This window comes from Phoca vitulina, unplaced genomic scaffold (assembly GCF_004348235.1).
Source record: "Phoca vitulina isolate PV1807 unplaced genomic scaffold, GSC_HSeal_1.0 scaffold39, whole genome shotgun sequence".
NCBI classification, from domain to species: Eukaryota; Metazoa; Chordata; class Mammalia; order Carnivora; family Phocidae; genus Phoca; species Phoca vitulina.
The window spans coordinates 15,053,350-15,115,212 of record NW_022589742.1 but is presented as its reverse complement, the minus strand read 5'-3'; the positions used below and the strand labels follow the sequence as shown (position 1 = coordinate 15,115,212).

Here is a 61,863-nt window from a genome sequence, read left to right as displayed (position 1 = left end):
CTGTCTCTCTCTCTCATTCTCTCTCAAATAAATAAATAAAATCTTTAAACAAAATTTTTAAAGGAAAAAAAATTTAAAGGGCTATAAATGGAAGGTGATCTGGTAGTATCTGGAGGGTGACACAGGATTAGAAGATTTTCTCTCTTCCCATGTACCCTGGGAAGAACATGAAGCTAATAAGAAGGATAAATGGAGGGAGAGGTTGGCTGTCCAGGATGGGGGGGTGGATGAGTAGGGGTCTGAGATTTGTGAGAAGCCAGGAGGTAAGGCAAGGTTTATGAGGTATACATACAATTATATAAAAGATGGAAAGACAGGAAGGAAACACATAGAAATGTTAATGGTGTTATCTGGGTAGTGGAGATGACTAGAAGGAAACACATAGAAATGTTAATGGTATTATCTGGGTAGTGGGGGTGATGCTTACTTTTTTTTTTTTTTTTACTTCTTTTGCATTTTTATCCTCCTGTTTATGGTTTTTATATTTTCTTTTTTCCTTTATAAAGATACATAACTTTTAAAATTGGGGAAATGTGGGAGGACCATAAGAGGTAGCAGGGGACACTGACTTCAGCACAGAGGCCACCCTGTAGGAACATGTGACAGAAACATGCACATCCCAAGAATGATAGTATAGTATGTGTGCATGCACTGAGGAAGGACTAGAAGGAGGTTCTCCACACTGTTAAGAGTAGTAACCTTCGGATGTTAGGGTTTTGGGTGATTTTTACCTTCTTCTTTCCACTTCTGCATACAGTTTAAATGTTTTATAATGACTATGTACTTTTTTAAATCAGAAAAAGAAACCATCTTAATTTTGAAAAATAGGTGTAGACTTCATCACAGAAAAATAATAGTCTCACTATATTCTGTGTTGATAAAACCACATCTTAGGCTCTCATTCTCCTGCTGGCGTGGAAGAAGCAAGTGGCCGTATTGTGAACTGCCCACGGAGAGGGCCATGTTGTAGGAAACTGGGACAGCTTCAGGAGCTGAGAGTGGCCTTTGGCCAACAGCCAGCAAGAAACTGAAGCCCTCAGTGCTACAGCTGCAAGGAAGTGAATTTCACAACAACCTGAGTGAGCTTGGAAGCGAATTCTTCCCTAATCGTCTTGAGATAAACACACCTTGATTGTGCCTCCTGAGACCCAGAGCCCAGGACCCTGTTAAGTCATGCCTGGATTCCTGATCTGCAGAAACTGGAAGACAATAAATGTGTGGTGTTTTAAGCTGCTAACTTTGTGGCAATGTTTTTTACGCAGCAATAGAAAACTAATACATCCTTCTACCAGCAGTGTATGAGAACTTGAGATGCTTTCCACCAAACCCCTTGTACTGTCAGTCCTTTTAACTTTGGCCATGTTGGTGGGTGTGTATTGTGATTTTAATTTTAATTTTTTAGATGACTAATAATGTTGAACACTTACTCATATGCTTATATGTCATTTGGATATACTCTTTAATGAAGTGCCTCTCAAGTATTTTCCCCATTAAAAAAATTGAGTTGCCTTTTTTTTTTTTGTGGCATGTATGCAGACTTAAGAAAATTTTTTTCATTATTGGAGTAGAATTGACATACAATGTTATATTAGTTTCAGGTGTACAACATAGTGATTCAACAATGCTGTAAGTTATGCAATGCTCACCATGATAAGTGTACTTACCATCTGTCACCATACAATGTGATTACAATATTATTGACTATATTCCCTATGCTGTACTTTTCATCTCCGTGACTTATTTATTTTATAACTGGAAGCTTGCACCTCTTAATCCCCTTCACTTATTTCTCCCATTCCCGCATCCCCCTCCCCTCTGGTAACCACCAGTTTTGTTCTCTATATTTATGAGTCTTTGGGGTTTTTTGTTTGTTTTTAGATTCCACATATAGGTAAAATCATATGGTAGTTGTCTTTCTCTGTCTGACTTGTTTCACTTAGCATAAAACCCTTTAGATCCATCCATATTGTCACAAATGGCAAGATCACATTCTTTTTTATGGCTGAATAATATTCCATCGTGTGTATATGTGTATGTATACACACATACTGAGTTGCCTATCTTTTTACTGCTGAGTTTAGGAGTTCTTTATTTATACTGAATATGAGATTTTGTAGGATACATGGATTAGAAGTCTGTTTTCCCAGCCTGTAGCTTGCCTTTTCCCTCTCTTAATTATGTCTTTTAATGAAAATAAAAATGTTCTCAATTTTATTTTTTGTTTTTTTGGTTTTATTGAGATATAATTAACATAATATTGTATTAGTGATGTAAACTTCACTTTAATTAATAAAAAAGATTTCTTCTGGCTCCAAATACAATGCTCTTTTCATTCTTTAAGACCAGGTGTTTCTCTTGGGAGAGTAGAAAGAGGAAAGCATATTTTGGTTCGACATAAATGAGAACTTCCTAACAGTTATCCAATAGTGTAATGGGCTGACTTGTGATGCATACTTATACTGGAAGTATTCTAGCAGACACTAGATAACTGTACATAATGAATATTATAGAAGGGACCTCTAAGTGCCCCTCCAACTTGAAGATTCCAGGATTCTATCCTCTTGAATACTTTCTCTCCTGGAGAGATCAGAATTCAGGCATAACATAAGACAGAGTATAATCAAATACTGGTCTGTGAGATAGAGACTACAAATAGAAGGTAATTAAAAAGGAAAATGGTCAACTTTGATAATGAGGATTAGATCTTTTTTATGTTGTTTTAGAAAAATGTTGAAAACAAACTAAACAATCAAATAGCAAATGTGTTAAATAAAAGTGTGGTATGTGTTTATGTTTCTACAAATGCTCCTTTTAATTCATCTATTGTAGAACTTTTAAAATAAGTCGTTTGAAAACAAAGCTGCTTTTAACAAAGTTTACCTGGGTGGTCAGTGAGACTAGCTGGTGGTGGCAGTGGCTGAGGAGGCAAAAGTGCAGTCTTGTAGAAAAGTTAAGACAGTGATTTGCTCACAGAGAAAGCCTTAATTTTATAAAGGTTCAGTGACTTGGATGTGAGGGACAGGACCAGGCCACAGCTGGAGACATAAAATTCACATCGTTGGAGAGAATACAGTTCTTCCAAGTAAGAAGGACTCTAAGCTACAGCCCTTTTTGGCTAGAAGGGAGTGTTCGCTGAGATGTAAATTGAAGGGAATTCACATTTTGGAATGCATGCACATTTTTTTATATTATCTATTTTTAGTAAGAAAGTTTCTGAAGGTAACAAGGGTACTATTAAAGTCGAGAGCAGTATAGCAGGGCAGTTAAGAGCCTAAGCTCTGAAGTCAGACCCAGATTTGAGTCCCAGCTCTGCCAATACCAAGTTACTCCTTTAAAACCTCAGGTCTCTCATCTATCAAAAGGGGAAAAGAATAGTACCTGTCTCATGGAGTAGTTGTCTGCACACGAAGCTCTTGGCACTGTCCTTGGTAAGCATTCCACATCAGGTAATATTATGTGTGCTGCCTGAAGAAATTTTTTAATGGGCGGAGAAACCTAAGTGTTAACTAAAATGAGAAAAATCCTTTCGGAACAAAGTATTCTAAATACTTATTAATTCAACAATAATTTAGGGCCACTGCCTTGCATCGACCCACTTTTACTTATACGCAACACGCAAACTGTATTATTTTGTATTCTCGCGGGATTTTGGAACCTTTGCGTGAGCGGCTTAAAAATCGAATGTAGCCCATTGGTCAACGGAATTACCCAGGGTGCTTTGCAAATATCCCTTCCGGTCCCTGGGGCTAGAGCCAGAAGCCGCATCTCAGGCTCGCTCCTCATTTTCTGGCTGATTGTAAGGTACGGATTAATTTGGATTCCCCCTTTAGGTTTTCTACTCTTCAGATTCTTTAAGTTTTTATGGTCTCCCTTTCTGTTTCCAACCTGTTTTTTCTCAACTGTGTGCTTTGAGTACAGGGCCCGAGTATGATTCCTCAGTCCCTAATACCTGGCGGCCATTTGGTGCCGCGGTTTATTTACTTGACCTTTATTTTCTCTCCGACTTCGGGCACCTCACTAAATACCCTTCACTCCTTTCCCTCATTTTCCTACTTTTAAGTCCTCTGCCCCGCCCCCCTCACTTTCCCTCCTTTTTTGTACTTTGCGCGCAGGCGCCCCGCCCCGCCCCTTCACTACGATTGTCTCGTCCCTTCACTACGATTGTCCCGCCCCTCGCGTCACTTAGGTTCGGCTAGCCGCTCTCCTCTTAACCCCCGCCCCTTTCCTAGCCCTAGTACGCGCGAGGTGGGTGGTAACGCGGTAACCAGGCGACATCTCTGCCCCCGACTGGCGAGCATGTGAGCTGCAGAAGCTGCCAAATTCTCACGCCTTAGTTCTCTCTCCCTACACCTTCCAAAAGGTTGCCCTTTCTGGGTCTTTGCATCCGCAGCCGGCTCGACTTCCCCCGTTAAGACCCCTGTCGTTTCCACCTCTCATTTCGTGCCTTCTTTTTTAGGCTTTGAGGAGGTGGTGTTGGAATGCCTGTGCCACCGTTGCTGGGGCGACGACTTGGTTACTTCCGTTGGTCTCAATGCTTCCGGGTTGGCATTGCGGTGGCGTTTCCGACTGTGGCAGCCTCGGCTTCCCAGTCGTCCGATGAGCCCGAGCAGGTGAGGGGGAGCTCCTGGACTTCCAGGCTGGGGAGCGGGGCTGGGCCGCGCCAGGCCGCGCGGGGCCGGGCTGGCCTGGTTCCCGGCCTGGGAGGGGCTTAACGGTCCTTTGATCTCTCTCTCCCCTCAGCTGAGTCCCTTCCCTGTCTTTCACTCTTCTGGCATCGGTGGTTTTACTTCTTCGATTGAACCCTGCTTCCTCGACCCCCTTGGGAGGCCGCCTTCTTCAGGCGCCTCCCTTCTCTCCACGAACTCGCTCTGACAGCTGAGGAACTGGCAAGATCCTGCTACCCAGAGGGTGAATGGGTATCTTTCCTGGAATAATCCTAATTTTTCTAAGGGTGAAGTTTGCAACGGCGGCCGTGATTGTAAGCGGAGTAAGCAAACACCTCCATTGTGTTAGTGTGAGGGATGCTGTTAAAAGATGCTCCCCTTCAGTTTCTACCCCCTGCCACTCCTTAAGGTCAAGGCATTGAAGGCATCTATTAAAATGCAGTTCAGCTAACTAATTGGGATGACAGCCATTATCAACATGAATTAGATTCTCAGACAAGGTAACAGCAGGGACGTTTGTGGTTTTCTGTCAGTGTTTGCTTGTTTTTTCCAGGCTAGGGATGCTTGGAGTTATTATGAACTCTTGTCTTCATTCCCTACATCATCAAGTTCCTTTGTGTTTCTATTTTATAAGTTTATCTCTAACCTCATTGCCAACAAGCATCTTGTCTGCTTTACTTGTCTGCTTTACTTCATACCATTCTAAGCTAGTTTCTTTGCCTCTCTCCTTTGTAATCCACTGCTTGCTGCAGCCCTAGTAAGCTAACTAAAATGTGGATATCCTCATGTCCCTTCCCTGTTCAAAAACTTATAGTATCCCTCTCACGCTGCCACACACGCATTTTGGTTTTAAGCTTTTCAGTGTAACCTTTTCCTTACCGTACTTCTTGTCTGATAATTGTTTCAATCTGTTAAGGGAATTCTCTGTTCCAGTTAGGTTCCACTCTTCCTTCTCGGAACAAACTCTACTGATGCCTGCTTCCACATGCTGTGCTTTTTCCGCATTTGTGTCTCTGTTCATCCTGTTTTCATCCTCCACCCCTCTCTTACCTACACCTATCCTGATTCTGCCTGCACTCTGGCAAGGCCCATTTTAAGTCTTTCACATCTAGAAGCCTTTCAAATTATTCAGGCCCATGCTGTTTGTCTCCTTTTCCATGCTCCTGCTCTTGTAGTTTGTACTATATAATTTAGTGCTTAATTTTTCTCTAATGAACTACTTTGATTTCTTCTGCCAGACTATAAGCTTTTGAAAGGCAGGTACTATATTTTGTACAACTTTATCCCCACTCCAATCTCCTTGATTATCCAGGAAAGATAGGTTGAATGATAGATATTGTCATATGTTAGAACATATGTTTTTTTTTTAACATGACGTTTATACCCATAGCATGTTGCAGGTTTGGGCATTAAGTATGCCTTCAATAAATATTTGCTTCTCTTTCCATTATTACCTCCGAAGTCTGAGAATCTGTAATGCCTACTCTTTTTTAAAGGAGAAAGTGAGAAAAGCACCCAGATTTATCTGAGCAGATATTTGGAATAGTGTAGTGCTATGTAACTTGTGTTCTAAGACATTCTTCTCACTCTTCAGGCGATCAGATTTTCCTTAGACTTTAGAACACATTTGCATTTTAAAGACATTTTTCATTGGCTGCTTTATGCGATAAATATTTAAGGTACTATATTTCTGTTTTAACTCAGATGTGACTTCTTTCCTTTTACCCATATCTGGGGATAACCCTCACAAGTAAAAATCATTTTTAGCACTCTTGGGGTCTTTTACACAAGTAATTCTCTGCAAAAAGCCAAGGGAAGAGAATTAGAGAATCGCTGAGGATGAATAAAAACAAAATGTTGTGTACAGAGTGTGTAGCATTGCTCAGGTCTAGCAAGTTAACTTCCTAATTTCTCACATAATCTTTTACATACACACTGCCTACATGGATAAAGGACATTTCACTGGAATCAACCAAGTATTTAATGGCTATATACCCAATTCTGTGCAAGGCTTATGAAAAGTACTGTGAGACATGGTGTTTGCCTTCAGAAATCTTACCTAGTTAAGAGAGAAAATAACATGGGGCAACTAGAAGAGAAACCTCATCCTATGTGCCTGAAATTAAGATACAGAAGGGGGTAAATGAATGTTCAAAAAACGTTGCACAACTGTGGAATAGATATAACAGGACATGCATGTATGTGTATGGCCTTATGTAAAAGACTTAGAGGTTTTAGCTGGCATTTTAATGATTTCAGTAGTGTGATATGGCCTCCACAAAAGTGACTGCAATTTTCAGCTGTAGTAAATGGAGTATAATATAGTGAGTGATGAAAATTATTGTGGATGTTTACACTGAGAAATATGTAGGAGAACATGATAGCTGTCTTTAAATACTTGAAAGACCCCCATAGGGAAAAATAATGTTTAATATTACCTCCCCAAATGGTTGAAAACTAGAGGAAAGCAGACTTTTGGCTCCGTATGAGGAAAGAATGTCTAAAAGCAGACCTAATTAAAGATATAAAGGACTTTTTCGTAACAAGATTCTTTCCTAACATGGAGGAAAAGGGATTTTACTGACAGATGAGGGAGTGGTAGCAGTGTTGAATTTGGCCAGTGGTCCCTAGACTTTTGGATTTCGTGCACCAATAACATTTAAGTGAAAGTGTGGGGAGGAGGCACAAATTAAGGTAGCCAGTCTTATTTTACTAAGAAGAATACTAAACCAAATCAACTACCAACTACATTTCATACAGGAAAGGTGATTTAAAAAAATGCTCCAGGAGGAAGAACATGATTTCCTAATAGATAGTTCTTTAAATTAAACACATTCAGCTGAAGAAAAAAGCACTAGGTGCCCTTATTTTCTTCATTTCACCTCAGAATTGTGAAAACTTCATTAAGGAACCACTGGGCTGACTGACCTAAAATTCCATTCCCTGCTATGGCTCTGCCCCCTGCCTTTAACTGATGTATTGTTCCCTGAACCCTGGGAGCATCTTCCTTATTAAAAGTCTGGGCAGCAGGTAGTGAAGTTCTGATAGAGGCTTTCTCTGTAATGAGATGAGTGGAAAGAAGTTGTAAAAAGAAAGCTTTGGAGAGAAGCATAGCAGCCATTTGAAATGCTTGACTGTTTTGGGAAATCTCTAAATTGTGTGTGTGTGTGGGAATGCCCTCTCTATTGACTAAGAGAGGGGATATGCCATGGTCCTTGCTTTTCCATGCTTACCCTCTCACCATGTGTGTCATGTTTTACTATCAATTGTAATAAAATGTGGTCATAACTGAAAATGTTAATAAGGTAATAGTACTCAAGACTCATTTCAAACTGCAGCTGGTACTTGAAGTGCCTATTCCTACTTTGCTTTTTAGAATTTCTTTCAACAACTTTCCTCCAAAAGAGCTATCTATTCCAGACTCTGTGTATCAGATGGACTGGCTGATCACACTATGCTTAAAGGAAGTGTCCATAATTATTTTTGTGGCCTCTTACTAAAACATTTGTCTGCATGTTTGCTGTCCTCTTTGGAAAATTGTTCATTTGTGCTTAGTTACAGAGATTTCCTTTTGTGGAAATAAAGCAAAACCTTGTCTCCCCTAAAAAGAGACTGTGACTCAATGGTGCTAACCTCAGATTGGGCAGTGGGGGTGGTGAGCAGCAAGTAATAGCTGTTAAAATGTAATTTTGAGTACTTTTCAAAATGTAGTAATGATAATAGCTAATAGTTGAACTAGAGGGTGCTTGGCTGGCTCAGTTGGAAAAGCATGCGACTCCTGATCTTGGGGTTGTGAGTTCGAGCCCCATGTTGGGTATAGAGATTACTAAAAAAATAAACTTAAAAAAATAATAGTTGCACTAGGTGCCAGTTACTTTTCTAGGTATTTTACATATATCATTTAATTTTCACAATAACCTATAAGATAGTATTTATTATCATCCCCATTTTATGAAAATGCAGGCATGGAGTAGTTAAGTAACTTGGTCACAGAGCTAGTAAGTGGTAGTGTCAGGATTTGAACATAGGCAGTCTGACTTCCTGATCTTTATTCCTGACTGTAAAACACTTGAAGATGTTTTTGAAATTCAGTAGTATACGTACTGTGAAGTTCTGGGAAAGGAATAATTTAAAAGAAATCTCAGAGTCCATCTTAAAAGAGATTACTTCCATCTGGACCAGGATTTAGTAGGTGATGCATAGAGCAGTAGTAGATCTTAAAGTGTGGAAGCACCAGCATTATTTGGAAACTTGTATATTCTTAGGCCAAACCCAGGGCACTAATCAGAAATTCTGAGGGTGAGGCCCAACACTATGTTTTAATTCACCTTCTAGATCATTTTGGTGCACCTAAAATTTGAAAACCACTAACCTAAAGGGCAGAGCTGTGGAAAAAAAATAAAATCCAACAGAGAAATAGCTGAGAGTGGCAGAAAAAAACAAAAATGAAAAGATTGAAGATGACAGGTCTAATGGGGGTGGGATGGGGAAGAAGGATAGGGGGCTGGGAATAGAAATACATTGTTAAAGAGTCTAAACATCAAAGAAAAACAATATTTATATGTGTGTGCTTTAAAAGGCCAGGGAAAAAGAAATTCACTAGATGGATATATGTTAAATGTCAGAGAGGAGAGACATCATTTATATTGTTTTCATTCCTCTGGGAATCAGAAGGAAGACAAAAAAGTACTTAGTTCAGCTTGGGCTTTGAGGGGAGAAGTTGTATATAGCTAGAAGTAGCTAGATGAACTAAAACCCTGAAGTTTAGTAGAGAGATGAGAGGTCTAAGAACATGAAAGGGGGGTGGTGTCAGCCTTTGCTTTGCACCCGAATCAAGGTAACAGAATACCATGAACTGCTTTTATGAGATGCCTCAGCCTATATAATTTGAACTCCAGGTTCCTTCACTTGTAATTGTCTAGTTGAATGTCTAAGTTGGTTGTGCTGGATGGACTGAAACCTCTTCTTCGGGTGGGGACGTGGATAAAATTAAACTAGAGAGAATGAAGGGTGCAAGTTGATCTTTGAGGGAATTGCACGCCTACCCATACAGAATGGCAGTAAAGAACACATTCATGATCATCCAGCACATAAAACAGGATTCCCCATTTTGTTTCATTCCACTTGGTAGGGTTTTTCCTCTACATCTGTTTTATTTGTCAATTTTGTTGATATAAATAATATGATCAGACACTAACAAATGCTCCTCACTCTTGTGCCTTGTTCTGATTTGTGTTTATTTTTAGCACCAGAAAAGTGCCACTGTAAGCCATGAGATGTCTGGTCTGAATTGGAAACCCTTTGTATATGGCGGCCTTGCCTCTATTGTTGCTGAGTTTGGTAAGAATGTGAAAACTGACAAATCTGCTTCTATGTTATAGATGGTAGCTTATGGTGACAGTTATTTTTGGTGAAAACTAGAAAAAAAGTGAAAAGAAGCTCATTCTGTTTGTTTTAAAACTATTGTCTCTAAGCCATCAAGTAATATTTTCTGAGAAAGTACTACAAATGGTATGGTGAGTGAGATTAAGAAAAGTCAAACTTAAGAAGCTCTTTTGATAGTTTAATGATTTGTTAATTTGCTCTAGGCTTAAGTAATATGAAAAGGTAAAGGGAGTTAGATAATATAGGGGTTTCTGCTATATTTTTGCACTAATGGTCTTTCCTTTATGCTAAGTTGTTTATAGCTTTCTTAGAGAGTATCCAAACTTCTTTTTTTTCAAACCTCTGTCCCATTTTAGAAGAAAATTGACTAATAAGATCAAACTAGATTCTTCTCTATTTGGTTTTAATTTTCGAATATTTTTAGATTGTGTTTTTTCATTTTCCAAATTTTCTCTTTCCTAAAATATTCATAAGTGACTCTAATCCATTAATCTTTGTTGACTTTCTTGGCAAATGCTCTGGTGTTGTGATATCAAGGTCATCAGTGACCAGAGCTACATAATCACCTTGTTAGTTTTAGACTTTGAAAGATTCCCTGGAACATATTTTGTCAATGTAATGGCCACTTCTGTGTGTTGATGTAATAAAAGAAGTTGGTTAAAGAAATTTCCTAAGCACTCTGCTGGTATTAGTCCCGAATTACCTGGGAATCCAGATGAGTAGACCAAATAGGACTTTGCTGTTATCTTTCATAATATTAGGGAACTATTTGTTTCTTGTAAACAGATAAAAGAAAAAAAACCACAAAGCTTTCTAATAGTATATAAGGGTACCTGGAACAGCAATCCCATGCTTTCTTATCTTCTTTGTGAAAATTTGGGGAGATTTTATGAAGGCAAAGTGGGGAGATGAGATGGGGGACAGAGGAAGAGACAAATGCCAAATTGTATGTTACAGATGAATAAAACATTTAAATTATTTTGTATTTATAGTATATTAGGACCATCTTAAAGCACTTCACAGTTTCAGTTATACTGTGGGTCAAATCCTACTGCTTAGATACAATACAGTATATTTCACTTTACCACATTCAACTCTTCTGACAGTGGTACTCCTAGTAGAGATACCCTCTGTGTGTTATAAAAAGAACTTCGTCTTATGTTTTAAAATTGTCATTGGCTTAAATTCGGCCAAAATTTTAACTGTGACTCTTTGGAAAAACTTATAAATCAGTGTGTTCCTTTATAGGAACGTTCCCTGTGGACTTGACCAAAACGCGACTTCAAGTTCAAGGCCAAAGCATTGATGTTCGCTTTAAAGAGATAAAATACCGAGGAATGTTTCATGCCTTGTTCCGCATCTATAAAGAAGAAGGTGTATTGGCTCTGTATTCTGGGTGAGAGTGGATTCTTTCCTTACATCATGAAGGGAAATACTTTTTAAAGGAGCCATGTATTTCAGCTGTCTGATAGTGTGTGCCCTTCATATTCACCATTCCAATTTGTAATTCAATATTGACGTGCCAGTTTATATTTCACTTGCTTGTAGGTCTCGAGCTTTGGATTTTGTGTTCATCTGGCTTTAAGTGATATGTTTTAAAATGGATATCTCATTGCAGCATTGGCTTTCTCCTGTTTTCCTGAGAGTCATCGATAGCACACTGTGAATAGCAGCACCAGTTAACTGTATATATTTCTGTAATATTCTTCCTGAGTTGCCAAATACTCAGTTCTTTTAAAATTTTCCTCTTTAAAGAAATACTGTTCTGGGAGCTGAAACCTAAAATGCAGAATGAGAGAGAGGGAGACCCATCTATTTGTCAACTTTTAATTAGCTGTAGGTTTGTGGTTTATCATCCATTTTGTCATGTATCTGCTGCCATTTCCTAGGTCACTCTTGCATTCAGGTTACCAGTTTACTCCTCAGAGAATGGACATCAATTTTATTATTAACCTGTGTTAGACTTAATTTTAAAAGATAATTTTCTTAGGGAAAAAGATCAAGTAATACATTCTGAAGCTAGTGAATCATGGATCAGCTGTTTCATCTTGTTCTTTAATCAGCATGGATAATCACAAGATTATTTTTTTCTAATAGCAAGCAATAATGTCAGAAATATGCATATTTAGTCATCATTTTAAAAATCATAACCATCCAAGCTGCTGTCTTCTTTCTATTTATAACTACTAAAGTGTAGTTCTGCAATTTGGAAGAATCTCAAAGGATACGGTATGAGTGAGAATGTCTTCAGTTTATAAGCGGAACTTAAATAGGGTGAAATCTTGGCTCTGTACCTCCTTGATAGATTAAAGATGTATCTGCAATTGTTAGGAAGTACGGTTGATTTTTAAAAAACCTCCATGAGGGGGTTGGGGGGAGGATAGAGTAACTGGGTGATGGACATTAAAGAGGGCACGTGATGTAATAAGCACTGGTTGTTATATAAGACTGATGAATCACTGAACTCTACCTCTGAAACTAATAATACACTATATGTTAATTACTTGAATTTAAATTTAAAAAGAATTTAATAAAAAACAAATGATACCATATAACCCCCCCAAATAAATAAAAAAAAATAAAAAATCTCCATGATGTGAATAGTGGTGTATACTTCTTTTTTTCATTGCTAGATTTGGTTTGCTAATATTTTGTTAAGGATTTTTGCATCTAAATTCCTGAGAGATATTGGCATATAGTTTTTTTTGCTTTTGTACTCTTTTTGTCTGGTTTTGGTATCAGGGTAATACTAGCCTCATAAAATGAATTGGGAAATATTCTCTCTTCTCTTTTCTGGAAGAGATTGTGTAAGATTGGTGTTGATTTTTTAAATGCTTGGTAGAATTCCCCAGTGAAATTATCTGGGCCTGGAGATTTCCTTTTTGGGAACTTTTAAATTATGAATTAAAAATGTTTTAATGGTTATGAGACTATTCAGATTATCTGTTTCATCTTTTTTTGATGATTCCCACATTTTTATCTGTTTCATTTTGAGTTTTGGTAGTTCGTAGTTTTCAAGGAATTAGTCCATTTCTTCTGAGTTCTTGAATTTATGAGCATAAAGTCATTTATAGCATTCCCTTATTATCCTTTTAATGGCTGCAGAATTTGTGGTGCTCTCCATTTCATTCCTGATATTGGTGACTTATGTCTTCTTTCTTTTTATTACTGTGAACCTTGCTAGAGTTTTATCAATTTTATTGATTTTTTTCAAAAGAGCTATCTTTTTGTTTTATTGATTTTTCTCTGTTTTTCTGTTTTCAATTTTATTAATTTATGCTCTTTATTATTCCTTCCCCTTATGCTTGCTTTGGGTTTACTTTGCTCTTCTTTTTCTAATTTCTTGAGTTAGGGACTTAGATTATTGATTTGAGACTTTCCTCCTCTCTTTCTCTTCTTTTTTTTTTGGGTGGGCAGCAAAGCAAAGTTTATTGAGATAGTAAAGTGATAGTACAAAGCTCCTAAAGAGGGAGGGGACCCCAGAGGGTTGCCCGAGACTTTCCCTCCTTTCTAACGTAAGCATTTTGTGCCATAAATTTCCCTCTCAGCACTGCTTTGGCCGTATCCTACATATTTTAATAGGTTGAATTTTCATTTTCATTCAGTTCTGCATATTTTTAAAATTTCCTTTGAGAGTTCTTGTGAACCATGGATTGTTTAGAAATGTGTTGTTTAATTTCCAAGTGTTTGAGGATTTTCCTTATTGATTTCTAGTTTAATTCCATTATGGTCAGAGAACATACTCTATATGACTTCAATTCTTTTAAATTTGTTGAGGTTTGTTTTATGATCCAAATGTGCTCTCTTCGTGAATGTTCCATGGGTTCTTGAAAAACATATTCTGATGTAGTTGGGTGGAATGAGGTGAGTAATGGAAATGAGTAAACTAGATATGTATAATCTACAAGTGTGCGTTGAGTATAATTGACTTTTTCTTTCTTTTTTGGCAGAATTGCCCCTGCCTTACTAAGACAGGCATCATATGGCACCATTAAAATTGGCATTTACCAAAGCTTGAAGAGATTATTTGTAGAACGTTTAGAAGGTCAGTATAGACTCATTCTCTTTTAGGGTAATACTCAGAGGGATTATTGAAATCGTGCTTACTGAGAAGCATGCATCATGGGATGCCTGAGAGTGGGTGACAGTCATTGCAAGGACAAAGCAAGGTCCTACTGACTTGGGATTAATCCTTGCAGAGGTGATATATGGGATAGAGGGAACTGCTCTTTAAGTTTGTCCCTTTTCCTATCAAAGAAAAAAAAAAAGGGTTCTGCTCATCACAGAGGGAACATGAGTAAGTTTGTCCAGAAAATTAATGCTGTCCTCATCAACAAAAGGACTTCAGCTATAAGCAATTCTCTAGCTGCCAATTTTGATAAGCTTTTGTTAGATGGAGTAATTTTAGACTGTTCTAGATTCTGTTATACTGTGGCCACCTTACCCACATTCAGCATTATCATATGTCTCTAAATGTGCTGCTGCAGTGTTTCCAGCTTGGTACTGTACTTAATGGTTATTTTACCACAGGCCTAGGGCTTTTGCATGGTTGGGGATAGCTGGAGAGCCTTTTGATTAGTAATGTCTTTGAATTACTTTATTGTCCTAAATTGACTTTTTCTGGAGCCTCTTTGAGGATTCGGAAGGGTTTGCTTCCTAAAATAATTTCCTTTCACAGATGCTTCACTTGGGTTTACCTAGTTTCTATTTGTAGGCTCTTCATGGTAAGGAGGCATGGTGAAGATGGAATTTTCATTTTGGAACATTATGCTCTGTGGTTTCTTCTTTTTTTCTCTTTTGCTGAGCAGATTTAGTTTCAAATGACTGGTTTTTCATATTTGTCTACAGAATCTTCTTTAAATAAATAGAAGCTAGTAGATATCAAGGCCAGTCAAAATCAATATTTAGGTAATCTTTTCTGTTAAGATATAAGTTTTTATTTTTTAACGTTTGGTTCCTAAGTCTTCTAGAGTTGATGATTCTCCAGAAAAGGACAAAAGAATTTTCTTTAGGTGTTTGAAATGATTGAAGAAGAAATACCACATTCTGAATTTATGTGGGTTACTGGCAGTTGCTGTATATAGAATAATAGGACACGTTCCAGTGTCTTTTAGAAATACTTTAAAAAAAATAATGATTTATGTTTCAGTACTGATTTGGGATCTAGAAATATTTGAGTTTCTTTAGTTTCATAAGCTTTGTGGTTCATTTCTTTTTTTTTTATTTAAAGATTTTATTTATTTATTTGACAGAGAGAGACACAGCGAGAGAGGGAACACAAGCAGGGGGAGTGGGGGAGGGAGAAGCAGGCCTCCCGCGGAGCAGGGAGCCCGATGTGGGGCTCGAACCCAGAACCCTGGGATCATGACCTGAGCCGAAGGTAGACGCTTAACGACTGAGCCACCCAGGCGCCCCTGTGGTTCATTTCTTACAGTCATTTCTCTGCCCAGGGTTCCTTTCCTCTGATAGATGAGTACTCTGTTCTTTGAAACTAGTACTTAATACAGACTTTTTTTTTCCTTTTTACAGATGAAACTCTTCTAATTAATATGATCTGTGGGGTAGTGTCAGGAGTGATATCTTCCACTATAGCCAACCCCACTGATGTACTAAAGGTAAGAGAGGTCTGGTAGCATTGGATGTGTACAAAGTGTTATGCAAAGAGCATGAACTTTGAGTCAGATTTGGGTTTATTTTTTTTTAAAGATTTTATTATTTATTTGGCAGAGAGAGACACAGCTAGAGAGGGAGCACAAGCAGGGGGAGTGGAAGAGGGAGAAGCAGACTTCCCGCAGAGCAGGGAGCCCGATGTGGGGCTCGATCCCAGGACCCTGGGATCATGACCTGAGCCGAAGGCAGACGCTTAACGACTGAGTCACCCAGGCGCCCCCAGATTTGGGTTTAGATCTCCACTCTGTCACTTGCCAGCTATAAAACCTTGGGCAAATAACTGCTTTAAGCTTGGTTTCCTCATTTGTAAAATGAAGATAATTCAGTACTTATTGCATAGGGTTGTTTAGGATTAGCGATAATATATGTGAACTGCCTATCATACTTGGTAGATGTAGGTGCTCAGTAAATAGTAGTCAATTTATTATGATATGCATTAATCCATTGGTCTTTAATTTAGAGTAGGCAAACCCCTGTAAAATTCTTTCCAAGGACTATGCAATTTTAAGGGAATCAGTTTCTAGATCCCTTACTTCCATTTGTTTTCTTCTAAAATTGATCTGAGAATGAATGTGTTTTTTTAAAAAAAAATTTATTTATTTGTCAGAGAGAGAGAGAGAGAGCACAAGCAGGGGGAGCAGCAGGCAGAGGGAGAAACAGGCTCGTCACTGAGCAAAGAGCCCAATGTGGGACTCGATCCCTGGACGCTGGTATCATGACCTGAGCCGAAGGCAGACGCTTAACCAACTGAGCCACCCAGGCATCCCAAATTTGTGTTTTTAAAAGTTGTTTCTCCACTTTACAAAAGAAAGGCATATTCCCCACACATTTCAGATCTTAGTATGGTATATTGACCTGTGGTGTAATCTGGGGTACCGGACAAAGGGATAAATTAAAATACAGTTTTTGGAGAAACCTCCTTTAATAGCTAATTGAGGTACCTTAGTCTATAATGCATCTGTCTTTTCTTGTCTTACCTATATTTCCATTAAGGGTGAGATTTGGCTTTAAAATGGTATATTTTGGTCTGTGTTGGGATATTTTGAATTCAGAACTAGAATAGCATAGATTGGTGGTGTTGATTTTTTAAAGATTTTATTTATTTATTTGACAGAGAGAGACATAGCGAGAGAGGGAACACAAGCAGGGAGAGTGGGAGAGGGAGAAACAGGCTTCCTGCTGAGCAGGGAACCCTGTGCGGGGCTCGATCCCAGGACCCTGGGATCATGACCTGAGCTGAAGGCAGATGATTAACGACTGAGCCACCCAGGTGTCCCAGTGGTGTTGATTTTTAAAAATATAATTGGATTTCTTTCAGATTTTATCAAAACAGGATGAAACATTTAATAATATCAATACTCATTTTATCTCATAAAGTGGTACACATTTTCTGCGTAGTTAATAACTTATTTAAACTTATGATTAATTAAAAGCAGTAAATATATGATTATAATGTCTGAGAGGGTCCCTAAGTTTTTGTCATTTATTTTAGGGGAAATGTGAGAAAAAAGAGGACATATGCTTTATTTATTCGAAACCACAGGTGACTAGGTTAGTGAAAGAGAGATCTATTGCAATTCAGAGAATTTTGAGAACTGAGAGAGTGACTTGAAACACAGCACACCTGAAAGAAACCAGTGATGGTTGATGGAGAAAAGATATGACATTATCTTTCTGGGTTAAACTGAGAGTAATGTAGCTACAGAATTTTTATATCACTTTAGGTTTACAGAGCAAGTATTTATGAGGAGAATTGATTGTATCCTAAAAGTCCAGAACATTTGCAATATAATTACACTTGACCTTTTCAAGAACAATAATACTTAACTCCCTAAAGCTTCCTTTCTTATCCATCTGGATCCTCGATTTAATCACCTAAGTGATTTGCTTCAAGTTCCTGTCCCTCTGACCTGCCTGGTATGATTACAACCATGGACCAATGCTATAATCTCCCTTTTCCTTTCTTATACCTAGGTAGGGCTGAGGGTGCTGGGAATGGGGAAAATCACAACTTAGACCGTGACAGTACCAATATAGGATCTATAATCACAGTTGAGCTGTTCACTCCTTTCACATATCCTTGGACAACTTTTTCTCTGATTTCTTTTGTGTTACTTCCTTGCCTTTGTGTATGTAGCTGTCTTTCTGACTGTAATGCCTTTTCCCCCTTTCTTCATGAATTTATCCTTCAAGGCTGCTCAGGAACAGGGACAGGACTAGGACAAGTGAGGTATTCCCTTGGATGCAAAATGGAAGGGGACACCAAAAATTCAGTAATCAAGAGAAATAACACTTTTATGCAATATTTTTCAAAAACTAAAATGAGTGCAAAATACTCATGATGAATAAAATACCAATATTTTGTATAATTCATCTCACCTCACCCGAATCTCACCCCTTTGGATCCTGTCTTTAGTTAACTACAGTTTTGATATTTGGTTCATTGTGGGTTTTGTGCATAAATTTTCATGTTTTGAAATACTGCATTATTATTTGTCTAGATTACTGAGGTTTTTTGAGTCCCCCTCCTACATTTTGTGCTAGAGGAAAGTGCCACACTTACCTCACCATAGTCCCAGCCCTGCTCAGGAATCCCCTCCTTCAAGAAATCTCCTACTTAGAATAGGATATTTGTAGTTTCCATTTGTCTTTGTGACAGTTTCTATTCCAATTTAATTGAGTTTAGGTTTTTATTTCAAAACTCTTAGTAGCAATTGACTTTCCACATAAAAACATGCTGTTCCATGATTTCCCAGAGACATTTATTGAAACCTAGAGTTGCACGTCATGAAAATCAGACCACATCTGGGCCACTAATATTTAGTGACTGACTACTATGATTCTAAGTGTGCAGTCAGTGGGAAATTGTACCAAATCTTTCACAGGGCTTTTTAATGTTAGCTCTACTTTCTTGCACCTCTCAAAGGCTACTTTGCAGAATACAGTATCATGCTTTTTACAAATAGAATTCTATTTAAGGTCTTGTAAGCATGAAATTATATTTTAAAACCTTTTTTTGCTTTTAATAATTACATAAAGAATGCATGTTCAGTGTAGAAAAACGTAGAAGGCAGGAGAAAAACACAAAAGAGGAAAATGCTCCCTTGTCTTATCATTCAGACTTAAACCACTGTCTACATTTGGGTGTGTATATGTTCATCCAGTCTCTTTGCTGTGCATAGTTATTTTTAAGTTTACATCGGTTTTTTTAAGGGTTTATTTATTTATTTATTTATTTTTAAAGATTTTATTTATTTATTTGAGAGAGAGAGCACAAGCAGGGGGAACAGCATAGGGAGAAGGAGAAGCAGGCTCCCTGAGCAGGGAGCCCGATGTGGGGCTTGATCTCAGGACCCTGGGATCATGACCTGAGCCAAAGGCAGATGCTTAACCGACTGAGCCACCCAGGTGCCCCTAAAGATTTTATTTTTAAGTAATCTCTACACCCAACCTGGGGCTGAACTCACAACCCTGAGATAAAGAGTTGCATGCTCAGAGTGCCTGGGTGGCTCAGTTGGTTCAGCATCCGACTCTTGATTTATGCTCAGGTCGTGATCTCAGGGTGGTGGGATAAAGCCCCGTACGTATCAGGCTCTGCACTCAACAGGAAGTCTGCTTGAAATTCTCGCTCTTTCTCCCTGTCCTCCTACCCCCACTCATGCACATATGCACACTCTCTCTCAAATAAATAAATCTTAAAAAAATAAATGTATAAAAAAAGTCTCATGCTCTACCAACTGAGTCAGCTAGGCATCCATTAGTTTACATGTTTTTAATAAAAATGACATACCATGCATACTGCTCTGCAACATGCTTTTTCTATGAGGCAGTTAATTGTTGACATTTTCCAATGTGAACAGATATTCTACAACAAAATTTGATGGCTGCATAGTATTCCATTAAATGGACATATCATAATTTATGCAACAGTCCTTTGTTTTTGCTTTTAGACCTGCAGATTGTTTCTAGTTTTTTACTAAACTGATCACATTTTAAATGAATTATTTTCTGCCCTCATTGAGTACTTGTTCTCTCTTTCCTGCAAATTTTCTTTCAACTCCAGAATTGATGGACTTAGTATAAGGGATGTGAGGCTCATGAAAATCATTTTTATAAAATATACTTTGACACAAATTACATTTTTAAAATATATAGTTTGTCATTAATTTCATCATCATAGCAGGCTAATAGTTCTGATAATTCCCAAATACTGTTCTCTTTATTTTGAATAAGTGAAACATCTCATTTTGGTCTCTGTTAAAACAGAGAGTAAGAATCTTCTTATTTTAGATTCGAATGCAGGCCCAGGGGAGTTTGTTCCAGGGCAGCATGATCGGCAGCTTCATTGATATATACCAACAGGAAGGTACCAGGGGTCTGTGGAGGGTGAGTACTCTTTTCCTGGTATTATTTTATGCCCATTTCCTATACTTTGCAAAGAATACTTTTTATATACAGCCCTATAATTATGAATTGTCATCTTACACTGTTTAAGATTCTTGGTAACCCAGAAGATAAGGTAAGAAACTTCTTACCACCTATGAAAGGATCAAAACTTACCAGTTGTCTTTATTTCTGCTTAATGTTTGGGGGTTGTGTGAGAGAAGGTTATTATATTATTTAAGGTAGTCATTTGGTTTGCTCAAATTGACAGTGAATTTAGTTCTTCAATATATATTTTTGCTAGTTTTGTACTAACACAGCAGTATATGTTTATGATAGTCTCTGTTTACCTAAAACAACTTTTTTAACCTTATAGAAAGTAAAAGTTGTACTATAAAATTTTGAGATCTATAGAAGAGAAAAAACCCAGTAGTCTCAGTAGCTAGAGATAATCACTGTTAACTTTTTATCATATTATCTTCCAGTTTTTTATCTATACTCCTTTTTTATTGTTGTTCCTATAACTTTTTATCTTATTTTAATCACTTAATATTGTAATACTAAGTAAGACTACTAGTAGAATATGCAGAGAGAGTAGAATGGGAAATCCATTAATAGGCTCTTAAAGAAGAGAGCTTTGTTTTTTTCTTCCTTTATATTTTCCCCCAACTTCCTATAAAAATTTTCAAACATACAGAAACGTTGAAAAGAACAGAACATACCCAGATTAAATGACTGTTATAGTCTGGCTATATTTGCTTTATCTGTGTGTATGTGTATACACAGACAAACACACACACATTCTTTGTTTTTTGTGTTTCTTTTTTTGTTAAACTATTTGAAAGGAAGTTGCAGACATCCTGGTACTCTCCTAAATAGTTCTATGCATCTCCTAGGAATAAGGACATTTTCCTACATAGTAATACATAATAACAATATCATTATCACACCTAAGAAAATTAACAAGTCCCTAATACGTAACATCTAGTTTATATTCAAATTTCCTTTATTGATGAGACCAGGCCAATTTTCTTACAGAATGTTTCCCCTGTATTTCCTGCAAACTGGAAGTTAGGTCTGTTGGCTTGATTAGATTCATGTTAAACATTTTGGTACGAGAACTTCATAGGTGACACTGTATATTTCATATTGCATCACAGCATGAAGCATATGTTAGGTTGTCCCACAATTAATGATGCTGAATTTGATTACTTGGTAAGACAATGTCCACCAGATCTCACCATCGTAAAAGATTTAAGTTTTCTCACTTTGTAATTAGCAGGTAATCTGTAGGATGACATTCTAGCAATATGCATATATCCTGTTATTTAATAACCTTTCACCTAATGGTCTTAGCATCCATTAATGATCCGTGAGGTTTGCTTTTTGATAACAGGGTGCACTTTCTTGATTAATTTAAAACCAGAAAATGGACCTAACTAGAAATTTTTCACAAACTAATGCTAAGGGAAAGACAAAGAGCAATAAATACAGCAGGGAGATTTTGTCAGGGGAACATAGCTACTTTATTTTTAATTAAAAATTTTAATTGTGGTAAAAGACATATAACATAAAACTTACCATCTTAACCATTTTTAAGTATACAGTTCAGTAGTGTTAAGTACATTTACGTTGTTGTTCAGCCAGTCCCTGGAACTCTTTTCATCTTGTAAAATTGGAACTCCATACCCATTAAACAACTCCTCCCCATTTCCCCCTGCCCCTAGCCCCTGGTGACCATCCTCCTATCTGTCTCTATGAATTTGGCTTTTCTGGGTACCTCATGTAAGTGGAATCATACAGTATTTGTGTTTTTGTTACTGGTTTATTTTACTTAGCATAATGTCCTCCAGGTTCATTCTTGTTGTCACATGTCCTTCCTTTTTTAAGGCTGAATGATCTTCCATTGTATGTATATGCCACATTTTATTTATCCCTTCATCTGTTAATGGGCATGTAGATTGTTTCTGTATCTTGGCTCTTGTGAATTATGCTACTCTGAATATGGGTGTGCAAATATCTCTTCAAGACTCTGATTTCAGTTCTTTTGTGTATATGCCCAGAAGTGGGATTGCTGGATCATATGGTAATTCTGTGTTTAATATTTTGAGGAACAGAGCATAGCTACTTTTATGATCCAGGCTGCTCACATCATCCAGGCATGTAAGATAAAGAAGTGAAGTACATTGTGTTATGTGTTCTTTTGACACAGACATGTATTATTTGCATGTTAAAATACAGGAATATTTTTTCATTTCAACAAGGAAATAGGTTTGCATTTTTCTTCAAACACATGGTCTTCTTTGTTAGTGTTTTATTTTTCTGCTTTGATTTTCACATGGGTGGGTACTGGAAACATTTTATTTTCTAACTCCATTGTAAGAAATAACAGCACAAGTGCAGTAACAAAGTGTAACTGGTACTTATATCAGAGTTGGAGAGACTGTAGAGAGTGATGGGGACTCTGGTGAACTGGAGATCACCTGCCCTGTTCATTGCTGTCATGCATGATGGGAATCCAGTGTGGCCAAATTTTCTGGGCTTTCAAGAGAAGCTGGAGATCTTCATTCCTGTGTGAAGTGTCCTGTTTTTTGTATGTTGACAGGTAATTCATCCTTCTAGAAATACTGTGTAGGCCACACACAACATTTCTGTGGCCTGAATTCGGCCCATGGGCTCCTGTTTGGGGCCTTACTATTCAGCAAGGTTGTCTTCTGTGCAGATCATCTTCTAACACAGTTGAGCAGGTGGAAAGGTCAGAGAGAAAGGCACTGTTGGGCCAGCCAGCCTGATCAGCAGAATCAGACATCTCCTAGGGATAGCACAGCTATATCATTTCCATTTTATAAATTGAGTTTGGCAATTTATAGATGATTGAGCACTTTAACATAACGTATCCAAGAAAGCAGTTGTTCCCATGGTGTATTTTCAATTTTAAATAACATTTAAACAGGGTTATAAAAGTAAAACATTCATTGTGAATTTTTTAAAATATAAGAAAGGCATAAAAATAAAAATTAACTTATGTTACCCTAATTCCAGATAAAGAAAAATATTTTGGTATATTTTCTTCTAATCCTTTATAAAAATTTGGTGTTTGTGCATATATCCTTTTCCCCAAAGTTAGAATAATGCTATGTCTTGCCTTCTTTAATGTTACCAGCATTTTCTTGTGTCATTAATATTCTTCAAAAATGTGACTTTTAAAGTTCTAGCAGCCCTGTGTTGTAACATGATGTGATAGGGGTATTCTGCTAGTGAGTGAAATGCTGATAGCATCCACAGGAAGACTGCTTTGCCTTTCCTTCTCCCTGGCTGCATTATACCTTTGCTGTCATCCTGGTGTGTCTTTTCTGCATATCCTAAAATTCTGTAAATTAAACTTGGAAGCTCTCCTCTCTCCACTGACTTTTGCTTCATGGTTTTATTTTTTTTTAATAACATCTTTATTGAGATAATTTGCATACCATAAAAATCACCATCTTGAAGTATGTAATTTTAAAAGATTTATTTATTTATTTTGGAGAGTGAGTGTGTGCGTGCACGCAAGAGAGAGAGAAGAGTGCATGTGGGCACGTGAGCAGAGGATGAGGGAGAGAGAATCCTAAGCAGACTCCCCGCTGAGCAGGGAGCCGGACGCAGGGCTTGATTTCATGGCCCTGAGGTCATGACCTGAGCTGAAATCAAGAGTTGGACACTCAACTGACTAAGCCACCCAGGTGCCCCTTGAAGTGTGTAATTTAATGGTTTTTAGTTTATTTACAGACTTGTGTAACCATCACCAATGTGTAAGTTTAGAACATTTTCATCACCACTAAAAGAAACCCCCTATCCATCAACAATCACTTCCATGTCCCCCAACCTTCCTAGCCCTAGACAACCACTAATCTACTTTCTGTTTCTCTAGATTTGCCAATTCTGGCATTTCATATAAATGGAATCATAAAATATATGGCGTTTGTGACTGGCTTCTTTCATTTAGCATACTGTTTTCAAGTTTCATCTGTGTTTTAGCATTTATCAGTACTTTTTTTTATAGCTGAATAATAATTGATTGGTGTGAAATTGCTAAGTCATATAGTAATTCTGTATTTAACTCCTTGAGGAATTCCCAAAGTATTTTCCATAGTGGCTGCCCCCCATGTTACATTCCCACCAGCAGTGTATAAGGGTTTCAATTTCTCCACATCGTCACCAATACTTTTTATTATTATTATTATAGCCATCCTACTGGTGTGTAGTAGTATGTCACTGTGATTTTGATTTGTCTTTTCTAATGACTGATGATGTTGAACATATTTTCTTAATGCTTATTGTCCATTTGTGTATCTTCTTTGAGGACATGTTTATTCAGATATTTTGCCCATTTTTAAATTGGGTGGTTTGTCTTTTTATTGTTGTGTTGTAAGAGTTCTTTATACATTCTGGCTACTAGCCCCTTATCAGATATATGATTTGCAAGTATTTCCTCCCATTATGTGGGCTGTCTTTTCACTTTCTTGGTGATATCCTTTGAATCACAAAAATGTTTAATTGTGATGAAGTCCGTTTTATTTTTGTTTCTTTTGTCACTTGTGCTTTTGGTGTCATATCAATGATTTTATTTTTAGTACAGTAAGTGAATTGGGATTTATAAGTGTTCCACTATTAGCCACTGATTTGAAAGGATGACCTCTGTACTTCAGACTTGGATTTTTATGTCACTTTGTAACTTCCAACCTATTTTGTTCACTTTTAGACTTATGTTACTACTTGTGTATTTCTTTGGTGTGTAATATCACTTATGTTTTGCAGGGTGTCGTCCCAACTGCTCAGCGGGCTGCCATCGTTGTGGGCGTGGAGCTACCGGTCTATGATATTACAAAGAAGCACTTAATATTGTCAGGGGTGATGGGAGACACAATTTTAACTCACTTTGTGTAAGTGTGATAGGTTGTACTTGTTCCGTATTTCCATTATTTTGAGCACAAAAAGCATCTTTCACTGAAGTCCTTATATAGAATCAATAATGGGTACAGGTGGTCTAAATACCCCTGTCTTTCTTATCACCAGAACTTCGAGCCTTCCAGTACTTATACAGAGATCCCAGATGCTATGGGTACTTTGGTACTTGGTAGCAGTGTCTATTACAACAGCCTATCAGATGTCTGTAGGATTTGAATTTGTTCATACACAGCCTCTGTATCTAAACTTATCTGTTATTTGCTCTGGTTAATTTTGGATCAGAAAGCAAACTTTTCTCAATGAGAATGAGAAAAAAGTGAAAATTTATAGGGCCTGTGAAACAAAACCACAGTTTTGGGCTGAAAACTGTTGCTAATCTCAATTTACATTCTCTTCATCTTACAACTTTTATGACACTTTACTGCTCAAATGCATTTGGTATATGATGCTGTGGTATGAAAACTTTATATAACTAATAGATGACTTGTGATACTTTCTGCTTAGGGATCTTGCTAGACTTAAAAATTGCTCCCCCCCCCCAAAAAAAGGCTGAGTTTTGGATTAAAAAGTGAAGGGGATAAATTTTTTTAAAAAAGATTTACCTATTCATTCTAGAGAGAGAAAGTGAGTGAGTGGGGGGAGGGCAGAGAGAGAATCACCAAGCAGACTCCCTGCTGTGCACGGAGCCCAAGGGGCTCGATTCCACAACCCATGAGATCATGACCTGAGCCGAAACCAAGAGTCAGAAGCTCAACCAATTGAGCCACCCAGGTGCCCCTAACTTTTTTTTTAAGATTTTCTTTTTAAGTAAATATGGGGCTCAAACTTACTACCCAGAGATCAAGAGTTGCATACTTTACTGACTGAGCCAGCCAGACATCCCATGGAGATAACTTTTGAGTGATGTTTCTTTAGAAAATATTTCTCTTTAGATTGTAATGAAAGGGCAAGAGCCAGATTTTATCTGATGAGTCTGACTCACTGTACATTTACGCATTTATGTTTGGCTTAATTTCTGTTTAGTCACGGTTAGAAGTGAGGCAGTCTAAAAGTTTTCACCTTTAGTTCCAGCTTTACATGTGGCTTGGCTGGCGCTCTGGCTTCCAATCCAGTTGATGTGGTTCGAACTCGCATGATGAACCAGAGGGCAATCGTGGGACATGTGGACCTCTACAAGGGTACTTTGGATGGCATTTTAAAGGTATACATACTGTAGACTTGTTTTACATTTTTAATTTTCTTTGATATCTCAGACATTCAGTCCTTATTCTTAGTTGCTATGTATCGTTTTGAAGATGGAAGAATCATGATGTATATATTTAATAGCCTCTCAGAGTAATTCCCAGGTAGAAAAGCTATCTCTTTGGCAATCTGCTGATACACATTGGTCCTTAATATTATTATTCCAATTTGGATGCTTGAGACTGCAGGATACTTTTATTGATAGCACCATGTAGGATTATTGATAGAAGGGACTTAACATATCCCACATTTGCCTGCTTCAGACAAGACGGAGACCCTGTAATAGAAAATCCAGTACTCAATTTCAGTTTAGTATTGTGCTATTGTTCAGACTTTGCCTTTGAAAAGTTTCTGCTCTTATATTTGTAGGAAGCTGAATATCATAAATGTATGATGTAATCACTAGTGATCATCCTTCTACAAAAAGCAAATTTGCAGCTGAAATATGACATTTCCATATGGTTTCTCTGCTGCTATCAGTTTAGTTTAACAACCATTTATTATCTACCAGGCACCATTTTGTAGATACAGAGAAATTAGAGTATACTGCAGGTGTGCAGACAGATAACTAACACAGCTTGGTAAGTGATAAACTCAGGGACCTAGGGGAGGGAATTTTAGTCTAATTTGGAAGTTTAGGATAGGCATCTTGAATAATAGTAACTCATGTCCATTGAATGCTTTACTGTGTATCAGAAACCGTCCTAATGAGACTTACATATATTCATTCACTTAATCCTCATCATTATCCCAGGAGGTAGATCCTGAAGCACTAACCTGACCAAGGTTTCACAGCTAGTGGGATTTCAGCTCAGACCATTTGGCTTCAAACCAACATTTTTAAGCTCTATACTATAGTGCTTTTCTCATGTTGATGGCTAAGGGTTAAGTTATAAAGGATATTGAATGCCATGCTGAGGTGCTTGGGCTTTTTTCTTTTTACTTGATGAGGAGCTGTTGAAAGATTTTAATCAAGTCAGATTTGTATTTTAGGTCACTTTGGCTTTGTAGAGCCTGGATCTGAGATAGTGGTTCTCAGTCTTTGATGCACGATTGGAATCACCTGGGGAACTTTCACAGCTCCTGTGTCTACCTTTTAGACCAGTGAACTCAGAACTTCTGGGAGTAGGACGCAGGTTGAAAGTATTTTTAAAACTCCTCAGGTGATTGCAATGTTCACCTAAGGTTGAAAGTCATTAATTTAAGGGGATAAGCCTGGAGCAGTGGTTCTTAAGACATTAACATGGAACCTAATTACCTGGAGGGCTTATTAAAATGCAGATGGCTGGTTGGGCCCTGTCACCAGAAGCCCCATCACCAGATTCTGATTCAGTAGGTCTGGAGTAGGACCTGAGAATTTGCATTTCTAACAGTTCTCAGGCAATATTGATGCTGCTAATCTGGGTACTACACTTTGAGAAACACTGACTTAGAGATAGGGGAGCTGATTAGAGGGCTTTTATAGTAATCTAAGTTAGAGGCAATGAAGCCTGAACTTGAGCATGGTAGTGGGGATACAGAAGGTGGGATAAAGTTGAGAATAATTTAGTTGATAAAGTCAATAGGATTCGATTGACTGGGTGTGGAGAGGTGTGGGAGAAAGGAGGTGTCAGAGATAACTTCCTGGTTTTTTTGTTTTGGTGACCATGTGGTGATACTCACTGACAGGCATCACAGGAAGAGGAGCAGGTTTTTTGGGAGATAGTACAGTTTTGGACACTTAGTTTGAAGTGCATGAGGAACACCCAGTGGATCTATTTGGATATCTTAGTCTTAACTCGGGGGGAGGGTTTGGGGGTATAGATAGGAGCCTGGGGAATCAGTAGTGTACGGGTGTTACCTAACTGTGGAGGGGAAGACCAAGGAGAAAAGGTAGAGGAGTTCCCATCTTTTTTTGCCTTTCTAGCACACTAGAGTATTATGAGCTCCTTCCATTAATAGTGATTCAGAGTAAGTGATTCTCAGACTCTGGGGAGTAGAGTTTGGTAAAAGCCTCTCCTTAATATTTCTGACATGCTTATCCTTCCACGTGACAATTGGTGTAGGGACAAAGGTAGGGCCAAGGAAATAACTCTGGGGAATACCGATTGCTAAGGGCTTGGCAGGTGGGGAACCTAGGAAAGAAACCAAAAGATAACAGGCAAAAGATATGAGGAAACTTGAGTCATGGAAGCCAAGGGAGTAATGAGTTTCAAGAAGAGTACTTATTTAATGCCAACTGGAATAGAGAGATCCAGTATAAGACCTACAAAATATCTGTTGGATTTAATATGCTCTAGAGGAGGTTTGCTGGGTTGGTGTTTGCAAAAGCTAGATTGCATTGAGGAGTGTGTTTAATTATTCATTGAATACAAAAATGTTTAAGTCTTTTTTTATTATTTATTTATTTGACACAGAGAGAGAGACAGCTAGAGAGGGAACACAAGCAGGGGGAGTGGGAGAGGGAGAAGCAGGCTCCCGGCCGAGCAGGGAGCCCGATGCAGGGCTCGATCCCAGGACCCTGGGATCATGACCTGAGCCGAAGGCAGACGCTTAATGACTGAGCCACCCAGGCGCCCCCAAAAATGTTTTAAGTCTTAAGTGCCAGGTGCTGTTCTAGTTGGGTGAACAAAAAGTTTCAGCCTTCATGATACTTGTAATAGAGACAGATAAACACATAGGAATCAAGGGTAAGTAGACAAGTGTAAAATGCTCTTTCAAGAAGGTTGGTTAAGAGGAGATAGAAGGCACAATAATAGAGTAATAGGTAGCATTTAGTGAATGCTTATTATGTGCCACACACTGTGGTATATTCTTTAACTCACAGTAACCCTATGGAATAGATATATTTTCCATTTTTATAAAAAAGGGAACTCAGGTCAGAGTGGCTAAGTATTTACCCAAGATTACACACTTAATAAGTGGCAGATCTGGGACTTAAACCGGATTCTGATTCCAAAGTTTATATAACCACCATGTTGTGTTGTATTGGCAGAAACATGTTTTCATATTGGCAGTAATCTTTACTTATATTTACTCACTCATTCACTTATTTGCTGTTGAAATTCTTTATAATGACTGCTCTATATTGTCATTATATATAATCACATCATGCTTTATTTTTTTCATCAGTAAGAGTCCCAGAGCACTAGTGAATGGAGTTACGCATTCATCCTGACATTAGAAACAAACAGCAGCAAATCTTATCCTGTCACCTCTATCTTAAAACCTTTGAATGGCTTCTCATTGACTGAAGGCTCTATATGATTTGGCCCCTTTTTCCTTCTACAGCTTTATTGCTGCTACCTTTATTCTACATTCCAGATGGACTGTACAAGTTCTGGTAGACTTTCTTTCATTCCCAAATTTTCATCCATGCCACATACTTTGTTAGATGCCCCCACACTAGCCTAAATATCCTTTTCACTTGGCTAGCTCCTATTCATTCTTCAGATCTCATTACTTTTTCATAAAGGCCTTCCCTGACTGTTGAACTAGGTTATGTGTACATAGTTTCTTGTACTTGCTCTGTCAACATTTATTATATTTTTTAAGACATCTTTCTTGAGAACTAATTTACATATCATAAAATTACCTATACAGAGTGGCTTTTGGTATATTCACAGGTATGTGTGACCATTATCACCACAGTTGATTTTAGAACATTTTCATGAATTCAAAAAGAAACCTTGTACCCTTTAGTTATCACCCCCCTTTTCCCTCCCTCCCTCCCAGTCCTAAAATCCCACTAATCTACTTCCTGTCTCTGTAGATTTTCCTATTCTGGATATCTCATATAAATGGAATCATAGGATATGTGACCCTTTTGACTGGCTCCTTTCACTTACCGTAATGTTTCAAGGTTCATTCATGTTGTAGTGTGTATCATTGTGTTTTTCTTTTTATGGCTGGATAATATTCCATTGTATGATTATATCACATTTATTTACACTTGTTACATTTTATTGTAATTGCTTTTAATGTCCGTCTGTCCCCCTACACTGTCCCCCTAGACATGTAAGTTCCATGAAGGCAGGGCTATGTGCATCTTAATCACTTTATCCACAGAAATTATTTATTGAATGGATGCATAACTTTACGAAGTAGTCTTTTGTCTCTGTTATCTACAGAAGTTCTTGTTTGTTTTCACACAACTGCCTGAAGCCCAAAAGTGGGCCTCCCAGTCCTAATGTTCTAAAGGAGTTGGTCACTGTTTTGGGGCTCTTTAAAGATTCATATGGCTCATGGGAGTGTTAGAGATCCTCACTGTGTTTGTATGTTCATTTACTCAACAAATATTCATTAGGTATTTATTGGGAACTTTCTTGTGGCAGACAGTGTTAGGTGGTGGGGTTATAATGGTGAACAAGATAAACATAGTCCCTGTTGTCCTGGGGACCACATTCTAGTTGGGGGAGACAGACAATAAACACAAAAAATAATATAATTTTAGGTAGAAGTAAATGCTATGAAGACATTAACAGAGCATGAAACAGTGACTTGGTAATGATGGTAGGGAAATACTTCAGCTAGGCTAGCCAGGAAAAGGCTGTGAGGAGGTGACATTTGAGCAGAGGTCTGAATGATGAGAAGAAGGTGGCCACATGAAAATCTGAGAGAAAAACATTTCATAAAGAAGGAACAGGTACAGAGGCCCTGAGTTGGGAATGAACTGGATATGTTCAAGGGTTAAAAAGAAGGCTGGTGTGGCTGAGTGTGGTAAATGAAGGAGAGAGTAGCAGGAAATGAAACTGGAGAGACTGGCAGAGGCTGAATCATGTAGGATCCTGCAGGTCATCGAAGAAAATATGCAATTAGAATGAAATCCACAGGGAAGCCATTGGAGAGCATCAGGCAGGAAAGTGACACTATAATTTAATACATAAATTAACTGTATTTATTATATTGGATTGTATCTCTAAGGTCCCTTGCCATTTTAGCAGTCTAACTCTAGGTTATCTGCATCTGGGCTTTATTTTGGCTGAATTTCACAATTTTCCAACATTAATTTTGGTCTGAGACCTTCAACATTGGCTGGTAATCCATTGGGGGGAAGCATATTACCACTCTGTTTCTATAAAAAGTGCCCTTATTCTGTTACTGTTGGCTCGAAAAAAGTGGTTATGATAATTATCTTGAGTATTCTAATCTATAGGATGGGATAGGGGATATTTATAAGTTTGGATTCTCATATTATTGTCTTATCCAAATATATCCATTTTTTAGTGTAGTGGTGGATTTTACTTTACCAGTGGAAGGGCAGAATAACATTTTCAATGGCCCAGTGCCTAACATACAGGAGTTACTTAATAGATATTTTAAAACAATCCGTCCACTAAATAGGAACTGTTTCTGTTGGCTGAATTCAACACACACCACCAGTTTATGACCTTTGGTATGCATAATTTGTCATTTAATTTTAATAACCACTCAGTGGGTGTGTGTAGGGCCCCCACTGTATAAAACAGGAAACCTAAACTCAAAGCAATTCACATTGTTCCTCATGTAATCCTGAAAGCATTTGCATGAGGTAGTCCACGTTTCTGATGAAACAGAAGGATAGTGACTTACCCACCTCCCTATTCCCTTACCCTACTTCCGTTTTCCTACTAGAATTTGTCATTTCTGAATATAATATCTATCAATCTGTGTATTTGTTTATCAGCTCTGCTGGAGTATGCACTCCATGAGGGGAGGAGCTGTATAAGTTCTCTCTTCCTGTATAACCAATCACTCCAAAACTCGGTGCCTTAAAACAACAAACATTATCTTGCTGTTCCGTGGGTCAGGAATTCAGAAGCAACCTAGCTCCATGATTTCAGCCTAGATTCTCTCATGAGATTGTAGTCAGATGTCAAGCTAGGGCTGCAGCCATCTGAAGGCTTGGCTGGAGCTGGGATATCTGCTTCAAAGATCACTCACATGGCTATTGGCAGGAAGCCTTATTTTCCATTTGGGCCTCTCCTCATGACAGGACAGCTGGCTTTCTCTACTGTGAACAATTCAAGAGAGAAAAAGAAGCAAAAGCCTTTTAGATATAAAACATCTTTTACAACATAACGTGGAGGTGACAGAGTACTGCTGTATTCTCTTGGTGACACAGACCTCTCCTGGGATGTTGTGGGAGGGGTTACACAAGGGTATGAATAACTGGCGGTGGCTTTCATTGGGGTCATCTTGGAGGCTGGCTGCCACAGGTACTTCTCTGGTTTACTATAATAGTAATATTACTACTAATAATATTACTATAATAGTAATAATAGTAAACTAGAGAAGAGTACCGTAAACATCAAGAAAGAGTACCTTGCATATAGAAGGTGCTTAAATATTTGTTGAATGAGTAGGTAGATTCAGAGTACATATGAATTCAAAATGTATGTCTTTAGAAAAACAGCATTCATGGAGCCATAAGTTGTTGGAGAGGGACATGGAAAAGGAGTACTAAAATAAGAGTTACTGTCAGTTGTAAATAGTAAGGGGAAATCACTCTGTTTTTTATTATGTCCCTCAGATGTGGAAACATGAGGGATTTTTTGCACTCTATAAAGGATTTTGGCCAAACTGGCTTCGACTTGGACCCTGGAACATCATTGTATCCTTTTAGAATATGAGAATGAAATCAGATGCTTCAAGCTCCCAGGTAATTCTAGATTATGGGAAGGAAAATTTGATTATTGACACCTTTAGGCAAGTGAGAAACTGAAGCATTCTAATTGTGACCATTGAGGATGGAACTAATAGAGAAATGACTTTCAGCTGGAGTCTAGTACAAACTGAAGGCAGCAGAAAAGATATACCAAAATTTCCTCTTTAAAACAGAACAAGTACAACCAAATCTGGAAGGGGTTATGAAGTTTTTGGAAACCCTGTTGGGATTTGCCCTAGGAAAGTACATGCTGAGGTGGTCCATATTTCCTACTCCTTAACTATAGGACCAAAGTAATGGGAAATAATAAGACAGAAAACACTCTTAGAGCAAAGGAATCCAGGCCAAGTAGGGCTGTTTCCTCATGGGTGGATCTCCTTTCTTTAGCCGTGTTTGAGTGCCTCCTCTGTGTAGAGAGATGAATTGGATATTGTGTGTAGTTTATGTGTATAGTGGTGAGTATTGCAGGGTTGAAAAATAATTCCTTGCCCTTGCGGAGACTATAGGTTGATGGAGATAGTATCTCTTCTCCCTCCTTGGGATTGATCTAATCACCTAAAGTCTGTAACAGTTACTCTTAGCATGGAATTATATGTTGTCATTAATATTCTTCGGGGTGGAGGTGGTGGTGGTGGTGGGTGTGTCTGTGTGTGCGTGTGTCTGTGTGTGTCCTGTTTGCCCCTGAAGACAATAAGTATGTTAGTTTTAATCTGTTTTTATTACTACGTGCCAAATCATAATGGGGACATGGTGGGCACTCAGCACATGCTTGACTTGCCAGGTATTGTTTTTAAAAAGACTTAAGCAAGTGCAACTCAGAAGAGCCCAGACTAAATACCTCAATGTAAGAGAATGCAGTACACAATTTTAGAACTTGGTTAGGTTTTCACTATCAATCCAGTGATCTTCCATGACTTACTCTTCAGTTTTTTATTACATACGAGCAGCTCAAGAGGCTTCAGATCTAAGGACTGAATTATATGTGAGCCAAGCCCTGCCAACCTTTCTACTCTTTTCCCTTTTTCTGTGTTCTAATGTATTTTGACAAAGTTGTGTTTACTGAACCACTGGTCTCCCAGGAGCCTCCTGATGGAAGAACTATAGGATGGTTCAAAATTGTTCATGTGTTTGTGTTACCATGTTAACTTTTTCCCTGAGAGGAAGTGTTAACATTGAGACTCTGGCCCCAGATTGGTATCTTCTATGAAGATGGATACTGATGGATGACATTCAACATGGCCTTCTTTTCAAATGTTGGTTAAATGTAGTTGGTTAGCCCCAGACTTGGGCTAGAGCAGAAGGCATAGGCCAGGGCAGTTACTGCTATGTATGTTTCAGACCTCGGTTCTCATTAAAGTATTTATTGGCAGAATCACTTTGGCTTTGTTTTCATTTACTGCTTTCTCTTTGGCCAGCTATTTAAGTTACATTCTCCAGAAAGTGATAAAGGTTACTATGAAATTGAGTCTGGACTCTTAAAGCACATTTATGGGAATAGACAGAGTGCATTGTGTTTTCCCACTGCCACTCGTCGTCATAATGCTACTTACTTGTAAACATCTGGTAAATGGTTCTTTCCTAAGCATGAATAACCAAACAAGTGGCTCATTTGGAAGTTTCTACAGATTAAATGTAAAAAGAGGCTTAAAATAGAACCTTGTGTCCAGGGTTCTAATTGTCTTATAGGCAAAAAGTTTTGGCTACTTTCTTGTACTAGAAAAGTGCCTAGCACGTTGTAGGCACTCAAATATTTGTGGATGGAACTAGAGGGTGTTGGTATTACGCTAAGCGAAATAAGTCAATCAGAGAAAGACAAGTATCATATGATCTCACTCATATGTGGAATTTAAGAAACAAAACAGAGGATCATAGGGGAAGGGAGGGAAAAATAAAACAAGATGAAATCAGAGAGGGAGACAAACAATAAGAGACTCTTAATCATAGGAAACACTGTCATATGTGGAATATAAGGAACATTGCAGAGGATCATAGGGTAAGGGAGGGAAAACTGAATGGGAAGTCATCAGAGAGGGAGACAAACCATGAGAGACTCTTAACTCTAGGAAACAAACTGAGGGTTGCTGGAGGGAAGGGGTCTGGGGGGCTGGGGTGGTTGGGTGATAGACATTAAGGAGGGCACATGATATGATGGGTGTTACATGCAACTGATAAATTATTGAACACTACATCTGAAACTAATGATGTACTATATGTTGGCTAACTGAATTTAAATAAAATAAAAATTTTTAAAAATTTAAAAAAATCACAGGAAACAAACTGAGGGTTGCTGGAGGGGAGGGTTACTGGAGGGAGGGGTGGGTTGCTGGATGGGATAGCTGGGTGGTGGACATTGGGGAGGGTGCGTGGTGTGGTGAGCACTGGGTATTATATAAGACTGATGGATCGCTGAACTCTGCCTCTGAAACTGGTAATGTACTGTATGTTAATTAATTGATTTTAAATTAAAAAAATTAAAAAGTATTTGTGGAATGAATAGTTTAGCTCTTCATCTTTATCCATTCATTGATTTGTTCAACAAACATTTATTGTGTGTCTATTATGTCCTAGATGCTGGGAATATAAAAGTAAGTTAAGAGAGAGTCTCTGTTTTCAAGCTCACATTATAGGAGGAGAAAGAGATATGTAAGTAGATAATTATAGTAGGTACTAAGTACTATGTGAAAGATGAACAAAGTGCTAGAAGCACAGAGAAGGGAACAGCCAGTTACCTAGGGGATTGGCCAAAGGCTTCATAGCAGAGATGACATTTGAGGTAAATAGCAGATGTTACCATATGGATAAGGCAGGGAAGGACATTCCAGGCAGGGAAATAGGGGAAAGTTCAAGGAGCTAAAATGTAGGGCAGTGGTTTTCAAATACTGTGTGAGGCAGAATCTCCTGGAGATCTTGTGAAAATGTAGATTCTTGCATTCCATTGCCCTCCTAACCTTATCTGGGGCAAAGGCATTTGCTTTCATCACGGATACTTGACACAGGTGGTCCTTGGACTACACTTTGGGAAGCACTTGTACAGAACTGTGGGCTGGAATGAAATGAAATAAGAATAGTGTGACCAAAAGGGTCAAATTATGAGGGATCTTTATATGCACTAGGAAAGAGTTTGACTTTTTTATCCTGGAGTGGGGGGTAGGCAAAGGAAGTTAAAAATAGGGGAATAATATAACCAGCTTTTAATTTTAGGAAGATAACCCTGTTGTGGAGGGTAGCCTGGAGGGGAGCAACCCAAAAAAGGTTAAGACCCACTGAAATCTACTCCTTTGTATGTACAGGTAGATAAAATATGGTCCACAAAAACAAAGACAATTTGTCCTAAGTCACATAACTGGATTGTGGCAGATTTGAGACTAGCGCATAGTTCTCAGATTTCTTCTCTGTCTCATTCTACCACTCCACAGTGCTTTCTTAACTATCAGTTTAAAGTACTATCTTTTTAAAATTAATTTTAATATACTTTATTTTTTTTTTAAGATTTTATTTATTTATTTGACAGAGAGCATGCACAAGCAGGGGGAGCAGCAGACAGAAGGAGAGGGAGAAACAGGCTTCCTGATGAGCAGGGAGCCCGATGCGGGGCTCGATCCCAGGACCTGGGATCATAACCTGAGCCGAAGGCAGTGGCCCAACTGACTGAGCCACCCAGGCGCCCCAAATAGACTTTATTTTTAAAAGAAGTTTCAGGTTCACAGCAAAATTGTGTGGAAGGTACAGAGATTTCCTGTGTACCCCTAACCCTACTTTGAAATTCATCACCAGAGTGATTCATTTGTTAGAGTTAGTGAATCTACAATGGCATATTATTATCACCCCAAAACCATTATCTACATTAGGATTCACTCTTAGGGTTATGCCTTCTGTGGGTTTTGATGTGTGACATGTATCCATTGTTATACAGAATCGTTTCACTGCCCAAAAAATCCTCTGTGCTCTGCCTATTTATCCTTCCCTCTCCCCTAACCCCTGCAGTCCACTGAGCCTTTTATTATCTCTATATTTTTGCCTTTTCCAGAGTGTTAGACAGTGGTATGTAGCCTTTTCAGATTGGCTTTTTTACTTAGTAATATGTACTTAAGTTCTTGTCTTTTCATGCCATGTCTTTTCATGGCTTGATAGCTCACTTTCTTTTTCTTTTCTTTTGGATGTACCACAGTGTATTTATCCATTTACCCACTAACGCATGTCTTGGTTGCTTCCAAGTTTTGGCATTTATGAATAAAGCTGCTATAAATAAATATGTGCAAGTTTTTGTGTGGACACAAATTTCAACTCATTTGGGTAAATACCAAGAAGTACAATTGCTGGATGGTATTGTAAGAGTACGTTTAGTTTTGTAAGAAACTGCCAAACTGTCTTCCAATAGTAGCTGCACTATTTTGCATTCCCACCAACAATGAACAAGAGTTCCTCTTTCTCCACATCCTTGCCAGCTTTTGGTGGTGTCAGTGTTTTGGATTTTGACCATTCTTTTAGGTGTGTAGTGGTATCTCATTGTTTTTATTTGTTTTTTTTCTTATCAGTTGTCACTTTAAAAAGTTTTTTAAAGTTTTTAACTTTAATTTCAGGATAGTTAACATATAGTGTTATATTAGTTTCGGGTGTACAATATAGTGATTCAGTAATTCTATACATTACTCATTACTCATATGATGAGTGTACTCTTACTCCTCGTCACCTAGTCCACCCATCCCCCCACCTCCTCTCTGGTAACCATCAGTTTGTTCTCTATAGTTAAGAGTCTGTTCCTTGGTTTGTCTCTTTCTTTGTTTTTTCCTTTGTTCATTTGTTTAGTTTCTTAAATTCCGCATATGAGTGGAATTGTATGGTGTTCGTGTTTCTCTGACTGACTTATTTTGCTTGGCACTATACTCTCTAGCTCCATCCATGTTGTTGCAAATGGCAAGATTTCATTCTTTTTTATGGCTGAATAATATTCCATTGTGTACATATGCTTTTTAAGACTACTACACTAGTCAGATACCCTACTCATTCCTGAATAGATTAGCAAAAAGGAAGTCATTTTTTCACAAGGGTATAGACTGAAAGGTAGTTTCTTAAAGGGTTTATATATATTGGAAATTGGCATTCTATTCACCTCAGCTTAAATGTTATTCCTTTGGGGAAACCTTACATTGATTTTCTCTCTACCAATCTAACTTTCTTCATTATAATTCTTTTTTTTTTTTAAAGATTTTATTTATTTGACAGAGAGAGACACAGCAAGAGAGGGAACACAAGCAAGGGGAGTGGGAGAAGGAGAAGCAGGCTTCCTGCTGAGCAGGGAGCCTGATGCGGGGCTCGATCCCAGGACCCTGGGATCATGACCTGAGCTGAAGGTAGACGCTTAATGACTGAGCCACCCAGGCGCCCCTCATTGTAATTCTTATACCACATATTTATAACTACATACTATTATTTGTGTGATTATTTGATTAATATCAATATCTCCCATTAGTCCGTAAGCTCCATAAAAATAGGGATTCTGTTGATTTTGTTTACTGCTGTGTTCTCCATGCCTAGCACATATACTCAGTAAATATTTGTTAAATGAAAAAATGAATTTATCTGTATCCAAAGAGCTGATAAAATGCCTAAAACATGGCAAAGATTAAACAAATACTGTGGGATTTAAATGGAATGAAATTAAGTTTTGAATTACTAGATAAGGATGGAATGATAAAGAATAGGTTATTAAGGATAAATAGAGGTGCTTGGGGAGGGAGATGCACCTAATCTTTTATTTATTATTGTTATTGTTATTTTATATAATAAAGTAGGCTCCATCCCCAGTGTGGAGCCCAATGCAGGGCTTGAACTCATGACCCTGAGGTCAAAACCTTAGCTGAGATCAAGAGTTGGATACTTAACCCACTGAGCCAGCCAGGTGCCCTGATACACCTAATCTTTTTAATTGATTATCTGTTCAATCATTAAACAAATGTCCCTGCCTCATTGAGCTTACTGTGTACAGAAGGGAGTTATAACAAAAAGATTAATGAGTAAAATATATAGTTTACTGGATGGTGATAAGTCATTTACAGAAAAATAAAGCAGGGGAGGGGGAATATTGGGGTAAGGTCACATACCGAGAAAGCCAAATTTAAGTCTATAGGGGGTGAGAAAAGGAGCCATTCTAGGGTTAAAGCAAATGCAAAGGCTCTGAGGTGAGAGTCTACGTGGAGTCTAATGATTCAAGCAAGAAGTGATGATGGCTTGGATGAAGGTAGCAGCAGTGGAGGCCTTGAGAAGTGGTTGAAATTCATATATTTTGGAGAAGAGCGAATAATGACCCGCTAGGGCATAGGATGTGGGTTGTAAGAGAGAAAGTGAGCAGTGGTAAGGATTACTCCAAGGCCCAAGTCTCTAGAAGGTCAGTATTGCCATAGAGATGGAGAAGGCTCTGGAAGGCACAGGTTGATTTTGTTTTTGGTCAGGAAAGTACTAGTTTTGTTTTGTACATGTTAAGTTTGATGTGCCTACTAGATTTTAATACAGATGTAGAGTAGGCAGTGGATGTGGAAGTGTGGAGTTCAGGGGAGAGGCATGGGCCAGGGATGTACATTTGGAAATCATCAGCATATAGATGGTGCTTAAAGCCATGACAAGGAGATCACCAAGGGAGTGTCAGTAGCGAGAGAAGAGGTCCAAGACCTGAGCCTGGGCCAGTCCCACATAAAACAGTTTGGGGAGGACATCGCAGAGGACACTGGTGATGACTAAAAATCAGTCTGAAGTATTAAAAAACCCAATATTTTAATGGTAGAAACAGAGTGAAGGGGCAGGAAGGGCCAATTATTTTCAATACAAAATTTGAAGAAAAAGAGTTTGAAGCTGATATCTTTATCCAAATTACCAAAGCTTTAAAGATGGATACCTTTATAGTAGCCATAATCATGGGTAGGTAATTCAAATTAAAGAATTTGACTTGTTATTTTTATTTTAGGTGTGTTATCCTATCCTATTCTTAGTCATGGATAATACAGTGTCCCCTCAGGTAACCAATATGATGAATAGAGTATTTTGATTGAACACTAAGGACTAACCCATTTCTATAGTGAAATAGGCTACTACAGTAAGGGCGCCTCAGAGAGTAAGTAAGCGTCTGACTCTTACCACAGAACATTTGAAGGGAATTATTTTACGTGTATGAAGAATTCAGTGTTTCACAAAAATATTCACCATAGAGTTCCCTTAAGTAATAGCTCCCCATTGTATGTATGAATTGCAATTTTTGATTGAAAAATAACTTTTTAGGGACGTAACGGTATGAAATAGACCCACCAGTGTCTTTTGAAGGTAGATTGATAAGGGAAATCTTTCAGAGTCAGTGAGTACAAGGAAACAGTCTTTAAAGGGACTAAGGACTTTGGATGAAAACCTTTTTATCGGGGCGCCTGGGTGGCTCAGTCGATGAGCATCTGCCTTCAGCTCAGGTCATGATCCCAGGGGGTGGGATCGAGCCCCACATCGGGCTCTCTGCTCTGCAGGAAGCCTGCTTCTCCCTCTCCCTCTCCCCCCGCTGTGTTCCCTCTCTCGCTGTGTCTCTCTCTGTCAAATAAATAAAATCTTAAAAAAAAAAAAACCTTTTGGTCAAAAAACAAAATAAGACAAACTCTTTGTACTGTCAGCTCAATTTGTGTGTAAACTTAAAACTGTTCTAAAAAACAAAGTCTATTGGGGCGCCTGGGTGGTCATTCGGTTAAGCGTCTGCCTTCGGCTCAGGTCATGATCTCAGGGTCCTGGGATCAAGCTCCACATCAGGCTCCCTGCTCAGCAGAGAGTCTGCTTCTCCTCTCTCTGCTCCTCCCCCCACTGCTCGTGCTCTCTCTCTCAAATAAATAAATAAAGTCTTTAAAAAAATCAATAAAAAACAGAGTCTATTAATTTTTCAAAAATGCTAGAATGAAAAGGTGTAACACAAAGATGAGCAGGCACCACTGATGTGGTAGAGAAATAATGATTTTCCCAGGTAAAAAGCCCAGCATATCAAAAAGAAAGCCAGACAGTAACAGGAGTTGGTGAGGATGTGAAGAAATTGGAACTTGTACATTGCAGGAGAGGTTGTAAAATGATGTAGCCCTTTTGGAACACAGTTGGGCACATTCTCAAAAGTTAGACATAAGATTACCATTAGGCCCAGTAATTCTGTACCCAAAAGAATTGAAAACAGGGACTCAGATACTTGTACACCAGTGTTCATTGCAGCATTATTCATAATAACGAAAAGATGGAAACAACCCAAATATCTATCAACTGATGAATGGATAAACAAATTGTGGTATATCCATACAATGGCGTATTCAGCTGTAAAGAGGTATGAAGGGCTGACACGTTGCTACAACATGGACGAACCTTGAAAACATGTTAAATGCAAGAAGTAGACACAAAAGTCCACCTGTTGTTATGATCCCAGTTTTATTTCTTTATTTTTAAAGATTTTATTTATTTGAGAGAATGAGAGAGCCCAACCGGGGGTGGGGCATGCGGGGAGGAGCAGAGGGAGAGGGAGAAGCAGACTCCCCGCTGAGCAGGGAGCCCAGTTCGGGGCTCAATCCCAGGACCCCGGGATCACGACCTGAGCCAAAGATAGACGCTTAGTCAACTGAGCCACCCAGGCGCTCCTGTATGATCCCAGTTTTATTTTTTTATTTTTTATTTTTAAAGATTTTATTTATTTGACAGAGGGAGACACAGCGAGAGAGGGGACACAAGCAGGGGGAGTGGGAGAGGGAGAAGCAGGCTTCCCGCCAAGCAGGGAGCCCGATGCGGGGCTCGATCCCAGGACCGTGGGATCATGACCTGAGCTGAAGGTAGACCCTTAACGACTGAGCCACCCAGGCGCCCCCTGATCCCAGTTTTAAATAGAATGTCCAGAATAGGCAAATTCATAAAGATAGAAAGTAAATTAGTGGTTGCCTAGGGCTGGGGGAAATGGGGAGGACCACTAATGGGTATAAGGTTTCATTTTGGGATAAAAATTGTCTAAGATTAGATTATGGTTGATCGTTGCACAATTCTAAATATACTAAGAAACATTGAATTATATGCTTTGAACAGGTGATCTTTATGGTATGTAAATTACATCTGAATAAAACTTTTTAAAAACCCAGCATGTGGTTTAGCTTGATTAGGATGGCCAGTGAGGAATTTCCATGAAGCTGATGGTAACAAAATGAAGATTGATTCATATTAACTCCAGAGGATCACATTTTCCTTTAGAATGAGCAAATCCACCTTGTTACCAGCAACCTTTAGACCAAACAACTTATATTTCTGACCAGGAAACCCCAGGTTTGAAGGGATAAAATGACCAAAATCTGTAGGCTATAAGATGAAAAAACTTTCACTGTTTTTTTCCTTTCTTTTGAGAGGCTAGAGCATGAGGCAACTCAGATGATAATAGCTAATACTTATATGGCCTTTATTATATGTCAGATACTGTTCTAAGTGTATTGTGTTTATAAAACTGTTTACATTCTTTCAACCACTCTAGGAGGTAGATACTATTCTTATTTTTAGATGAGAAACCGAGGCACAGAAAGGTAGAATACTTTGTTCCTAGGAAATGACAGACCCAGGATTCTAACCCAGGCAGTCTGGTTCATGAGCCCATGCTTATAATCACTATGCTAGAGGTGTACCGACTCAGCCTTGTCCAGGGTCACTTAAAGTTTATGGCAGGTGAGCAGTAAAGAATACTGATTTCATTAATTCCCCTATCTTTATAGAACCCTGGGAGAAAGGAGGTCAATAGCTGTGGTGGGTCACTCTTTGACACTTCACTGTAACACTGGCTTTAAATTATTTTCCTGGCTACCTGTAACTGCAAATATATAATTTCCCTCTTATTCTCCACTTCCTACTTCTTCCCTCTCTTTTCTTTTCTTTTTTTTTTTTAAAGATTTTATTTATTTATTTGACAGAGAGAGACACACAGCGAGAGAGGGAACACAAGCAGGGGGAGCAGGAGAGGGAGAAGCAGGCTTCCCGCGGAGCAGGGAGCCTGATGCAGGGCTCGATCCCAGAACCCTGGGATCATGACCTGAGCCGAAGGCAGACGCTTAACGACTGAGCCACCCAGGCGCCCCCCTCTCTTTTCTCTGTTGGCCTTCTCCACAACCTCCTTCCTCATGAGCCTACCCCTTCTTTCTCCAGTCTAAGTGAGCGCAGTTCACCATACACACAGGAACTTGTTTTTGTTGTATGTTGTTATATTTGTTGAAGAACTTGGAATTATTGATACAGAAGCCACTAGTTTGAAATGGAATAACTTGGACATGGGGCTAGACTTCTCACTCTCTCTCCTCCAGCGCAAACAAGTGTGTTGTTAGGCTTATAAACAGATTTATGGGAGGAATGATTAAACTACTAAGAACCTGATTATAAATACTTATTTTCTATTTACTAAAGCATATCACTTGAGGGGTAATATTTTTGCTAGCCCAGCCCAGTCAGAATATTGCATGTAGGTTAAAGTCATAAAATTGCTTTTTAAAAAACAAATATCTTCGGGGCGCCTGGGTGGCTCAGTCGTTAGGCGTCTGCCTTCGGCTCAGGTCATGATCCCGGGGTCCTGGGATCCAGCCCCGCATTGGGCTTCCTGCTCGGCGGGAGGCCTGCTTCTCCCTCTCCCACTCCCCCTGCTTGTGTGCCCTCTCTCGCTGTGGCTCTCTCTGTCAAATAAATAAATAAAATCTTTAAAAACAAACAAACAAACAAACAAACAAACAAACAAAACCCAAATATCTTCTTATAGTAGCTACTCTATTAATTCCTGAGATTTCACTAGAGGATGTTTCTTCTCTTTAATAACTTTCTCAGCATCAGAATTCAGTTGTATTTTGGACTGTGCCTAACTCACTATAAACACTCTTTATGCCTTCTTGTCTTTCCTGTGTATTTAGCAAATAAGAAAAACAATTTAATGCATCATTGCTTAACATTACTAAGAGAGGGGTGCCTGGGTGGCTCAGTCGGTTAAGCGTCTGCCTTCGGCTCAGGTCATGATCCCAGGGTCCTGGGATCGAGCCCCGCATCGGGTTCCCTGCTCAGCGGGAAGCCTGCTTCTCCCTCTCCCTCTGCCGCTCCCCCTGCTTGTGCTCTCTCTCTGTCAAATAAATAAAAATAAAACCTTAAAAAAAAGATTACTAAGGGACCTGGTAATCTTAAAGTGGTAGTTGGAATTTTGGATTATGAATCTTTTCCACACTTGAAATAACCTCATAGCCATTTGGCTATGATTTCTTGGTTTAGGTTTCTTACTTTTCTTTCTTTTTTTTTTTTTTTGAGAGAACATGCCAGCAAGGGGGTGGGGGCAGAGGGAGAAGGAGAGAGAGAATGTCAAGCAGGCTCCACACCCAGCGCAGAGCCCCACACGAGGCTCGATCTCATGACCTGAGCCAGAATGAAGAGTCGGATGCTCAATTGTCTGAGCCACCCAGGTGCCCCTAGTTGTCTTACTTTTTAAGCCACTTCTGAGATGACATGACACCAGTTTGCTTTTCTATAGAAAGTGCTTTAGTATTTGTTGAATGGCTCAGTGGGCAAATCTGCAAAAATATTATGAGTGGTAAAAGCACAATGAACAGCTTTACAAGACAGTGTGGCATTTTATTGGGCCAACAACTGTTATCTCAGCATGTTTATCAGCTTTTTAGTGCCTTAATGTCAACACAACAGAGACAGAACTGGAACTGATACGGATTTATTATAGTAAATAGGAAATATGATTCAATCATGGGATTGTTGGGCAACATACACCAAATAAAAATAAACCTAAACCAATAAAGAGACTGTCCTCAGGCTCTGGGTCTTACATGACTTTAGTCCCCTCCTGTGTGTTGGAGCAAATGGATCCTGCCTGCCCTATTGTGTAGAAGGCATTTTCCAGAACCAGGAACTGCTTTGTCATTAAAACAGACTCTGAGACCCTTAACAGCTGCATTGGTTGTTTCTAGGACTCCTCATGAGAGGGCTCTTTGAGCCCAGTGGCTGATTATGGTCCCAACAGCTTGTAAAGCCAGTGAACATATGGCTGGGTAGTAGCATGTTAAGCTCATGCACTTTACCCTGCACGGTTGATCCATTAGGTGGAGCACACCTTTCCCTTTCAGCAACTCAGCAAAACTATGGCTTCAAGACCTCATGTGCATCACGACCGGTCTCCTGGCTCCATGTGATTATGGTGTTGCACAAAGCAACTAACTCAGAAAATTTGAAGAGTGAAAACACACTGAAATTGATACCTGAATATTACACAGTGCCATATTGATGATGCAGTTGTAAGAGGTGTTCTTAAACTGCTGTGTCCCATTAATCCAGATTTCTAAATCTGCAGATTAACTCTAGCAGTAGGACGTGTCAATAGGCTTCCTTTTGTAAACAAACAAACAACAACAACAAACAACTGGTTAAACCCTTGGCATGGTTTATGCCTTCAGAAGCCATGTACTTTTATTTCCTTGAGATATTCATATCAGTGTGGTCTTTTCATTTATGGCTTGCTCTTGACTTCTCTTAACAAATATCTTAGGCAAATGTTACACTTTAAGAAATGCCAGCAAAAATATGAATCAAAATTCTTATATATGTTTAATGCTCCTTGACCTGGTAATACTTCTTTGTAGAATTTATCCTAAGGAATTAAACAGATGTGTCAAAGATTTGTACACAAAGGTATTTATAGTGGTATTATAACAGTGAGATATTGGAAATAACAAATGTACAACTATAGGGAAATGGTTAGAATATTATATACTCATATGTTGAAATAACATGCAACCATTACCAGTCATGGTTTTTAAAAATTTATTTATTTATTTATTTTAGAGCAAGCGAGCACAGGGAGGGGCAGAGGGAGAGAGAAACTCCAGCAGACTCCTCTCTGAGCTCAGAGAGGGACACGGGGCTCAATCTCAAGACTCTGAGAGCACGACCTGAGCCGAAACCAGGAGTTGGATGCTTAACCAACTGCACCACCCAGGGGCCCCACGAGTCATGTTTTTGAAGAAAAGTTAATTACATAGGAAAATATGCACAATATAATGTTAAGTGAAGAAAACACATGGAGAATAACAGTGATCATCCCTGGATGGTACAATTACGGGGACCTTTATGATTTTCTGTATTTTCAAAAATTTCTGAAATGAACAAAGATTATTTTTATAATCAGAAAAGAATAACGAACCTCACATATACCATCATTATATATCTCTGAAAGAAATCCCAGCAAAGCTGGGGAAATTTTAGCACCTAGCTCTCAAAAAATGTTTGTGGAGTAAGTAGATAGATAGATGGACAGATGAATGAATGAATAACAGTTGACACTTGTAGGTACCATTATCTAGTTTATATGACTGCAGAAATAACAAATGATTTGTTAATTAAAAGGAGAAGATTCCAGACCAGTCAGCAGTTTGAAGGATGGCATGGGAGGTACTGAAGGAGTCACAAAATGAGTGGCTGATGGCAGCTAAGGAGTTGTGGTCTGGCCTTGGGTCCATTGCTGCTCTTGTTGCCCAGCTATCAACACCATGTTTCTTCTTGTTCAATGTGTGTCCTTGAAATATAACTTGTGCTTGCTATTTTCATTGGTCTCTATTCAGTTTGGCCATTGATTGAGCAAGTGTGAATGAACTCAAAGTCACGAGTTCATTTTCCATTTGAATCAGTAAATACTTTTCCATATGGGGAGAAGATATCCCAAGGCTAACTCTGGCTGGCCAACTCTCAGAGATGGGCTTATTACACAAGCAGGAGAGTTTGGTAGATCAGGGCAACCTGCCTCTAACACTTGTGAGACCACTCAGAATGCCCCCGGACAGAGGATTGTGTGTTCTTATGTATTTGAGAGTAGTCCTCTGAAACAGGTGTGCTATGCATAATGTTAGCTACCCAAAGAAGTAGTAGAAAACTTAGTCATGTCGCAGTTTTTATAACAAATTCACAAGCTCTTTATGGTAATTATAAATGGAACCGATTGACCTACATTCTGTCCTTGTAATATCTTTTGGCTATTTTGATCAAATTGCTGAACAGGATCTGGCAAGTCCACCAGGAGACAGCATCAGATGTATGAATGAAATCTAAATGTTTCCTCTCCAATGCATTCCCTTACCTGTGCCGGAGCCTACATCAAAGAGCCATTAGATTTTGCATAGCATTCTGTATCTCTGCTCTTGGTGGCTTATTAAATACCGTGTCCATGATTGCAGTTACTCTTAAACCCAAGTGTATGATAATAGTGCCTTGTTTGTATCTGCTGTCTCTTGATCCTGCTAAGGTATTAGATTTACTGTTTGTCTTTTTCAACCTGAGTCCTCTCTCATCACTCATTTTCAAAAACATTCAGGGGTTGAGGAATTCACAGTTTGGAGCCTAATTGTCCTTGTCCTGGAGGCCATAATATCTACAGATATGACAGACTCCCTAAATTGGTCAGCTGAATATTTTATTCTTCAGGATTTTTAAGGATGAGGAAGAGAACATTTTCTGAGTACTAACCATCTGCTGTAGTTTACTAGGCATTTTCCCATACATTATCTGAGCTAATCTTCTCTATAATCATATAAGGTAGGCATTATTACCCCGGTTTTACAAATGAGGAAACTGTAGCTTTGACAGTTTAAACAAATGAATCATAATTTGAACACTGGTCTATCGGACTTCAAAGCCTGTGATTTTTCTACTCAACATACTGCCTCCCAGGGATAGCAAGGTTTCTTACACTGAACCTAACAACACAGCAGTCACTTAGCTTCCCCTCAGCTCCTGCCTTTCTCCTGTAACTGACTAATTTCCATTCCACTTTGCTTGTGTTACCTTGGCAGGATCAGTCCTTTGCAGCAAGGCCAGGAAATTAAGCTTTGAACCACCAATAAGGAGGGCATGGATTTGAGCCAGCTTCCCATCTTGTCCCCAAACCCAGTTACTGTTTGTGTTTTACATAGTTTCCAGTAACTCCTACCCCAGTCCAAGAGGGTGCCTTACTGGTGGCATAAGTGGTACTTGCTGGGTGCTCAGCACTTCAAAGCACATTGGGTTTCATCATCCACTTGAAAGCCAAAAAGTTCTTCAGTTGTAGGAACATAAAGCCTGCTGCGGTGAAGGCACACACGATCCTCCTCTGGGCCAGAGTGGCAAGCAAAGCAACCGCAAAAAAAAAAAAAAAAAGTCTACCAAAGGAGGGTTGGTGTGTATTAGAATAGATCAGTGAGCAACAGACCATTTGTGCTGAAGGAAGAGGGTGAAAATAGAGAGAAGGGAATTTTCCAGAGTATGGAAATGGAAAGGGACGATCGTGAACCTCCAAACAACCGAGCGAAGCCAGTGGGGCATTAATCTAAGACTGAAGGGGAATTAAAACCCAAGTGCAAAACATCATGGTGTGGTGCCATCCTTTGGAGAGGAGGATGGCCAGATTCCCTCCTGGTTCCGAACATTATAGTTTCAGATTTGAATGAAAAATTTCATGGGCCTCTTGGCATTAGCCTTTACACATGGGATTCAAATGCATCCTCAGGCCATCAATTTAGACATATCAAGGGGTTAACCTTCCAAGGTTGTTTTGGCACCAAATCCCAGACAAATTTAATCCATTCTGTATTGGTTTCTTCTTGCCTTCTTTGGTTGTCCACTCAGCAGCTTTCTAGGGAGATAATCTAGTTGAGGGCCTTAAGAGGCAAACTTTCCTGCAATCCACTGTGGAGACCAGGAGATTGAGGAAGGGATTACAGGGACGCTCAGGAAGATTGAGCATATTTCCCGGGTTTCTTCCCCACTCGGTTCTTGAATTTCTGCTGCCAGGGGTGCCCAGGGGGAGCCCGGCCACAATTCCTGGCTGCCAACAGCCATTTTCTGTACCCACAGAAAGCAGGAGGAGACACCGCTTCCTCAGCTGGTCTCCTGGGACATGTCAGAGGCATCCTCTTATGCCACTGAGTTTCTTAGGAAAATGCGGATTTAAGAAGGTCAAGCTCAAAGGGAAAAAGTGGGTCCAGTGTGGAGAGCTTGGTACCTACCCCTTTCTCCTCTTCCTTCCCTTTCCAGTGTCTCAGACTTGGTGGTTCAGCATTGTTATCAGCAAGTAGCTACACATGAGATAAGAAGCCGACGGAGGGGAAAGGGCACCACAGAGTTAGAAAAGTGGTGGATTGGGAGGGGTAGTAGCAGAAATAACCACAAGATTGGCTATTTCCAAAGAGACGGTGTTTTGAACACCATGAAATGTAAAAGAAGACAAGCTGTAGAATCTAATTCAGGTCCCTACATTTTAGGCAAACTCACTGCCTAAAAAGTCTGATTTACATCAGGGTGGGCAGGACTCCTCACTTTATTATAGTCAGTCACCAGTCAACAGTTAAAAGGAACCACCTCATTTCTCTAGTACTGTGCTGTCCGATATGGTAGCTACTAGCCGTGTGTGGCTACTAAGCATTAGAAATCAGGCTAGTTTGGATGGAGACGTTCTGTAAAGGTAAAATACACACCAGATTCAGAGATTTAGCATGAAAAACACAGTGCAGTAATTTTTATATCGATTACATATTGAAAGAATGTTTTAGATATGTTGGGTTAAATGAAACATTAACATAAATTTTGCCTGGCTCTTTCTCTTTACCTTTTTAATGTGGTTACTAGAACATCTAAAATTATATGTGACTTGCGTGATATTTCTGTCGGATAGTGCTGCTGTAGGGCATTCAAAAATAGGATTTGATTTTTTGTGATCATTTCAGTAGTACATGTCCTTCGGTAAGTATACCTGTACGGGAGAAACAGACTCATTGCAAAAGAAAGATAGGGAGGAATGGAGATTTGCAGAGAAGGAAATGGGTCATAGAAGAAAGTCGGCACCCTACCTCTGTTTCTCTCAGTCTGAGGTGAGGGGTGGTCAGCTGCCTGAAGCAAGGACTCTCGTTCTCCTAGCTCCATCTGATTTCCTAGTTGGGGCCCAGAGAGGGGAGGGAGAAGACACTTTGAAACGTCTCTGCCCTTACCGTCTTAGCTATCAAGATGTGAGTGATGTGAGTGGGAGATAATGGCAATAGGATAGGAATTTTCCCTGCGCTCCTCTGGGCCACCATCCCTGGCTGAGAGAAGGCGGAGGCACGAGGTGAGCCCCCTCTTCACTCCCAGGGCCATCTGGTAGAGCTGCTGCCGCACCTCCTTCTGCCAGTAGGCATAGATGAGTGGGTTGAGCAGGGAGTTGCCCACACCGAGCAGCCACAAGTACCGTTCCAGCACCAGGTAGAGGTAGCACTTCTGGCAGGCCACCTGCACGATGCCAGTGATAAGGAAGGGGGTCCAGGACAGAGTGAAGCTCCCAATGAGAACAGCCACGGTGCGGACAGCCTTGAAGTCGCCGGGAGTCCGTGGAGACCGGTACGCCCCGGTCATGGCTCCTGCTTGTTCCATCTTGCGGATCTGCTGGCTGTGCATGGAGGCAATCTTGAGCATGTCGCAGTAGAAGAAGACAAAGAGGAGCAGGGCTGGGAAGAAGCCAACGCAGAAGAGGGTCAGCACAAAGCGTGGGTGAAACACAGCGAAGAAGCTGCAGGTACCGTGGTAGGTGGTCTGCTGGAATATGGGGACTCCAAGTGGGAGGAAGCCAATGAGGTAAGACATCAACCACAGCCCGGCAATGCAGGCCCCGGCCACGAACCCATTCATGATCTGGAAGTAGCGGAGGGGTTGCTTGATGGCAAGGTACCTGTCAAAGGCAATCAGCATGACCGTGAGGACAGAGGCAGTGGCGGAAGAAGTAACAAATGCCATCCGAAGGCTGCACAGGGTCTTCTGTGTGGGCCGAGCCGGGCTGGGGAGCTGGTCTGTGACTAGGCCAGAGATGGCCACACCAAGCAAGGTGTCAGCCACAGCCAGGTTCAAGGTGAAGCAGAGACCGACACCATCATTCTTGTGGATCAACAACAGCACAGCCACGGCCACTAGCACATTAACAGCAATAATGAGGGAGGCCAGGACAGCAAGGATGGCTCCAAATGGGAGAGATGACTCCATGGCTTGAAGTGGCAGGATTTCCACTTACCGGGGCATGCCGGCTCTCCAGCTCAAATGGTCACGGGCTGGGGGGGAAAGAGCGGAGTTCAGAGCCGCAACACAGTACAGGCCGGCAGCTTGCCATCTGCAGATCTCGCCGCTCCCCACGAATCTCCTGCTCTCGCTCAGTCCTCAGCCTCTTGCCTCTCCCGCTCTCTGAAGGCGGCAATCCCAGTGCGGACCTCCCCCCGGGCCCCGAGCTAGGCCCTCCCCCTCCAACACTCCAGTTGCTAGACAACTCCCGAGTACCTGGTGCACCCTGGCTCCCCAGGCTTTCTTCCTTCACTGATGCTTCAAGGACTTTCTCTGGAGGGACTGGGGCATTCATCGGGTCTCCTGTCTGGCAGCAGATAGATTTGACTCTAATCACACTTTTTCTTCCTCCATAGCTTGATATTAAACTTCCACTTCTTCTTTTCCTAAGCCTCAGGACTAGCTTAACAGCTAATCTTGGCTTAATGAAGCATTTACTTAATAATGAATTCTCAGTCACTACTATTACTGCCTTCAATCCAGCAGGATGATCAGAATCAGTTGAAGTGGGAAGTGAGGGCCGGCAGGCAATTTCAGGGCCCAGCATACTTTAAGGGGAGTCACCACACATTTAAGCTGTTTTTCTTTTTTTTTTTTATCTTTTGTTTCCTAACACCTCGGATTCTAATTCTCTCAAATAGGGTGTGCTGTTCCCCTCGTTCTCATCCCTCATAACTCAGCTGATTCAGAGGGGCAGGAAAATGAAAGGAGAGAATTGTTAATGGTTGTTATTCAGTTTAGAAGAGAGCCCACTCCCTGTCTAAAGCTGCTGTCTGGAGACACCTGGGTGGCTCATTCAGTTAAGCATCTGCCTTCGGCTCAGGTCATGATCCCAGGGTCTCAGGATCAAGTCCCACATCGGGCTCTCTGCTCAGCGGGGAGCGTGCTTCTCCCTCTGCCTGACGCTATCCCTGCTTGGGTGCTCTCTCTCTGACAAATAAATAAATAAATTTTTTTTTTTAAAAAGCTGCTGTCTGTTGGGTATACTCATTGAAAACATGTCTCTGATCATAAGTAGTGGCCGCCAACCTTGCCCTTCTTGATCCTGTAGACCCAGGGGTTGAGACATGAGAAGAGGAGGTGGGCTGCATTCTGGAAAGTATCTGTTCTCATGTTTGGTTGTGGAATTTTCCATTTTCCATTGTGGAATAGCGTTAGGCTGAAGGGTGGCAGTGTTGCTGAGGTAAGGGAGATGTGCTCAAGAAGGCAGCTGTGTTGGTCACTCCTATTTTAGGTCGTATATCCATTTGTTCGGGTACATTAGAACTAACCTTTTGCCTGCTACTCTCGGATACCAAGAAGAGAGGGGTGGGGAGAAGAGTGGTTTGAAGCGTATTTACTCAGTTCAGGTGAGAGCACAAATGGGCGAGGTTAGTGTTTTAAGTGAGGGAGCGGAGAGCAAGGTACAGGGTTGGAGGCAAATATTATATTCCAGGATGTTTTGACAGCCTGAGAGGGCCTCTGACAGATGTCTCTTGTACAAGGAGCAGAAGGGCCATGGCATGGGGGCTCGGTATCCCAGTTGCCAGTCTGAGAACAGTTCTTATTCTTATTCTTTGGTACCCCCGTTAGGAAGCTGACTTCAGTTTCTTGGTACCTGGCCTGATTTTATGCCTGGATTGAAGGTTGTGCTCTTGTTTCCCTAGCTCTTGAGTACGTGCATGGTGTCAGGATGGTCCTTTTGAAGCCCATGCTCAAACTGGAGAATGCACCAGAATCCCCTGAAGGGGGATGTGCGTGTTTGTGCCCAGAATCTTGGGCCTCACTCAGAGTTTGGGATTCTTTATGGCTGGGGTGGGCCTGAGAATCTGCATTTCTAACAAGTTCCCAGGTGATGCTGATGCTGACTCGGGGACCCCATTTGAGAAGCACTACTCTAGTGAAATGTTTCTTAACCTTAGCTGTGCTGTGGAATTACTTGGGGGTTCCAAAAATACGGATGTTTGGGTTGTACACCAAGAGATTCTGATATCATTTTACTTGGACAAATGACTTCACTTCTCTGACTTAGCTCTGGCTTCCTCATGTGGTAACATGGGGACAATAATTTTGATGTCACAGGGTTGCAGGGGTGACAAAATGAGGTATGATGGATAATTTGTAAGTAATCTCGATACTCAACGTGGGGCTTGAACTCACGACCCTGAGACCAAGAGTCACATGCTCCATGGACCGAGCCAGCCGGGTGCCCCTGAGGTATGATAGATATTAAAAGGCTTAATGAACTGTAAAATGTTACACAGGTATTTTTATGGAATGCCTTCTAGTCTCTTGTTAATCAAGGTGTGTTTCACATCAGGAGCATCGGTATGACCTGTGAGCTTGGGAGAAATGCAGATTCTTAAGCCCTGCCCAAGACCTACCGAAGCTGAGTCTGCCTTGGAGCAAGATCCCCAGGTGATCTGTATGCACATTCAAGTTGTCCTTTCTTCCCTCCCACTCTCAGGTGCCTGGTTATATTCGTTAACTTTTGCTGCTGTAACAAACCGCCACAAACTTAGGTTGGGTATAAATGTACTATCTTACCATTCTCGAGGTCAGAAGTCCAAAACAGGTCTTACAGGGCTCAAATCAAGGTGCTGGCAGGGCTGGATTCCTTTGGGAGGCTCCAGGGGAGAACAGTTTCCTTGCCTTTTTCAGCTTTTAGAGGCTGCCTGCATGCCTTGGTTCATGGCACATCACTCCAACCTCTGTTTCCATAGTCACATCTCCTTCTCTGACTCTGACCCTCCTGCCTCCTTCTTTTAAGGACCCTTGTGATTATATTAAGTCTACCTGGATAATCCATGCTATCCTCCACATGTCAAGATCCTTAACTCAATCACATTTGCAAAGTGACTTTTGCTGGGTAAGGTTAAAAAAAAATATTCACAGGTTCTGGGGATTAGGACAGGCACACCTTTGTGGGGGGGGCATTTTTCTGCCTACCACATCAGTCTTCTCTGCTGCTCACATCTTCTCCCTCCATCCCCGAAAGGTGCTCTTCTCAGTGTAATCTTCCTTTGCTCGTGTCCTAGACATTTATTTCTTTTATCCATCAACACTCTCTTGTTTTCTGTCTTGTCCTCTCAGGCATCCACAAGCTGATTTAAACTAATCTCAGCAGCTTTGGAAAATAGTGAACTCCCTGTCATTGGAAGTATGCAAGCAGAACCTGAATGCTCACCTGTCGGGAGGGCCTTAGAGGGAATTCCTGCGGCAGTGTAAAACATCTGCAAAACATTGTTATTCCCATTGAGTTGGCTTTCAGTCCCTATACAACCTGTTTTTGATGGGCCCCTGGGAGTCTTTTCCCTCCCTTAGCCCCCTCCCTTCCTTCTTAGCTATCCCCACCTCTGTGTCCTCCTTGGGCTTTTCTGTCCCCTTTCTCACACTACCACATGGACTCAGCTGTATGTCCTATGACTGTGCCCAGGCTGGGGGATCAAAACTACAGAGAACATGGTTCCTTCCTGGAAGGTCGGTGGTTGGTCCTCACGATCCTGAGGCTGAGGGTTCTCAGTCTCTAGAGTGGAGCACTGACAAGGTAAACAAGCTGGGGTTGACAAAGGGGAGGAAGGTAAAGGATGAGAGGGCTTATTCTCTGGTCAAACTATCCCGTAACCAATGCATTAAATGCTGGTCATAGCGGGCTGTCACCAACGATGCAATAGGGTGCTTCGTCCACCCTAAGGGCATGGGACCGAGGACCAGAGGCTTCACCTGGAATGGGCGTGGAGGAGAAGCCAGGCTTCAGTAGAGACCACCTTCAGAGTGGGGCCTCTGGGAGAGGAGCTCTAGGAAGCTATCCAAGACAAGTCACGCCTGATTCCTTGTGGTGCCTAGACCAGCCATCTGTTTCTATAGTTTAGCTGCATCTTGCCCAAGGACAAAGGCAGCAGTGATATTTAATATCTCTTCGTGAATGACTAGACTGGTACCTCCATTGCTATTAGATATTATGCAGTGGTATGAAAAGAACGGGATAGGTTTCTGTGTCCTGACACAGACCTCCAAGGCATATTGTTGATTGATAAATCAAGTCACACATCGGTATGTAGAGTCTGGACCCACTTATGAAAATAAAGCCCCAAGCCCCAGCTTTGTGAAAAATGCATAGAAATCACAATAAATGCATGTTAACAGAGAGAGAATAACTGAGGAGAGTAAGTGTCACAATTTACTTTGACTACTTCTGACTTTTTATGTATTTTCACAGCGAGGATGTATTCATATAGTTTCAGAAGGAAAAAAACCCTCAAACCCTTCCCCATTCCAGCTCAAGCACCACTTTGCCAAGGCCCTTTGCAGACCGCACAAAAATGTATGTGGCACACACACACATTTTATATATGAATATATATAGTAATGTATTTGTTTTGCTCATATTGTTGTTACCTGCCTGTGTTGTAGTTGTAGAAGGAGGTGTGTGTGCGGATTGGGAGAAGTGGCAGGGCAAAACGGGGGAGAAATCAATCAGTATTTGAGGCTTTAGTCTCTTCATGGGGTGGGAGGCACTTGAAGGATACTGCCCTAGGTTTCTGGGGCTTCTGAGCCTCCTTGTAGCAGTGATACAAGCTCACATTTATGGGACCTTTATTTTTTATTTTTTTAAAATATTTTTCTTATTTATTTGAGAGAGAGAGAGAGGGAGCATGAGCAGGGGGAGGGGCAGAGGGAGAAGCAGGCTCCCCGCTGAGCATGATCCTGGGATCATGACCTGAGCCGAAGGCAGAGAGATGCTTAACCAACTGAGCCACCCAGGCGCCCCGGACCTTTATTTTTTTTAAGATTTTATTTATTTATTTACGAGAGAGAGCGAGCAGGGGGAGAAGCAGAGGGACAAGGACAAGCAGACTCTGTGCCCAGCGTGGAGCCCAATGCAGGGCTCTATCCCACGACCCTGAGATCATGACCGGAGCCGAAATCAAGAGTCGGACGTTCAACCGACTGAGCCACCCAGGTATCCCTTATGGGGCCTTTAAATGCCGAGTAGTGTGCTAAATATACAGCATCTTCTCCTTTTATCATCACAAAAATTCTATAAGGTAGGTACTAGTAATACCTCAATTTTACAGATGGGAAAACCCAGTCATGCAGAGGCTGACTTATTTGCCCAAGGCCACATAGCTCATAAGCAGCAGGTGTTGGAAACAGGTCAGAAACCTGTGTGGAACAGCCACCGAGAGTTTGTCCTGGCTCTTGTCAACCATAGAGACTACATGTTGTCCCCTTTTCTTGCCAGTTTGTGCCTCTGTGCCTTTGCCCATCCTACGACTTCAGGCCTTCAAGCTGACACGTCTATGCTTTGGGTTTTTTCACAGGTGCTTGAGCTGAACTTAAGTAGAAGATCCTCCCCTCTTTTTTGGTCACTAAAGCCCAGTGATTGTGGAAAATGAGGATTATTTTTTACCCTGAGCCCAAGGAAATATAGGATTCTGGACTCACTTATACTTCTCCATTTATCTTCCCACTCCTGCTTTCCATTCTTGCTAGTGCCTCTCTCATTTAGCACTTCATTGTCTTTCTTTTTAAAAAAGATTTTATTTATTTATTTGAGAGAGAGAGCGTGCAAGCATGAGTGGGGGGGAGGGGCAGAGGGAGAGGAAGAAGCAGGTTCTCCACTGAGCAGGGAGCCTGATGCGGGGCTCCATCCCAGGACCCTGAGATCATGACCTGAGCCAAAGGCAGATGCTTAACCCACTGAGCCACCCAGGCGCCCCTAGTACTTTATTATCTTTCATCTGCGTTGTGGTCATAGTCTTCTAAATGCTCGTCCTGTCTTTCCCCATGTTAACTTCCCCTTCCAGCGTGTTCATGGAGCGCCTGCTCTGTGCTCACTACTATGCTTAGAGCTTTTCATACATTCAAGTGTATGACACCTCGTGAGCTAGGTGGTATTATTCTCCCCAGCTTACAAGTGAAGAAGCTGAGGCTTGGAAAGGCCAAGGGGCCTGCCTGAGGTTACCCAGCCAGGAAGCGGCTGCAGAGCTGGGAGTGGCATCCAGTTCTCATCACTCTTTGTCCACTAGCTTTTTGCTCCTCCAGGCTGCGGAAGCCTGGGTGTGGTAGGCTGAAGAATGACCCCCAAAGATGTCTGTGTCCGAGTCCCTGGAACCTGTGAATATCTTACATTACATGGCAAAAGGGACTTGCTGATGTGATTAAGTAAGGATCTTGAGATGGGGTGATTATCCTGGAGTTTCTGGGTGGGCCCAATGATATAATCCCAAGGGTCCTTATAAGAAGAAGGCGGGAGATCAGTGAGTAATATTGGGGAAGATGGAAGCAAGAGGTTGGAGTGATGACAGAAAGGGGTCACAAGACAAAAATTGCGAGAGGCCTCTAGAAGCTAGAGAAGGCAAGGGGACAGAGTCTCCCCTAGAGTCTCCAGAGGGAACTGGGCCTGCTGATGCTTTTTTTTTTTAAGATTTTATTTAAAGATTTTTTTTATTCATTTGAGACACAGAGATACAGAGAGAGAGAGAGAGCATGAGCAGGGAGAGAGACAGAGGGAGAAGGAAAAGCAGGCTCCCCGCTGAGCCAGGAGCCCGATGTGGGGCTCGATCCCAGGACCCTGGGATCATGACCCGAGCTGAAGGCAGACGCTTAACCATCTGAGCCACCCAGGCGCCCCTAAGATTTTATTTATTTACTTGACACAGAGAGAGAGAGAGAGAGTGCACAGACAGGGGGAGCGGCAGGCAGAGGGAGAAGGAGAAGCAGGCTCCCCGCTGAGCAGGGAGCCCGACACAAGAGGTTCAATCCCAGGACCCTGGGATCATGACCTGGGGCGAAGGCAGACGCTTAACCCACTGAGCCACCCAGGCTCCCCCCTGCTGATGCTTTGACGTGAAACCGATTTTGGACTCCTGACCTCAAGAACTGTAAGGTAATAAATTTCATGTTGTTTTAAGCCGTAGGTTTGTGGTGATTTGTTACATCAGCAATAGGAAACTCATACATTGAACTAAAGGGTTAATATGAGGAGACAATTCAAAAACTGTGTTCTGGTTATATTGCTGCTCGGCAGCGCCTGCCGCCTGAGAGACATTTGGTTGTGATACGACGAAGGTTTCTACTTACCAGGGAAGAGCAGCTTGCGGGACTGAGGTGCCAAATGCCAATGACCATGAAGCCCAGCAGAGGGCAGGCACTCTGCAGGGAGAAAGCAATCCTTGGAAAGCTTTGCTCCCATCTAGCTATATACATAGGAGGGGTCTTTAAAAGGAAGAAAGATCCTTCTAGGCACTTCTGGGTTGCTCTGATTGTTTTGCATCTTAGCTATGCCTTCATGCAGGCCAGAGGGGCACAGCGAGTACAGAGATGTTTTCATTTGCCACCCAGGGCTCAGAAGTTTCTTGCTCCTTTTATTTATTTTTATTGTTGGGACTAGAGCGTGGAAAGCCTTCCCTCTCCTGCAGATTAGGAGTTGGGTAATGAGGTACAAATACTTTTGGTTCATTCCCATGGCTTGTGCAGTGGGGCTGGGGTGAGGGGAGAAAGTATACATTCAATTAACATTTCTTGCTTTTTTTCATTGAAAGTCTTTCTTGAAGGCTATTCAGGGTATTTTTCAAGAAAGACTGCACTCAAGGGGCCATTCTGGCCTAGTTTTATATTGCAGCCCTCCGGCTCTCAGATGGCCATTTCCAGCTTCCTCCCGAGGAAGATCTGGGGGTAAGATTTGGGGGTTGCAGAAGGGGTGGAGGGATCGTAACAATGGCCGGAGGTATTTGGAATCTGAGAAGAGGATTATTATTAATATTAATACCTCTTATCACACACACTTTCTTTTTTTTTTTGATAATCAGAAAAAAATTTTTTAATTTTTTTAATGAGAAAGGGTTAGCCTGCAGTTTGTGTCACCGATGAGATGGATTGGTCTGTATGGAAGAGGGCTGGGTTTTTGGCATTTATAGTCCGGACTGCGCTTCAGTGATGAGATGTCCGCTCTCTTTCTGTCTTGCAGCTCTGGTCGTCAGCACCACTTCGGCCGGATTTGCACTGGCCCCAGGACCTTTTGACTGGCCCTGCTTTCTGCTTACTTCTCTGGGCACCGGCCTTGCATCCTTACTGCCAACTCCATCAATCAGGTGAGTGGGTCACTTTTCAGCTCAATCGTGGTACTACTACTTTTTCCTAGACTGTGGTATTGTCACATTTTTTAAAAAAAAGACTTACCAAACCACATATACAGATGGGGAAGTTCCAGGAACTTGGGACACTGCGTCTCCTGTCGAGGTCTCTGGGTAGCAGAGCTGATCTGTCTAATCTCTTGAGGTGAATGGTTTTCGGGTGAGAGAGCGGTCATGTATCTGCTTCAACTGACCAGGAGTCATTGGGTTAGAAGCGTTTCAGAGCTGTCAGACTTTCTGCTCTCATCCGGTTCATGCACATTTCCCTGAACTTATCATTTTCTGTGTTCTTCTTTCTTTGGTTTGATTTGTTTGCATGTGTTTACATATACAACAATGTATTTGTTCTAAGATTTATTTATTTATTTCACGGGGGGCGGGGTGAAGGAGAGAGAATCCCAAGCAGACTCCGCACTGAGCGTGGAGCCCAATGTGGGGCTCAATCCCACGACCCTGAGATCACGACCTGAGCCAAACCCAAGAGTTGAACGCTCAACTGACTGCGCCACCCAGGTGCCCCACTAATATATTCTAAACAAGCATATCCAGCTTTTTAAAAAAAATCAGTAATTCAGTATTCAGTAAACTTGGTGTATGTGGAATCACAGAATATATTAAAAATTAATTAGCATATTATTTTTAATGCATCCTTTTGTCCCCCTTTTATTTTAAACATCAAAATAGTTGTCTAAAAATTAGTTCTCCCCCCACCCCTGCCTGGTCATTGTGGTGTGTGCCCCCACACATCCTTTTTCATCAGATACCAGAGTGAAAAAGTCTTGGCTAAAACTTAAGGAAAGTTGTTTTCATCACCAGAACACCCACGAGGAGTTGGCCCAGTTTTAAAACAGGAATTCAACTTACAAGTAGGAAAACAGCGTGGCCAAGTGGATATATAAGTTGGCATTCTGTAAAATATGGGAATTTTAATTTGATGATGCCTCAAATCATTATGCTTTCACAATGTGTAATCAGCTGTTTGGGGAGGGATCAATCTATTTCAAATAAGGTTTATTTATTTTTCTTTTTTTTATTGTTATGTTAGTCACCATACATTACATCATTAGTTTTTGATGTAGTGTTCCATGATTCATTGTTTGTGCATAACACCCAGTGCTCCATGCAGAACGTGCCCTCTTTAATACCCATCACCAGGCTAACCCATCCTCCCACCGCCCTCCCCTCTAGAACCCTCAGTTTGTTTCTCAGAGTCCACAGTCTCTCATGGTTCGTCTCCCCCTCTGATTTCCCCCCCTGCATTCTTCCCCTCCTACTATCTTCTTCTTTTTTTTTTTCTTAACATATATTGCATTATTTGTTTCAGAGGTACAGATCTGTCACACACACTTTCCATGCATGAACTCATTTAATCCTCACAATATGCCCGTGAGGTGATATTATCACCAATGCACATAGAAGTTAATCGAAGCTCATTAAATCCCCCGAAGTTCCACGGCTAGCATGTGCTAGAAGTGGGATTTGAACCCAGGCCTGCCGAGTCTCGGAGTCTATATTCATCTAACTATGCCAGCCGGTCTCTCCAGAATTGCAATGTTGTTACAGAAGTGTAAGTTGCTGAACAGAGGCAGAGTGAAAGCCGTGTGGCATCACCCTATGGCTTTGAAAGCTTGTGCCCAGCCTCGTGACAGATGCCAGCGTCCACCGTGCAGAAGAGGAAAGCAGCCAGCCTGCCTGCAATGTCACTGGGTTTTGAGCCAAGACACAGGCTTGTCCCGTGTCTCATCTCTGAGGGCTTTGCCTGCTTCTCAGTTTGTCCCTCTGGTCACCCATCTGCTCTAGTCTCTACAAGCATGTGTCTCAGTTGTCTGGCTTCTCAGCCACGTGGCCGCCTACCCCTTTTCCTAATCTACAGACTGTCTCCTACCCTCTGGATCAGTGTTTCACCTGGCACCCCTGCTAAATGGCTTCTTCCCCCTTGGTCTCAGTATGTCATCCTATGATGTGGCTCAGCAACAGAACACCCTAGAAGAAGTCTGGCTCAAAACAGTGAGAATCACGGAGAGGGCAATAAAAGCTGGTAAGGCAAGGAATATTTTGAAGACTAGAGGGTAGGGCACTCACTAGTCATTGGCTTGGAGATTGACCTGCTTCAGTGCCAAGACCTTTTAGGAACTCCGACTCTAGGCAGGCTCCTGCCATCCCTCAAAAATACTTTTCTATTCAGCTCCAGTCCGATTGGCCCATCTCTACTCCTCATCCCACCCGGTCCGATGATCCCATTCAATTCAATTCTGCTCACATGGTCCTTAGGCCTGTATGCCAATGGGGACTTCACATCATGAATTGAGAGTAAATTTGTGATTACAGGTGGGCTCCATTTGAATCAGAGCCATCTACTGCCCCAGCAATTTCTTCTTTAGAAACCGGATTCTGTTTTTAAAGTCAGCTCGTCAGAATTCTTAGCCACTTCTGAAATTTGTGTTGCTTGAGGTTTGGAAATCTACTGCTTTGGCCTGGGCAAAGTTGAACAACGACAAGCAGGTGATAAAAGGACATCTGCCGTGTATCTTCTAGAAGGCATGTTCACCCCTGGAAGTGACTTGGCTTCCTCTTCCTCAAGATTTTGGGATTCTCTGTCCAGCTCCTCAAGATTATACCTAAGAGTCAGATTGCTGGGAGCAAGCAGCTGTGCTGAGCCTGGGGGGAGCCAGCGGGGGTGTGGTGTGCTTCCAATTGGTCAATATCTGACTCACATAGCTCATGCCAG

At 40.6% G+C, this 61,863-nt stretch overlaps 2 protein-coding genes across 5 annotated transcripts; one reads left to right on the top strand and one right to left on the bottom strand.

Moving 5' to 3' along the window:
* Nucleotides 1-4,226: 4,226 nt before the first annotated feature.
* On the top strand, nucleotides 4,227-34,285 carry SLC25A14 (solute carrier family 25 member 14). 4 transcript variants are annotated; one of them, XM_032428346.1, is made up of 12 exons: nucleotides 4,227-4,360; nucleotides 4,457-4,610; nucleotides 4,741-4,916; nucleotides 9,911-10,004; nucleotides 11,298-11,445; nucleotides 14,000-14,094; nucleotides 15,579-15,664; nucleotides 20,010-20,105; nucleotides 24,897-25,021; nucleotides 26,112-26,247; nucleotides 32,779-32,859; nucleotides 33,840-34,282. In XM_032428346.1, the coding sequence occupies exons 4-12, from the start codon at nucleotides 9,941-9,943 to the stop codon at nucleotides 33,879-33,881; spliced, it is 873 nt and encodes a 290-aa protein (XP_032284237.1). In that variant the 5' UTR covers nucleotides 4,227-4,360; nucleotides 4,457-4,610; nucleotides 4,741-4,916; nucleotides 9,911-9,940; the 3' UTR covers nucleotides 33,882-34,282. The 4 variants fall into 4 exon arrangements, with proteins under 4 accessions (XP_032284237.1, XP_032284234.1, XP_032284236.1 ...); XM_032428343.1 differs by lacking the exon at nucleotides 4,741-4,916 and having other exon boundaries at nucleotides 33,840-34,285; XM_032428345.1 differs by lacking the exon at nucleotides 4,227-4,360 and having other exon boundaries at nucleotides 4,526-4,610; nucleotides 4,741-4,978.
* A 15,644-nt stretch (nucleotides 34,286-49,929) lies between these two features.
* On the bottom strand, nucleotides 49,930-50,946 carry GPR119 (G protein-coupled receptor 119). The gene has a single exon (XM_032428246.1). The coding sequence runs from the start codon at nucleotides 50,944-50,946 to the stop codon at nucleotides 49,930-49,932; it is 1,017 nt and encodes a 338-aa protein (XP_032284137.1).
* Nucleotides 50,947-61,863: the final 10,917 nt, after the last annotated feature.

Coding starts and splice junctions, on each gene's coding strand:
- SLC25A14 (XM_032428343.1), top strand. CDS start 4,479: ATGCCTGTGCCACCGTTGCTGGGGCGACGACTTGGTTACTTCCGTTGG. Junction 10,005..11,297: donor CTCTATTGTTGCTGAGTTTG/GTAAGAATGTGA, acceptor GTTCCTTTATAG/GAACGTTCCCTGTGGACTTG. Junction 20,106..24,896: donor GTACCAGGGGTCTGTGGAGG/GTGAGTACTCTT, acceptor TATGTTTTGCAG/GGTGTCGTCCCAACTGCTCA.
- GPR119 (XM_032428246.1), bottom strand. CDS start 50,946: ATGGAGTCATCTCTCCCATTTGGAGCCATCCTTGCTGTCCTGGCCTCC.